The sequence below is a fragment of the Durio zibethinus genome, chromosome 3 (genome assembly GCF_047325235.1).
Source record: "Durio zibethinus cultivar Kanyao isolate XHJ-2024 chromosome 3, ASM4732523v1, whole genome shotgun sequence".
NCBI classification, from domain to species: domain Eukaryota; kingdom Viridiplantae; phylum Streptophyta; class Magnoliopsida; order Malvales; family Malvaceae; genus Durio; species Durio zibethinus.
The window spans coordinates 27,928,864-28,000,952 of NC_143164.1; the positions used below are offsets into that span (position 1 = coordinate 27,928,864).

Consider the following 72,089-nt stretch of genomic DNA (forward strand, 5'->3'; position numbering starts at 1 on the left):
CTATAACCTTCACATGCTGAACCATCCAATTCATTTGAAAAGAAAAATTTCACCTCTTTTATATTTAATATGGAACGTCGATTTTCAAGAGACTTCTAAAATCACATTTGTTTAGATATTTCATTCTCTTTAATTAAGGAATTTAACTATGTTAGGCAATTATGTTGATCATTTTGAAAAATTTTGAATAATTAGTCACGCATTTAGGCAAAATAAAGAAATCATGTAGTGAATCTTTAGACCAATTTGGATTTAAAGAAGAAAAATATTTTCTATTAAAGAATTAATAGTGTTGAAATAGAAAAAAATGTTTTTAATAATGGTGGTATGTCTTCTTATTTTCATGATTGAGTCCAAAACACATGTTGCATGTTGCATGTTTGTGTGTTGGAACTAAAAATAAAAGAAAGCATGTTAAAATGAAAGGAAAACCAAGAAAATCTTTTTGAAAGCAAAGAAGATAAAAACCAAGAAAAAAACAAGAAAAAACAGGTGAAAGAGTAGTAAAGTTGTAAGTTTAGATCATTTTAAGAAAAATTGAAGATTTAATTGGATGAGTCAAGGGAGACCAACAAAATTAAATAGAACTTCCTTTTGAAAAAATGAGTATTGTCAGTGTTCGTATCCATGTTAAAGCACATATATCAAGGAATTTTTGCATTTGCATAGGCATTAGCATTTTTTTAAGTGAAATTTTACAGTGACATTTGCATCATTAAAAAGCAATTAAACTTGCAAAATTTGCATTTATATCATATATGAATATTGGCATTTGCATTATGAAAAAGAAATTTGCTATTGAAAAAATTTGTCATGCATCTTTTTAGGTACATTTGTTTCATAAAAAAAAATTCACATTTGAATCATTATAGGGTCGTCTACATGGAAAGAACATTGGTATCTGCATTATGAAAAAGTTAGTCATGGATTCTTGCATTCGCATTCGCAACATTTGTTGAGAAGTGGCATTTGTGTCATCATTGTATTTGTCAAATTTTGTAAATGTTAAAAAGAAAGAGAAAGAAAACGAAAACTCTTTAAGTTATAAAAAAGTAAAGAATAATGCTTTTATGAATAAGAAGGAAAATGTGTTAAGGTTTTATGATAGTAATACCATTTTTTACTCAATTCCATCAATGGTAATATTTGAGTTTTCTACATGTTTTTATATGATTTTATTTAATTTCTTTAGTGGTGATATTTGAGAAGATTTTAATAAAAACTTCTTGGTAGTAATATCTAAGTTTTCTATATGTTTTGGGTGGTAATATATGGATTTTACTAAAATGTCACATTGGTGATATCCAAATTTTCAAAGTCTAAGTTTTTAAATCTTGGTGGTGATATCTGAGTAATCAACACTTCAGATTTCTTTCAACACTCGGTGGTGATATTTGATTATTCAAAATCCAAGTTTTCAAATCTTAATGGTGATACTTGAAGTGTTTAAAGTAAAAAATTTTAAATCTTGGTAATCATATTTGAGTCTTTGTCATATTCTTAGTCCTAATATCTGAACATTTAAGTTTAAATTTCATTAAAATTTTCTAAGTCATGAAATTTGACCTTTCATTAAAACTCTTTCAGTGGTGATATCCAAAAGTTTTCAAAATCACTCGATAGTGATATCTAAGTATTCATGTTTGAGTACATGTAAAATTTATTAGTGGTGATATCCGAGTATTCAAGTTGAAATTTCTTAAAACTTTTCTCGATGTTGATATCTGAGCTTTTTCAAAAATTTCTCCATGGTGATATCTGAGTATCATTGTATGAATTTCATTAAAAATTTTGGTAGGAGCTTTAGTAGAATTCACTCAGTGGTGATAATCGAGTTTTTTTCAATGGTGATATACAAAATCATTTACATTTACTCGATAGTGATATCTGAGTATCCAAGTCTAAATTTACATTTGTTCTCAGTGGTGAGTATTCTTTGGTGGTGATATCTAAAGTCATTTGTTTTCACTTGGTGATGATATTTAAGTACTCTTCGATTGTGATATCCGAAGTCATTTACATTTACTCAATGGTGATATCCAAGTATCCAAGTTTGAATTTGCATTCTTTTTTAGTGCTAACATCCGAAGTCATATGCATTCACTCAGTGGTGATATTCGAGTATCCAAGTTTGAATTTCTTAAAAATTCACTTGGTGATGATATTTGAGTACTTTTTGGTGGTGACATCCGAAGCCATTTGTATTTACTTGGTGCTGATATCCAAGTTTCCTACGATGATGTTATAAAAAGTCTCTTCGGTGATGATATCTGAAGTTGTCTCATTCTTTGATGATGGTATTTGAGTTTTATTTAGATTTATTTTCAAAAGTTATGAACCTCTAATTAAATGAGTATTTCAAAAAAGGGTAAAAAAATAAACAAATAAAAAGTAAAATAAAAAATAATAAACAGCAAACAATAATAAAAAAAAAAGCAAAAAAAAAAGCAAGCAAGAACATTTTAGACCTTGGCCCTGGACAAAATTGATGTCTTTAGTCATTACATTATTTTTAATCCTTATAAATATGCAAAGAAGGGCAGCTATAGACATCTAATTTTGTCCAGGCAGAATTTAGTTAATTATGAGGCCCTTAAAATCCAACTCGATTCAAATCCAACATCTCTTTAATTTTGACAAATTTTCAAAATGAAATTTAGGACCAATTTGAACTAAATGCCCTAGGGTCAACCTTGGTCACACATGGTCAAACAAAGTCATAATTGGTCAAAATCAATCAAACCAGGTTGAACTTGGGTCAATCTCCAAAATTCACAACCAAATAGAATTGACAAGGCTAAGAAAAGAATTTGGTGATTTTTGTTGCACTAAAAACCTTAATTGCACTTTAGGAGTGATAAAATTGCCAAAACACCCTTTAAGTGTATTTTTGTAATTTAACCTTCTCAAAGTTGGATTAATTTGAAAAACTTTTAGATCACATTTAAATATTATTTTATGAGTTATGATGCATCGTAACTCTTATCACACCTTGAGAGATGGAAAATTGTCAAAATACCTTTAGGGGTATCTTCATAATTTAACATTCCCAAGTTTGGTTTTTTGTTAAATGCTCCAAATCATGTTTTCATATTATGCTATGATTTTTGACCTTGATCATACCTCAAAAGAAGTAAAATTACTAAAATACCTTCAAAGGGTATTATTATAATTTGACCTTTTTGAGATTGATTTTTTACAAAAACTTTTAGATCATAACTTCATATTATTTTAAGATTTTTAATGCTTGAATAACACAAAAACAAAGAAAGGTTCATGGCTTTTTAAGAAAATTAAGTAAAAAGGCAAAAACTTTCAAAAATGGCAAATTGGTCATTTTATGATATTCTAGTGGCACTTAGAGCCTCATTTTGTGCTAGATTCATCTTGAATCATTGATCTTTCATAAGCCTTGATACAAAGGTGAAAGGTGATTGCTGGGTGAATAAATAAAGGAGAAATAGTAGCCTTAGGATGAAAATGTGATTAAAAAGGCTATCATGCATTTAGGATTGGGAATTAGGAAGGAGGCAGCCAAGGTAGTAGGAGTGGAAGAGAAAAATGAAACAAAAATAGAAAATTTTGGGAAAATTTTGTGGATGTATAATTTTTACTATTTCTTCATTGCATTTTATACCATTTCATATCATTTTTCTATAGTTCATATTGTTTATCCTTAATTTTTCTATTTTTTATGAGAAAATAACTTCCTCCATAGTTGTTTACCTCCACAACTCCAAGTTTGGTCCAAAAATTTGACCAACTAATTCATAACCTAGATTGAAGCAAAAAAGATCAAGGTATATAAAAAATTCATCATGAATGCTGAATGCTCATTTAGAGGTTCCACCATGCTTGTAATCCTTCATGGCCAAACCTTTTTTGGGTTGTTTTGAACGTTTTCTTTTCTTTGAATGATGAATTTGGATGATTTGAATGTTATACTACTTGTTAGTTGCATGATTGTTGATTATTTTAGTAGCTTGCATGATATGTTTGGCTTATGTTTATGTTTATATGATATCCTCTTTAGGTAGTCTATCACATGTTTGATGAAATTCCTTTTATAATAAAAATGCCTTCATATTATATCTTATGGATGTTTGATGCATGTTCTAGCTAGGTGAAATCTTGCATGGTTGTGAAAAGACAAATGGTGCATTCGACCAAGCTTCCCCATGCTTGGCTGAACCTCTCACTTGTTCTTGGTTGCTAAATGTTGCTCCTACTATGCTTGTTTGCTTCTATTTTTGATTTATTCTTTACGTTTTCTATGAGTTTGATGAAATTCTCAATGAATAAAAATGTTAGATTATTAGATATTTTGGTAATTTTTGTTGTTTGTAGGAGTTTTATTTCAAAATAAAAATGGTGGAAACATGTCATAAATTTTTTTCCAACAAATTCTCCCATAAAATGGTCGACCAAACCTTATTTAGTCTTTAAAACCTTAATGTTTGATTCATTTTGACCATATTGTTGCATGTATGTTTAGTTTGTAATATATTTGTTAATAAGTCTAAGTTTGTAATATGTTTGTTTTCATGTATGTTTCACACATTAAAGTTCACACTTTTATTAATGGCATTTTGTGTTATTTTATCACATGCATTTATCATGAACCTTAAATCCAAACCCTAAACCTACACCGTAAAACCTAAACCCTAACCCAAGACCTTAAACCAAACTCTAAACCAATCCCATACCCTAAAAACCAACTTGATCGTATTCATGTATTTGGATTTCATTTTATTTTGTTGTCACTTGCATTCTTTAATTGTCATGCATTTAGCATACATTATTATGTTCATGCATACTATGCAAATGTTTTATACATAAGTTTTTTTAAAGAAAAATGTTTTAAAAATAAGATAATATCTCAAATAAATATAACTTTTGAGAATTTGGTCTAAATATAAGGGGACTTTTAATGTTTATTATTTATGCGATATATTATCTAGGTTTTGTGAAGGCAATTTGAAAACTCCTAAGTTAAAGATATTTTTTAAGCTTTATCTAAATAAAGGAGAGTGAAGAAAGTGTCTTTGATACTTAAGACTTTTTCATCTTGATCCAAAAATAAACTATTTTGCTTTTTAAAAAATTAAAATGATTTGCTTTCAAAAGGAAAATAAAAATTAAAAAAAAAATCAATTTTTTAGATAAACAAAGGAATTAGTTTATAAACATTAACGTGGGAAAATTTTTATCCAAATCTAACGAATTAGTTTGTAAACATTAAAGAAAGACCAAAACGTTCTTTTAATAAACTTTAAACTTTTTTTAATTGTTTTTTTAAAAGGATAAATTTTTTTGGTGGCTAATCACACCCTAAAAAAATTGGTGACAACTTGTTGTTTTGGTTTTCTTATTGAAAAGGCTTTTTAGCTCTATTTTTTCATTTCCCAAGTGCTACAATTAAGGTCCCAAACCCACACATCGTGATAGCATGATCTTGAAAACCCCAAGTACTTTTGTTATTTTCTAAAAGTTTCAAAGCTTCCAGTGGGGGGAGTATCTTCTTTTCCAAAAGTTTCAAAACCTCAAGTGGAGGGAGCATCTTATTTTCTAAAAGTTTCCAAGCCACTAGTAATGGAAGTATTTTATTTTTGAAAGTTTCAAAGCCACTAATGAGGGGAACATTTTATTTTTTGAAAGTTTGTAAGCCTTTGTTAGGAGGAGCACTTTATTTTTTTGAAACTTTCAAAGCATCTGGAGGGCCTCCGGTGGGGTAGAACATTTTATTTTTCAAAAGTTTCAAAGCCTCCAATAGGGGGAGCATTTTATTTTTTGAAGTTTCTAAACCTCTGTTGAGGAAGAGCCTTTTTGATTTTCCTTTTTGATTTTCTTTACCGAAATAAAATGGATGCTTTTTTATCTTTGTACACTTCCTGTTTTATAGGAAATGTGCAAATAAGGGTAATTGTAGATATCCTATTTTGTTTGAAAAATATTCAGCAATGAAAATGGGCTTTGATTTTTAATTGGGCCTTAATTGATGAAACTGAATTTTAGGTTCAAAAATCGAAAGCCAAAAATAAATGTTATTTTTATTTTTTAGTTTTATTATTTTTGTTTTTATAGTTAAAATCAAAGACTTGAAGTAAAAAAAAAAGTAAAAAAACAAAGAAAACAACTAGGATTATTTTGCAAAAGAAAACTCTATAGATTTGGTCTTGGGTTTGATTTTAGATTTTGGAACTTAAAGATAAATTGCCTAAGGAAAGTCTTGAGCCCCAATCTATTGAAAAAGAAAAGATTACAAAGAGAATAAAATTTTAAGAGAAATCCTATATTCAGTAGAGTAAATTTTTTCCAAATTGAAAAGGGTTTAATCCTTATAAAATGAACCCAATCTATGATCACAGAGGACAAGAAACAATAAGAATACACACAGAAACAAGAAGCAATTAGTAGACAAGAAACGATCAAGCAATATGCAATTTAGCACATAAACAACTTAAGAATGTTTTTTGGGTTCAGTTTAGGTTCTTGGGATTTGAAATATTTTTGGTGTTTGGTTTCTGATGATTTTGAAGTTGTGGTGTTTTTGGAATTTGAGGGAATTCTCAAAGTTTGTTCTTTGAATTTTTGGGATTTTGGAACTGTCTTGCAATTTTTGGATCTTTGATTATTTTGGGATTTTGGGAGTTTTAGTTTTTAGATTTTGGTTTATTTTTTATTTCTAGTCAGATTTTTAGGTTTTAGAATTGCTTTGAATGGCCATGCTTTTTTTTTTATAATTGCTTTGAGTTTTTGGTTTTGTTTAAAATTTATAGGATTTTTTTGGGGTTTTTGATTGAATTTTTCAATGAAGATTTAAGTTTCTTAGTGAAGTTCACAGTGGTCAGAGGAAAAGATAATGGCAATATTCTAGGTTTCTAGGAAGTTTTGGATTTGGTTTGAATTTTCTGGCACTGTTTGAATTTTTTGTGTCAAAATTTGGGATTTTAATCGATTTTTGGGATTTGATTGAGGCTTTCCATGGTTATTTTAAAAAAAAGGTTGGAGGAATTTTGGCTTAGAGAAGGAAAAGGGAAGGGAAGTCTAAAAAAAAATAGATTTTTTTTTTTTTTTGCTTTTATAGTAGCATTAATTATTGTTGTTTTAGATAAGAGTTTACTTGCATTTTGACTTGAAAGCCAGCATGTTGACTTACATTAAAACTCGACCCAATTGCAAGTTTGTGTTTTTCTTTTTCCTTTAATTTTTGGGTTTGATTTTATTTATTTGTTATTTATTTATTTTCTATTTATTTATTTATTTATTTTCTTATTTACTATTTTTAAATGTTGGTTGAATTAAAAAGCGATAAAAAAAGAAAAAACTTTGATAAGATTTTTATAGTTTTGTTTGCATGATTTCTTTACGTGATTTTGAATGATAATTTTTTTACATGATATATTACATAACATTCTGCATGGATTTTTATAATGGTTTCCTTATATGATATTTAACTGACAATATATCAAACGCTAACTCAACATTTTTTTGCTTGTAGGAAAACTAAAAACAAATATTATTCTTTTATCCATTTTATATCTAAAAGGAGTTAAAATGATAATGATATAAAGGATTTCTTTTATGTAATAAAAAGGAAATTTAAATTAAACCATGCGATTTTAAAAATTGATTATTATTTTATAATTAATGATGGAATTTTTAAGGCTCTATTTGGTAACTCAAGAGTAAGCTTCTAAAAAATATATATTTTCAACAAAAATAACATCTAGAAAAAAAATAATTTTACTTGTTTGGTTAGTTCATTGGAAGTTATTTTTCAGTGTTTGGTATTCAATAAAAAATACCTAAAAATTTTCAACTTTTGCATCCCATATTTCACAATAAAGATTTTAGTTAACCAAATATTTTCATGCCTATAATTTTTTAGTTTTATCTACAACTAGAAATCTTCATACCCATATTAATTTTTGAACCTAAGAAAAATATTGTTGGTTGGAGCAACTTTGGATATGGCTTTAGAGAGAGGGATAAAAAGTAAAAAACCCAATAGACGATTGAAAAGGGAGATGATCTATCGCTCCATGGTTTTGCATGACAGCCATTGCCTCTTCCTTAAAGTAGTAGTGGAGTTGGTCCCTATCTCTTTCTCAAAGTAGCAATGGAATTGGGGTATCAGAGGAAAGGGAAAAAGGGAAAGTGAAAAAAAAATAAAAGTGAAAGGCATTAGAAAAGGTCATCTTTGGTGAAGCGGAAGAAAGTCAAGGGTTGGTTGTTTACTTGCTAGGTTGGGGCTTGATGGTTCATGATGGTTGCTAGGTTGATGCTTTGGAAATTGTCTTCCACCTTTAAAAAATGGAAGACAATTTCCTTGGTTTGGCTTAGTTTTTTTTGTTGACAAGAAATTGTTTTATGTTGACTACACTAGTTTTCAGCATTCAAATAATGGAAATGAAAGAAATAAAATTTTGGAAGTCATTTTCATGGTTACCAAATGGAGTCTAAATTTCATAATAAAATTAAAATTTATTGTTATATTAATTTTAAAAATATATTTTATATTGTAACACCTCCAATCTTATATTGAAAAAATGAGTGGATAAGAAATTATATATATATGGACAGATTTAAACCCAAACTTGTGAGGTGCTTATTATGAGATAAAATCATGAAACCTTCAAGTCAAAGTGGATAATACCTCGCAGGTTGGGTATGGATTTTCACAAATATTATCAAAGTAGTCACCAGTTGGTAAGAACTAAGTGGTATATCGTGAGAGTCACTAAGTGTTACATGGTTCATTAAGTGCTACATAGTGGAGAGCCACCTCTAGAATCTCAACGTCTAGCATGATTTTGGTCCTGTTTTTGGACTCGGCTTGATAGGGACCTTAAGCTTTAAAGGTAGGGAGATTGTAATGCCCCTAATCCTACATTGAAAGAATGTATGGATAAGGAATGATATATCTGTAGAGATTTAAACCCAAACTTGTGAGGCACTTTTTGTGGGACAAAACTGTGAGACCTTCGAGTCAAAATGGATATTACTTCACAAGTTAGGTATGGGTCTCCACATTATATTAATTTTAAAGGCCATATTTCAACCTCTAAGTCCACGTGTATTAGATAAATTTTCTTAAATTTAAATCAAATGTTTAATTCAAGTACTATATACTCCATCTTTCTCATTTTCTTTGTTCATCTTTTCTTTTTAGGATGTCCTAAAATTATGTTTTTTTTTAAACATCTAAAATTCTTATTTTTTTATATTTTAAAATTATTTTTCATGATTGTTTTTTACCTTTTTATATTAAAAATCATAGAACTTTAATTTTATAAAAAAATTTAAAATTTAATATTAAATAAATTAAAATTAAAATTTTTTTCTTAAATTTCGTGAAAATTAATACATGACAAATATTTTGGCATGAAAAGAGTAGTTATTTTAAATTAAAAAAAAATACATCCAATTTACTAATGATGAATGATTCAAGCATATCACCTATAAAAAATGTGAAGATTTCATTTATTTTTATGATTAAGGCCACCTTTGCAATTATATTATAAATTAATGTTAAATTTGATATTTATTTTAATTTAGTTAGAATCAATGATTATTGTTTTTATTTTCTTAATTTTTAAATAAAAATAAAAATGAACATAATTTGCTTGTTACATTAACATAATATTCTATAAAATATTCTAAATTCCATTATTTTTACCCAAAATTTAATAAAATTAAGAATTTAATTATAAAATTTAACAAAATTGAAATATAACAATAAAATTCTTTATTGTACCATAATACAATAACAATTTGACCTTATCCCTTTACTTTTGGAGTCATTTAAGTAGCCAAGCTCATCCATTAGGTTGTCAATGGGGGCATTTTTGGAATGGGAATAGCATTCTTGGTTTTTATCCATTTATTTATATTATACTAATTTTTATATTCATTCTTAATGAATATTTTAAATTTACTTTTATTTTCATTCCTATAAGTATTTAATGAACATAAAAAATCCAAGCAACCTAATATAAAAGAAAGAATTAAATTTTATTTTTTAACTTTTTTATTTTTATCTTACACTTGTTTGTAATTTTTTTATAAATACATATTTTTAAAAAGAAATATATTAAATCTAATATAACTTGCAAAAAATTCAATACCATAGAGCAAAAGATTTAACACAAACAATAATCGATAAACCAAAGATATTTTTAAAGATAAAGAAAAAGAGATGCAAAGAAAAAAATGTTAGTTCTACCAAATATAAAAGAGTGCAAAAACATGTAATCATAAAAGTTAATTAATTTAAAATAAAATTTTATCTTATTAAATACACAAATATTTATCAAATACATATAAAATATATAAGGTATGAATGCAGAATGAATACTTGTTCATGACAAAAAAATTTTAAAATCATATTTATCTTTATATTTATCTTCAAATTTTAATTTTAATTTTTAATTTCTCATCAAATTTAGTAAGATTAACCTACCTAGATAAGATATAGAATTTATCTGAAATTGTAACAACAGTTAATTTATCCCTAAATAATTCTCTCTCCCATAGCAATTATGTGGGCTTTAACTAAAGTGTTTTATTTGTATTTATTTGTAAGATTCTCCTTAGATGGATCGGAAATCTTTTTAGGAAGAAGACAAATCCAAATTGGAGGAATCTTCTATGTCTTTCATTTTCTCCTTTGTTGCCAAGACCTTATTTGAGCCTTTAGTATATGATTAGGTATCAAAGACAAGCAGAGATCTTCCATGAATTAATTACCTGTCATCTGACACCTTGCAGTAGTCGGTTGCAAACTAGTCAGCCTCTTTAATTTAATAAATATTAAATTGTCACATATAAAAACTTTCTTTTGAATAGACCTCATATGCATTCCATTTACCTTGTTACCCTTACTATTTTATTTTGGGTTCTAATTTGGATTTTGCTCAAAACAATATCATCATCATTTTCTAGGTTCAAGATACAATATTTTTGGCAAGAATTAGGATTTACATATAATGGTTCAATTGTAATGCTTGTATTCATAATTAGGAATGGGCATTAGTATAAAAGCCTTTTCTTAATTAAAATTAAATAATCATTCAAGTTTATATTATTTTATTACAATCAATTAATTCCTCAAATATCTATTTTATTAATTAAACTCTTATTAAATAAAAATTGATTAATTCCTAACACTCATTTTCCTTTAATCAAAGATTTAATTGGATAAAAATAAATATTTAAAAATTTAAATTAATGAAAATAATTATTTAAAAACTCAATTGAATTAAAAAAGTATTTAAGAGCTCAATTGATTGTAATAAAATGATGAAAACTTAAATAAATATTTAATTTTTATTAAATGGCTTTTTTTTTATTTAAGCCTTAGAAATTCATAATTGGATGAACTTATTTCCATCAATGTTTTGGTTTTTTTCAACACAAATATAAGTTATCATGCGAGTAGGTGGTAGATATCTTTGTGATTTATTTGAGAGAAGAAATAAAAATGAGTTAAAACATTGTTACATTCACATAATTTTCTTTTCAAAAAAGAAAAAAAATAGTAATCCATTAGTAGTTTGTAAGTAATAATGTACTAAACATAAACTTTATTTTTAGAGGTCCTTTGGCACAACAAGAAGGTGCAATGCAGAGCCTTCTTCATCGTTTTGGTAAAAATGGATTTATTGTAGTAGGAGCCGCCTTTTTTTTTTAAGATGTAAACAAATTCAATATGAATAAATGAATATATATATTTGTGATTTGATCATTTATTTTTAGAATTTTTTGTGTTCAATAAAAAAATTATTCACTATTCTCAAACTCGGTTCATTTAAGTGGTAAGATGTTTGTGTTCGGTTTCACGTTTGATTTGTTTTCAACTCATTTAAGTTAAATAAATTTCTTTGAGAATATTAAACAAATATATTTATAAACATATATAAACAAATATATTAACAAATAATAAATAAATATATTCATGAACAATAAATGAATTTAAACGAATAAGCATACAATTAAAAAATTAAGAAATCCTATATAAAAACCAAATTAAGAAATCTTACATAAAAACCAAAACCATTTGAAATCATCCAACAACTAAAGTTTGACATCTTTGATTGTTAATTAACTACTATATGATTTGAAACACATAAAACAAAAAGTACCATGAAAATAAAACTTCAATAGAACCTATACAATCATACTACCTCTATTATTGTTGCTAGTGTATACAAAAAGAATCTAAAACAAAAAGTTCCTCCACCAAACTCCAAAATAGCAAATGAGAATTTTATTTCACCAAAAAAGAAAATTTTCAAATGATATAAAAAAAATAAAGAATTGAGGATCAAAATTAAGTTATTAAAAGTATTTACTTTTAAAAGTTGAGATTAAATAACCCTTAAAGTTCCTCAAACTTCAGAGTAGTGAAATTTTTTGAACTTTTGCTTTGGTCTATATAAGAAATTAATATTAAATAAAAATTATAAAATTTCAAATATATAACAAATAAAAGAAACACATAAAAGTTACTATTTTTTTTGTGAGACCATAGGAGTTTTGATACCAAGTCACTACCATAAAGCAACTTTTTCATTGTATCAGTTCTCAAAGATGAATGATATGCACCAACAACTTTATCACAACATTGAAAGCTGATTTTGAAGCCACTGTGGTAATAGGAATAGACAAAATTTCACAAGTCATTATGGATAACATTCAGAACCTATGGTTATTTGCCTTATACCAAGGCATCAAATTCTCTAAAATTTCCTTGCAAATAAATACCCTTCTTCCAAATACGTATCTAGTTTAGACTAACACTGTGAATTGAATCCATATTCCAAACATAATTGTCATACTTTGACCTTCCTATTATATCTATTTTTCCCTTCCCAATTCCACTAGTAGCAGAAACATTGGTGGTAATTTCACTTTCTTACATATCATTTTTCATAGATTTATCAACATCAGTTGTTGTATATGCATCTACATATTCCTTATAAAACTTATATAAGTTGTCATGCACACTGCTAATCTGTCTAGGAGCTTCCTCTTTGGAATAGATAACATGAACAGTAAAGTCAATCAATATCATCTTATTCCTATAATCTAATGCAATAGTTATAGAGATTAATAGATTGTATTTACCCCAATATTTAACAAATTTCTTTTGCATTTGCATAGCCATTAGCTTCTTCCAAGGTTCTTCACTCAGATTTCTCATCCAACAATTCTTTGATACTCCAAAGCTTAAGAAGAAATAAATTTTATATTGGATATTTAGAACTTGATAAGTATAAAAGAAATAAATATTCAAATTGAATAAAATTAAATTTATAACATAAATTAAAAAACATAATTGATTCTAAACTTAAAATATTAAATGTTTATTACCTAAGATGATGTTAGCAATTTCATTAAAAAGTGCCAAAAAGGAACAAACTTCCTTAACTCTCACCTAATCCTCATCCGTTAGCAAGTTTATGTAACTTGCATCTCTTGCTTGATACCATGGAAATATTTGCTTGAACTCCAGTGTGTGTGACAACATAGCATATATTGCATAAACTAAAATCAACCTCTTATTGGGCAATTGAAATTGTTTGACAATATCACCAAACATAGTCAAACATAAAGTTCATACTGTGATGTACTTCGCACTTTTCATTATATTTTTAACTATACCTTCAATCTCAAAAGATTATCATGCACTAAAATATTCACAATATGTGCACAACATTGAACATGAAATAATTTTTCATATTCCTTTTATGAAAGAAAGATTATCTTTCAACATCCTTACAGTTAAATCATTATAAGAAGCATTGCCACACTAATTGTGCACATTTGTCTTTCAAAACCCTATTCTTGTAAGCATTTGTACAACGCATCATGCATGACAAGTCCACTATGTGGAGGTGGCACATCAAAAAGTTTAAAACCCTTTGTTGTAAATTTTGATCTTAGTCCATAAAATGAATAGTCAACACAATTATTGAATCTTTTACCTTAACTTTTACATATAAGTTGTAATGTTAATTCTGTCAACAGTTTTTAGTAATGCATTTAACCTTTTATTTTTTATCTTATAACTTGTCCAACAGTCAGCTTTGGTTATTTCACAAGAGATTTTTTTATAATGAAGACTTGCAGCCTTCATTAAAAAAGTGAATAACTCATATTTAGTAAATGCAAATTGCAACTCATGAACCATTATCATATGAGAAATAATATCCCTTATCTTTGCTTGATCATACTTCCAAGTCTGAACACAACTCATACTATTTGATGTAGGTGTTTTGGCTACAGTTAAAGATTGGTTTGCCCATGTTTAGTCAATTAATGTTTAAGACAACAATTCAAATGCTTCTTTTATTGTATAGTTGTATGCTCTTTGTGCTTGCCAAGCTTGAATTTACAATGATTACACTACATCTTTTTAGTCACATTAGCAAGTTTCACTATTACAAATTTTTGCCAAACATTTGATGTCTTCTTTCTTGATTTCTTTGCATATTTGGCAACTTTAATTTGTTCCTTTTCAACAACAGTATCTCTTTCAACATTGACCATTTCGTTTCCTTTAATAGATGTCATAAGAATTAATGATGAACCAACACTAGAATAAGAAGAATGCAAACTTTCCACAACTATAAGGAATTGAGTAGTTGGAGTTGAGCTAGTATGATTTTGTGGTGAGCAACAAACCATACCTAAAAATTCAAAGTTTCAAAAGAATCATATAGTAATTAAAAAATATAGATACAAGAAAATATTATTGTTTACCAAATTTACTTACATATAAAAATAAACAAGGAAAAATCAATTTTATTTAAAAAACTTTTCTTATAAAGTGGACACTTTAGATAGAACAATTTGTTGCTGGTGTTAGAGCTATTGAAAGTGATGTATGCATCAGTGGGGCTGTGTATGATTAAAAAAAAAAAAAACAACAAAATCACATTGTGATGCTTAATTGACAGAGAAACTAACCAAAAATCTAAAAATGAAATAAATGAACAAAAAAATGAAGAATTCAATTATTTGCAATCTTTAAATACACCAATTGGTAACAAAAAACACAAATGTTTAAGAACAATGGCAAGACACATCATTTATATCCATATGGATATAAAGGAACAAAAAAATGACATGTGCTAGATGAAAGTTCAAATCCATATCGATTTCATACTTATTTATGGGCAACATAAATACAGCTTATTTTCTTATAATTCTTTTCCCACCATCTTTGCCTTTTTTTATGTGAAAATAAAACTTCATATTCACCATGCGATTTTGATCATCATATCATACATTCAAAACAAATAGGCAAGTTGTTGTAACTTGTATGGCTTTGTTGTCTAACCATAAGTTTATTTTCAACAAAGTGGTTGTTTGATTATATTTATATATAACTGCTTATGTTTTAAGGGTAGTTAATTATATATTCAGCTAGCTAGGAGAGCCCCAAATTAACTTGGGTCAAATAAGCATTTGAGCAATATTGTTAAGATTAAGCTTTGCTTGATTATGAAATAAATGGATGAATAGTGAAGCTCTACAAATAGGAATTGTATTCACATGGACAATAATTTATCATGTTAGAAAGATTATGTACAATAACCAATATTAGCCTAATAATTTCCCTCCCTATGCCAATCATTTCCTATAATTTTGTGTTCATTAATCCTATTTCTAGAAAAGAGATTTTTTATGACAATAGTCTATTTGTATTTAGTGTTTGCTGGAAAGGGAAATACGAAATGGTTACGACTGCAAATTCTAAAGGATGCATAAAAATGTTGTAAATGGCTTAAGGAGAAGTTTAATTGCTGAGAATAATTAGTTGCTAGCATTATTTTTACAACCTCAAAGTTGCCAAAATTTCTTCTAGAGGCTTATTCTAAAGCAATAAGGTCAATTTAGGTTTAGGCAAGCATATAATGCATGGGAGGAATAGACTCTAGTCGGTGGCTCATTATAAGGCTTTGATGTGTAGAATACACTATGTAGAGTAAAAATCAACTAAACAACAAAAGTGATAATGAAGGAGTTAGGGATTGATTACTTGATAAGGAAGAGACAGAGAGAGACGAAGGTAATAAGGAAAGAAAGATCGGTAATGGAGCATGAATTAAGATAAAGGAATGAATGACAATGTCAATGACGAGAGAAAGAAATGAAAAATCAGTGATGGCAACATGGAGTGAAATAAAAGAAGGTCGATAGCAATAGGATCAAGACAAAGAGAGTGTAAATTTAAAAGATTCAGAGAAAATGTAAACTTGTTTGCAGTGAGGGTGAGTTAGAAAATAGGTCGAAAGAGTGAAAGTGTTAGATAATAGGATTATAGTAAATAACAAAAATGTAATTTTGTTATTATTGTTACTAAACAATAAACAAACATAAACGAACCTTAAATGATTGAGTTTTAAACGATCTTTAAACACACTTGTTCGTGAACCCAAACTACCAAATAGACCTTTGTTTGTGTTTGGTTCATTTGATAAATGAACATAAACAAATAGAAACCAAACATGTTCATGAATGGTTCATAAAAAATTCTATTGTTTATACCCCTATTTTTTTGTGACAAATATGCATTTAATATAAAGTAATATGAATGATTTGCTTAATCTGTTTGCTTTACCATTGTAACACCCATATACCATTTTTAATACCACTTGTTAATGTACCAAGTCAACATCGATTTTGAACTATAGTTAAAAAAAATTTGAGAAAATTGATAACCAATTCAAAATCGTAGTACTTGGATAAGTTGTTTTTTTATTTGATTTGGTCTAGGTTCCAATATTTTATGTTTTAATTTGGATGGGTTCAATTTGCAAATTAAAAAGTGAAAAAAACCAAAATATCGAAATTGAACTGAATTATATATTTATTAGTTTATGCATATCTTAAATTTGTGTAAAATAAAATAATTATTTTATACATAAATCTATTTAAATGTATTAAAAATAACATTAAATTAATAGCAAATTTTGAAAAAAAAATAATCTGAAAAAAAATTACTGAAATTTAATAAATCAAATTGATAAAATTCGATTCGGATTCAAAAAAAATTTAGTTTGAATTCAAATCAGTTTTTGAAAATACATTATATTATGCATCGACTAAAATAATCGAATCAAAACTAAACTGAATTATTATCACCCTTATCTTGAATCTTGCTTTAATACTTTTGTTGGGCTAAAGTCTCAATCAATCAACATCTAAGCAATTAGAAGTATAAACAAATAATAAATTATATTCATAAGAGATAATAATTTAACGTGGTTCAATACTTTACTTGCCTACATCCACGTATGAGAGAAAAAATCCATTAGTTGTAAAACATTACAATCACATCGATACATCAACACTTCATTCAAACACTTACCTTACAATCCAACTCTCAAACATACATAATTAATCTCAACTCACAAACATAACAATCGCAATCCAAATATTAAATAATCGCAATCACAATCCAAACACGTCTATCAGTACTCTTGCTTGGTCTTTAACAATTACAACCAAACATTCACATCCATGGTACTTTTCTCAACCTCGTAGGGTGTCTACACGCGCAACCTTGTACAACATTACAAATCCCTTTATATCTTTCTTTCATACCTTATCTTTAAACTTCCTTCTATTTATAAGCCTATTATCTTGCTCACTAAATAAACTTATTACTAAGTCGTATCTTTAGTTAATCCTATTAGTGGAACCTAATTATTATCTGGACATTAATTATCCCACACAGAATTAATAGCAAAGTAACTATGCAGAATCTAACAGATATGCTGACGAAGATTGTGATGATTGAGAAACTGAATTTGTGCACAACTTCAGTTGGACTTCCCTACTAATGACTGAAATGTTGCCATCGAATAAGTCTTCAACTAGAAGATTGTTAAGATGTGTGGAGTCTAATTACAACCATGACGTTGGTTGTCCTAATGCAGAGTGATTGACCATCATCATATGTCAGAATATTAAGGATATTGGGTATTTTTTGCACAATTAATTTGGTTTCTCTAATAATTCTTATATTTAAAGGTCGCTAGTTTCCGGTGTATTATCACGTTTTGTAATTTTTTTTTCTTCATAGTGAAAATATGTAACCATTTTAGTGGACATAGCTCTCATATTGAGATTAAACTATCATAAATCTTGCGTGTTTAAATTTTTTTGCACTTATTTATTATCTCTTTCTTAAAATAAAACTTTAATCCCATCAAATAAAAAATATCTCTTACCAAATCTTTTGATATTGGAGAAAATATTCCAACGGTAGATGATTAAGTCACCTACTCAAAATTTCATTGCATGCTATAAAATAGAGTTTTATGAATTTCTCGCAGACCTATATAATGCAAAGTTGCTTTATGTTTTGAGATGTGCTAAATTGTCTAAAAGCCAAAAGAAATACTGATATTGAGATGCATAATACAAAACTTTAACATAAAGGTTCAATATCTTACAGTCAACCTTACTTTTTCATATAGTTTAATGCATATCTCTAGGTTTTTTAGTCAATATGGTTTTTTTTTTTCAGGTGCATAATATTCTAGATATGTGGACATTCAAAATTAACATCATTAATAATTAGCCACTAAAATTTGAATTCAAATGTTAATCATCCAATTTAATATCAATTGATTAAAGTGAATGATTCAAACTTGAATTCAAGATCATAAAAACTTCAAAATTTAATAGATGTGAGATAATACATTTTAAGAGATCTCCATCATGTATAGGTGTAATTATAATGTGACAAATTCAGGAAGGATATAAGACATGAATCACATAATAAAATTTAAGCTATGATATCTTGTTAAACATGTAACTTAAAAGTAATTGATATGATAATAAGTGGAAAAGTTTAACTTGAACATGGGAGTATAATAAATCCAAAATTTAACTAATGTAAGCTAGCACCACACCATTTAAAAAAATCAACTTGAATATAAGATTTTAATAAATTCAAAATTTAACAGATGCAAAATAGCACAGCACCACTTACAAATAAAAAAAATCATATAATATGGTTAATTTATAAGAATTTGATAAAAAGAGAAAGCAGGGGGATAGTTTTGTACTTTCGTCAATGCTTAAAGAGTTTAAAGTACTGCTGATTAAAAAGACCAATAGCCCACCAAACGCATTTAACAAGGCTAATTAAAACGAGGAATAGTAGAAGAAAGAAGCTAGCTAGATAGAAAAACAATGGGAGATACTTCATCAACAAATGAGGTAACGGTGCAAGGAACTCTTGTTTACCACCCTTGGTCTTTTCATGAAGTTATAAAGGCTATTCTCAGGTGTTTGGGACTTGAAACTGAATTCCAACCAAACCCTTCATGTCTAAAGAAAGAAGATGATGGTAAAGTAAATAATAGACACCTGGTTGTCAAGAAGAAGGTGTAAATCTACTTTCAACAACAGACTATTCAGATCCACTAAGCATAATGATAGATCCACCACCTGATCCTACTTCCACCATAATAAGATTGCTAACTTCGTTGTTGTGTATATTCATATATATATATATATATAACTTTATGCATGTAATTTTAATATGCATGGTTCAATTCTATAGATGTTGTTTTTGTTGTTTAATTTATGCAGGGAGACGACCCTGGTCTTGTTATATCTCTTTCTTCTCCAACAATGCCAGGGACAAGCAGTGGCAGTGGACCTCAGATTAATTAACTTGAGCTTTCAGGATCAGAAATTTGTGGACAAAACAAACTTGGCAACAATATTCAAGACAGGTTATCTAGGTCCTTGACTGTTCATTTAATCCTTTCTTTTTGTGTGTGTTTTTATGTGTTTTGAGGTGAGAGTGAGACTTGCAATTACTTGGAACTTAAGCATAGAGTCGATTTCAGTAGGTTGTGAATAATTTGTATATAAATCTTAAATCTTAACCCACGTATTTTAAGAGTATATTAATTCTAGTAACATGCAGAAAATGTGCTTAGGATTATGTGTTAATGAGGCTTTATAATTTAGGTTTCAATTCCAAAGGGTGCTTGAGATTGTTCTTCATTTAGCAGCAATCAATCAATGTTTCCGACTGAAATTTTAATTTCTTATGTCATGGTTGTGTGGACTCTGTTGAGAAGTTTCTTCAACAATCCAAACCATTGGCTTTAGCAATATAATAATAGTATTATTACTAGCATTTATGAAAATCATTCATTTTAATAGCAATAATAATTCAAGGCTTCGTTGGAGAATTTGGTTTTGATTTTAGTTAGGCTTTGTTTGGTTTTGACTGAAACTCTGCACTATGGGAGAATATGTTTTTAACGGTGTTTTTATTTATGTTTAGCGACATTTATAAATGCCGCTATATGATTTGTGGTGTCTATAAAAAATTCAGTGCAAAGCATTGACTGTACTTGTATCGAGAGAAATAATGGCATTTTAAGAAGAAACGTTGCTAGCTTAGCGGTAGCGTTTTAGCGCACAAATGCCTCTAGCAAAAAATGTTGCTAAATTAAGCGGCATTTATCTACAAAAACGATATTAAATGAAGAATTTAGTGGTATTTGTGAGCAAAAATGATGCTAAATTTTAGTGGTGGTTTTTGCCACAAATGCTACTAAATGTTATAATTTAGCGACATTTGTGCACTAAAACATCGCTAAGTTAGGCAATTTACCTTTTAAATTTTTTTTCTATATTTACTACTATAATTAAATAAAAAGTAGATAAATATTTTTATATTCATAAAAATGAATTTATGAATTTATAAACTGAATATTATAAATATTAAGATATCTAAATACATAATTTGTTCTAGTTGGCATGTAACACAAAGTTGAATACAATAACATTCAAATTGTTTCAGCATATTAACCAAAAATTTAAAATGTATAAAATTGATGAGCACTTAGATTTGGAGCACTGCTATTTGATGAAAGATTTTTTTTACCACGATCACTAGCGTGCTCAAGAACCTACTAAATAAAATAAAATAATTTTTTAGACTTAATAATAAACTATTCTGATATTAAAAATATAAATAGTTATAAATATCATACTAAATGTAATCCCTGAACGATGGACCATCTAGATTAGTTCCTGGAAAATGTTGTTGAACAAAATTCATAAGAATGTTGAATTGATTATACAACTGCTTACACTCCTAATCCATTCTAGCACTCTCCTCAACTCTTTTTTGCTTTTATTTGTTGGACATGTTGTTGCATAGTTTGCAACCCTTCTCTCAACATTCAGAATTTTCATGAAGACTGACTTGTTAGGATGTAAATTGTTGAGAGTTATGTCCATAGTAGCTAGATTGTGTTAAACCTAATCCAAGGCCTTAAGACCCATCTATGTCTTTCTTTTCCAACAATTTTTATGAAAATCTGATCTTTTAGTCTTGCAAGTTGATAGAAAAATCAGATGCTACTTTAATCTCAACGGCCATTTTCTCTTTTGCTTTTTGCTGTAAATTAATCAAATAAAAGTTATTAAGTTTAATAATTAATTCATAATATATTTGAAATAGTAAATATTTACTTTTTTTATAAACAAATCCAAGAAATTATCACAATTTCTTGTGTTTCGACATTCAAGTAAAATCCACATTTTTTCATGTAAATTAATTGAAAAAGTTTCACATATCAATTTTTTCGCCCAACTCAATCTCTTACATAAAAAAAATACTATTATTGTTAAACACACTTCAACTGTAACTTATTCAGGCTTATCAAGCATGCTAATAATGAAGTTCAAACATTCAACAAGTTTAATATCATATTTTAGAGCTATCTAAACTATTAAAATAGAATAAGAATTGCAAATTTGCAAATTTGCCTTTTAACTATAAAAAAAGTCTTAAATAGATATAAATTGCAACTTATTTACATATCAAATCATAGAAACCCAGTTCAATAATTTGGACAAGTTTAATATAATGTGTTTAAGCTATCTAAACTATTAAAACATAAATATAACTATAAAATTATATTTTGACCTTGTAACAGCATAAAAAGTGCTAAATATACATAAACTATTTAATATCATGTATTTAAGTTATCTAAACTTTTAAAATAGAAATATAAATGAAAAATTACATTTTTGCCTTTTAATAGTATAAAATATTCTAAATAGACATAAACAATAATTTTTTCGCACATATAAACTGTGGAAAAGAACATCAATCATTCGAACAAGTTTAATTTTATGTATTGAAGCTATCTAAACTGTTAAAACAAAACAATAATTGCAAATTTATATTATTTACCTTTTAATGGTACAAAAAGTCCTAAACAAACATAAACGATAATTTTTTCACACATATCAATTGCAGAAATCAAGTTCAATTATTCGAACAAGTTTAATATTATATATTTAAGCTATGTAAACTATTAAAACAAAAATATAACTACAAAGTTATCTTTTTATCCTTTAATGACACAAAAAGTCTTAAAGAGACATAAATAGTAACTTTTTCATACATATCAACTATGAAAACAAAGTTTTATCATTCAGACAAATTTAAATATCATGTATCGAAGCTATCTAAACTATTAAAATATAATAATAATTGCAAACTTGAATTTTGCTTTTTAACGGCATAAAAAGTCCTAAACAAAAATAAATCACAACTTTTTCACACAAATCAACCATGAAAACCAAGTTCAATCATTCAGACAAGTTTAATATTATGTATTGAAGCTATCCAAACTGTTAAAATGAAACAATAACTGCAAATTTGCATTTTTACCTTTTAACAGCATAAAAAGTCACAAACAGACATAAACGATAATTTTTTCACACATATCAATAGTGAAAATCAAATTCAATCATTCGAACAAGTTTAATATAATGTATTTAAGCTATGTAAATTGTTAAAACAACAATATAACTATAAAGTTACCCTTTTGCTCTTTAACAACACAAAAAGTCTTAAATAGACATAAACAATAACTTTTTCATACATATCAACTATGGAAACAAAGTTCAATCATTTGGACAAGTTTAATATCATGTATTGAAGTCATCTAAAGTGTTAAAATAGAACAATAACTACAAACTTGCATTTTTGCTTATTAATAGCACAAAAAGTCCTAAACTGATATAAACCATTACTTTTTTACACATATCAACCATAAAAACCAAGTTTAATCATTTGGATAAGTTTAATATCTTATATTAAAGCTATTTGAATTGTTAAAATGGAACAATAGCTGCAAATTTGTATTTTTATCTTTTAATGGCACAAAAAGTCCTAAACAAACATAAATGGTAACTTTTTCACATATATAAATCGTGAAAACCAAATTCAATCATTCAAACAAGTTTAATATTATGTATTTATGCTATGTAAATTGTTAAAACAGAAATATAACTATAAATTACCCTTTTGCCCTTTAATAACACAAAAAGTTCTAAACAGATATAAACGATAACTTTTTCATACATATCAACTATGGAAACAAAGATCAATCATTTGAACAAGTTTAATATTATTTATTGAAGCTATATAGACTGTTAAAATAGAGCAATAACTGTAAACTTGCATTTTTGCCTTTTAATAGCATAAAAATATCCTAAATAGACACAAAGTCAAGTTTATCATTTAATGTTTAACTTACTTTTTCTTTTTGCTTTCTTACAAATCTTTTTGAGCCACTTGTATCGCTATATTTCTGTTACTTTCTACTAGAAATTGCAATCTTTTCTTTTCCTGTCATAAAAAATAAATGTATAAGCAAAAACAAAAATATTACCAACAAAAATAGAAAACATCTTTATTATAAAAAATAATATTAAAAGTTATAAATTAATACCTCTTTTTTCCTTCAAAACTAAAATTTAACCAATTGTTCATATTGCCACCTAATCATACCATAAGGTAGCTTTTTAATTGTGGCTTTTGCAATACTATTTCAATTAAAATACCTTTTTTTTAAATTATGCTTATAGTCATTCCATTTTTTCTCAGTGACTTAAGCACAAATGAAGTAAGTATTTCGTATAAAAATCTTGACGTAACAATACAAAAAAAAAAGTTACAATTGATAAACCAACTTTAAAATAATTAATATTTTTGATATGTAATTAATTATACTAATACCTTAATAAAGTTTAAAGCATCGTTCTTAACTTTTGCTGGAACTTTATGCCACGTTTCATAATGAATAGGCAATTTCATTCCATTATGGGCAACTATTCCTAGAAATCTAGCTAACAGTTGACATTTTTCACCAATTGGTGCCAATCAAAGTTTTTAGACACTAAAATATGCTCGCTCAGAGGTAGTGTCCACAATTCCTTCAAAGTTGTTCAGCCTCTAGTCTTCCATTGACCATTGCTATCAACTGAAAAAAGAATAAAAAGTCAATTAGTAAATTACCAATACTTTAATGATTATAATTGAAATGAAAATATGGGATTTTCAATACCTGCATTCAAATTAGAAGTAGAATCAATTAGCAAGTCAGTATTTAAACTTGGACCTTTTGTATTGCCAAATCTAGTATCAATTGAAGGGTTAGAAGTGACTGAGTTAGAACAGTAGTAGGCACATTTCCCTCTAAAGGATTTAGTCTATGGCTAAGATCAGTAGGTATTATAGATGGTTCTGAACTAATATCTTTAATATTACTCCCCTCAATCTATTCCTCAACATTATAACTTAGCCGTATCATAAAAGAGAATCAATTAAAAGTTGAAAAGTTAAGACATTGTAAATATAATTAACTATATATAAAGAACAAATCTAAAAACATATATAAAGACATTAAGAAATTAAGAAATCATAACCAATGATATATAAAGAACATTTCGATTCAATTAAATTAAAAAATAATGTGTGATTTACTACACAATACAAAAGTAAATGCCACATAAATTACATAAAGCATTTATTACATTATGTTTTGAACATTCTAATTACAAAATATAGATAATCAATCATGATTCATAAATGTCTTCATCAACATCTTCATGGATCCACTAAACAGAGGTACTGAAGATATTGCCATCCAAGTTTTGTTTAGCAAAAGGAAAACATTCAATTTCATGTTCGACATCACTATGGTATTTGACCTTATATCAAATAAGTCGCTAGGTGTGTTATAAAGAACAACAAACCAACTCGAATCTTTGGTGCCTTCAGAATAAAAAACTTGTTTGACTTGAGAAGAAAAAACATAAGGTTCATCAATGAGTTGTTATCTAGTGTGAATTAATTGAGAAAAATTCACGATTGTAAATCTAAACTGATTTTTCTTAATACCCCTCGCACTATTCACATTAACCCAATGACACCAAAATAAGACAATCTTTCACTTGCCATAATAATCTAACTCAATGATGTCATTAATCATGCCATAATAGTCAACATTTTTTTTCAAAGGGTTTGTGTCCCTAACACTGGCATAGCTAGTAGTTGATGAAGTAATAGCAACTCCTAAATTTTGTGTTCTTTTAAATCTCTCACAGGATTTAGTATGAAATCTAAATCCATTGATAATGAAACTTTGTATCATTTCACAATCAAGCTCGGACCTTATGAAAGACATTTCACCTTTTCACTAACAAGCCTTCCACTCTAAACCTATAAAGGTGAAATAAAATATATGTTATTAATTTTATTTATACCATCGCATCTTATATACAATTTCCAAAATTGAAAGTATGGCATTACTTATAGTTTTTCCTAATTATTTATGAAAATTTTTGGTGAACAATTTATCAAGCTCTTGTAGGTTTGATCATCGATAATGTGCAAAAGCTCTCAAATTGTTTCTATACTCATTACATACATCAAAATAAAGTATTAATAATAAGAAGCAAAGTCTATAAATTATGCTTAATAGAATGACTGATTTCTTCACACAAAAACTTACGTGCAAAATGATTCAATTCAGTCATGTTGAAAAAGAACATATTGAAGGGCCTGTGCCTAAGTTTTTTTATCATTTAACTTGACCACTTCAGCTTTACCTATTGGTTGTCCAAAACTTTAAAAAAGATAAGTGTAGGCAAAGTCAATATGCTACATACCAAGATTTCTTGATGGTCTATTAAATCTCGTTTCAACATCTTCCAAATATTGAGAACTAAATGTCATATACATTTTTGCTATACATTCTTTAGCCATAGAACCTTTTAGATAGCATTTGTTGTGACAATAAGACTTTAACCTCCCTAAAAACCTAAGGAATAAAACATTTGTTATGTACTTTTTTAACTAGAATGATATCATAAACATTAACAACTTAATCAAACTATTAACAAATACTATCTTTCGATAGGATACATCCATCAATAATAAACTGATCTATCAACTTTTGTTGTACACGGAAGGTGAATAACCAAATGCATAATAATAGTGAAAAAGTTTGGTGGAAAAATCTTTTCTAAATAGCATAAAGCAATCATGGCCCAATCTTGAAGTTTGTTAAGCTCTTCCACATTCAGAACTTTTTCATACAGAGTTTTAAATATTTTACTCAATTCAATTACCACTGAAGTGACTTGCTTTGATATTGATGAACATAAAGTAATGGGAAGTAAGTCTTACATCAAGATATGGTAATCATGTGGCTTTAATGAAGAAAGTTTTTTCCTTTTCAAATTCACACATCTCGATATATTTGACGCACAGCCATCTAGGACTTTCACATTTTTCAAAACCCTACAAAACACATTTTTCTCACTTTTACACATCCCAAAACAAGTAAGAGGCAATAGAGATTTGCCATTACAAAGCAATTTCAGATGAAGGTCAAGGCGAATCCCTATGTCAACTAGGTCAAGCTGACTCTTTAAGTCATCATTTGATCTTTTATTCACATTGAGAATTGTTTTAATAAAATTTTTGCAAACATTTTTTTTATGTGCATCACATCAAGGTTATGATGTAATAAATTATATTCTCAATATGACAACTCAAAAAAGATACCTTTTTTTTTCATAACTCAGACCCATTGAGGTCATCCTCTACATTTTCTTTCTCATCACTTTGAATATCAACATCACTAACTTGAGTATCAGCATCACCAATTTGAAGAATAGGAGGTTGGACACTTTCACAGATCTCCCTCACTTTTTTATTTGATTGAGTCATTTTTTCATAAGTGAAATTGATATCTTTTAATTTTGAGAAGATATCAAACCTAATAATTGGTAATGGTGCTCTCCTCAACTCTTCAATTCCATTAAAAAGATGTTTTTGAAATCTAAATCGATGATTGTCATCTAACCATTGATGATATGCCATATAATTAAACTTCCTACAATTATGTAACCACTTAAAACATGTTTGTACAACACAACATGGACAAGCATAATAAATTTTAGTGCTCCAACCAGATAAATTTGTATAATAAAAAAAATCATTGATAGTCCATAATAAGGTAGCACATACATTGAAGTTCTCTTTTTTTGAAGCATCATAAGTCTTAACTCATTTTCATAATGCTTTAACTTTTTAATCAAAGGTTACAAGTAGATGTCCATATTATTTCTTAGACCTTTTTCTCCTGAAATTATTGTAGACAAGATAAATGATTGTTGCTTCATGACAATCTATGGTGGCAAACTGTAAGGAATCAATATAATTGGCCAAGTGTTATAAAAAGTACTCATCACTTTGAATGGATTGAATCCTTTAGATGTTAGTCCAAACATAACATTTCGAGGATCATAAGCAAAGTCTAAAAATTTAGAGTAAAATAATTTTCATGCCAAAGAATTAGCAAGATGCCTCAATGATCCATCTTATCACGATGCCACCTTATAGAATTTACAGTTTTGGAAGACATGAAGAGTGGTTGAAGTCTCCATATTAATGAAAAATATAGTAAAACTTTGTATAGGCTTTTTTTTTTATATAAACTTCATCATCATCCTCATTCAACCTTTCTTCAGAATTTCTATCAACCAACGAGAATTACCACACACATAATAAGGTTGTTGATGTTTTCTATTACCCCAATACAATATGTAATCATTGGGATAATTATGAATTTTCTTATATCTAAGACCTAACTCCTTAATCATTTTCTTTGAATCTTCACAAGATTAAAAGATTTTTGTAAAAGGAAACATTTCTTTCATAAACTCCAATAATAAAGTTAGAGAGTTTCTCATCCATCCACATAAGCATTTGAAGTGAAAAAGAAGCAAGAAAGACAACTTTGAATGCTTAGATCCCTCATAAGGTTCTTAATTCATAACCTCTAGCAACCTATCAAAGTTTGATGCTTCTCCACTAGGTCGTTGGTCACCTACACCTATGCTATGTTCACTAAATTTATTCATTTCAACATTTGACTTATTAAATCCATCATTTTGGGAAGATGGATTATGGAAATGTTGTTATGAATGTTGAAAGCATCTCACAACATGCCTTCAATGTCATCTTGCCTAATGGGATTGTGTTGTTGTTGGAAAGCCCTTAAAGTTAAAGGAACTCTAGTCGATGGCTTTGATGGTACAAACTTTCCATGAAAATACCAAATAACATATCTTAAGAGAAATCCAATACAAACTAAATGTTCCAAAACAACTTCATGGATTTGCCAACCAATATTAGCACACTTCAAACATGGGCATAATATCATATTATCTTCACTTGCTTTCTCAAATGCAAAATTAAGAAAAATTTTCACTCTATCTCGGTACTGTTGACTTAATTTTAACTTTTGAATCTAACTCTTATCCATTTAGTACTTGCTACATTATCAAACCAAAGTTATATAATTAATTATATGAAAATGAACTCTAACATAATTAATTAAACTAACACTAAAACTAAAAAAATAACAAGTTGATATCACCAAATAAGTTATTTAAATTTTTTATATATTCTACATCATATAATGAAATGAGTTGGTGCATCTATATCGTACATGTAACATAGCAAAATATGAAATGAAAACAAAATGATTATTCCCAAATCTTTGAAAGAAAGTATATGTTTAAACTGACTAAGTGTGGCATTTGGAAATTTGAAAACTGAGCAAATACCTATGAAGAATATAAAGGTTGCGCACACTTATGTTTGCCTCAAGTGATAAATACTTACAATTCTTCAAATTTAGATCAAGTTGCAAAGGGAACTCGTACTAATCACTTATCTGAGACAAAAAGATAATGTTAGTGTGTTAATTAATTAATTAGTATGCTAAACTCAAAGATAACGTTGTTTTCTATATATATCTCAAATTTCTAGCACTTCAACAACCAAATAAGAAATGTACTCACTCAAAACTTAAAAAATAAAAAAGGCAAATAAGAAAATAAAGGAAAATATCTTCTTTTTATGTAAACAATAAAGAGTCTCTACCTGAAAAATGAAGTTGAATTTTATATTTCATTAAATCAATTTTGTATTATCGTTATTTTCTTCCTTCAAAAGAAAACACAATTATCAAAGTAGTAAATTTTATTGTAATCCTATACAGTTATTTTTAAGAGGTCACTCATTCATATTAATTTAATACATTTATAATTTTATTATTGAACTATATTTTGACGTAATAAATTGAACACAAAAAATATTTTCCTTACCAAATTGATTAACATTGTGAATAGTCTTAAATTTATGTAACATAAAAAAATGGAATCAAAGTTTTAATAATTACTGTGGAAACTAAATGTATATTGAAAACTGCTTATCTACAATTATACAAGAATCTTAGGTTTATATACAACTAACTAGGGGTTAAACTAGGAAACTAAATCTTCCTTAATTCTAGGGATACAAATACTTAATTCTAGAGATACAAATATAAATATACAGATTACAAGATTACAATCAGCTGTAAATAAGTGTTTTCCCACACTCCCCCTCAAGCTGGTGAATAGGTGTTTTCCATTCCCAGCTTGAAAATAATTTCTTGAAATGTTGCACTGCTGAGACCTTTAGTCAACACATCTGCAAGTTGACCCTTGGTTGATACATAAGGTGTACAAATCAACCCACTGTCTAGTTTCTCCTTTATGAAATGTCGGTCTACTTCAATGTGTTTTGTTCTGTCATGTTGTACAGGATTGTGTGCAATGCTTATTGCAGACTTGTTATCACAGTAGAGCCTCATTGGTCCATCCCACTTGATCTTCAAGTCTTTTAGGATAATCTTTAACCATAGTAGTTCACAAATTCCTTGAGCCATTGCTCTGAACTCTGCTTCAGCACTTGATCTTGCCACCACATTCTATTTTTTACTCCTCCAAGTCACAAGATTACCACCTAAGAAAGTGCAGTAGCCTGAGGTAGATCTTCTATCAGTTACTGAACCTGCATAATCAGCATCTGTATATGCTTCTAGAACTAACCCCGAATCTCTTTTGAATAAGATACCTCTCCTAGGATTGGCCTTCAAATAGTGTAATATACGGTAGACAGCCTGTAGGTGCACTTCTTTAGGACTATGCATAAATTGACTTACCACACTCACAGCATATGCTATATCAGGTCTAGTATGTGAGAGATAAATGAGTCTTCCAACTAATCTTTGGTACATCTCTCTATTTACAGTAGCATCTTCATGAGCTTCTCCAATTTTATGATTAGGATCTATAGGGGTATTTGCAGGTTTACATGCAAGCTTCCCAGTTTCCTTCAGAAGATCCATCACATATTTCTGTTGTGAGATAAAAATACCATGCCGTGAGTGAGCTACTTCAATTCCTAGGAAGTACTTCAATCTCCCTAGCTCTTTTATCTCAAATTCTCTAGCCAAACACTGTTTTAGAGATTCTCTCTCTTTTTCATCATCTCCAGTTACAATTATATCATCAACATACACTAATAGAACTGTGACTCTCCCTGAATCAGAGTGCTTGATAAACAATGTGTGATCTCCTTGACTTTGTTTATATCTCATTGCTAGCATCACTTTGGCAAATCTCCCGAACCAAGCTCTAGGAGACTGTTTAAGGCCATATAAAGCCTTTTTTAACCTGCATACTTTGTTTGCTTCTAGATGACCTCCAAATCCCGGTGGAACCTTCATATATATTTCTTCTTCCAAATCACCATGTAAAAAAGCATTCTTTACATCAAATTGTTGAAGCTGCCAATTGTAATTTACAGCTAATGATAACAAAATCCTAACTGTATTCATCTTGGCAACTGGAGCAAAGGTTTCCTGGTAATCCACTCCATAGGTCTGAGTGTAGCCCTTAGCCACTAACCTGGCTTTATATCTTTCAACAGTACCATCTGCCTTGTATTTTAAGTGAAAACCCATTTACACCCCATTGGATTTTTTTCTTTAGGCAACTCTATCAGTTCCCATGTTTGATTTTTCTCTAAGGCTTCCATTTCTATTTTCATGGCTTGCCTTCATTTCTCATTGGATAATGCCTCGGATAATGTAGTTGGAACAGAAATAGTGTTTAGGCTCACAAGAAAATTTTTTTGGGATGGTGAGAATTTTTCAAATGACACAAAATTAGATATTGGATATAGTGGATGCTTGGTACATTCTCTGGTTCCTTTCCTAATGGCAATAGGCAAATCATAATCACTAGTTATAGTTTTAGGAGATTCATGCTCATTTTGAGAAACAGAGTAAAAAACTGTAGTTACCTCATTTCCAGAGTTAGGATCAGGTTTTTGGACTGGCATTGGTTCAGGATCTAGAACTTTCCTTCTTGAGTACACCTGTAATTCCTTCATAGAATCAAGAATAATATTATCCTTTGTCACATCTTCCATATTTGGAATGGGTTCAGACTCAAATTCAATGTTTGACTTGGGCTCAGCAGAAACAGGTTTCGACTCATAAGAATTAATGGGTGTAAATGTTGAAGAAGGGGGCAAATCAAGCAAAAAAAAGTCTTTATCCTTATCTTCCATGAATGAAGTCTCCCCCTGAAGATAATGTTGAGTAAAAAATTGTTTATTTTCTTCAAAAGTGACATCTGCAGACACATAAAATTTTTTGATAGGAGGATGATAGCACTTATATCCTTTTTGAGTTGAAGAATACCCCACAAAAATACACTTAATCGCTCTTGGATCCAACTTTCCCCTGTTATGACTGTGAACATGAACAAATGATGTACAACCAAATATCCTAGGTGTGAGATTGTTTGTGGTATTGAGGTTGAGATAAAATTGTGAGAGTAGTTCCATAGGAGTTTTAAATCCCAAAACTCTTGAAGGTAACCTATTTATAATGTGTGTGGCAGTGAGAATAGCTTCCCCCCAATAAGATTTAGGTACATTTGCTTGAAAAAGAAAGGCTCTGGTTGTGGCTAATAAATGGCTGTTTTTTCTCTCTGCCACTCCATTTTCCTGTGGAGTATTAACATAAGATGACTCATGGATAATCTCTTCTTTTTGAAAATAGGTGGATAGACTCTGGTTGAAGTAGTCTTTTGCATTATCAGACCTAAATCTCTTGATTCTTACTCCAAATTGATTTTGGATCATGTTTTGGAAGCTTAAAAACACACTATTCACATCTGATTTGGATTTAAGTAAAAAAACCCAAGGGACCCTAGTACAATCATCTATGAATGAAACAAACCATCTCGCACCAGAAATATTAAGAATTGTAAAGGGACCCCAAATGTCACTATGAATCAAGTAAAAAGGAGTAGAACTTCTTTTGTTACTGATTGGAAAAGACACACGTTTATGTTTTGCAAATTCGCAAATATCACAATGAAAATCTTCAACATTTAATTCTTTGAACAAAGAAGGAAACATGTTTCTCAAGGTTTCAAAAGAAGGATGTCCAAGACGAAAATGATAAAGCCAGATTTTGTCTTTATTGGGAGATTTTTTAGAAAGAAATGACAAAGGTAAACTATTTTTTATACTAATTGTGTTATTTGATGTCTCAAGATAGTATAATCCGTCCTTCTCCTTAGCAAGTCCAATCATCTTTCCCGAACTCTGGTCCTGAAATTCATAATAAGAGGGATAAAAAGTTACTTTGCAATTCATATCTCTGGTAAATTTTTGTATAGATATCAGATTAGTAGACAATCCAGGTACATGAAGAACATTTTTGAGAACAAACGAGGGATTAACTTGAACATCTCCTAATCCTGCCACTATGGTAAGTGAACCATCAGCAACAACAATTTTCTTATTACTAGGACACAGGTTATATGTACTAAACTTTTGTGGAGAATGTGTCATGTGATCTGTGGCTCCTGAGTCAATGACCCAAGAACTCGTAATAGGCTTAGCCGAGACATTTAATCCATGAGAACCGGAAGCTTTACCTGAACTAGAAACTTTACCCAAAGAACATACCATAGTAGGCTTTTGAAGGATTTTCAATAAGTTTCTCAGCTTTTCAATCTCTTCCCTGTTGAACTCTCCTTGTTTCTGAGACATCTGTAGTACTCCAGTGATTTTCCCAGTTAACATTTCCTTAAATTGGGTGATAGTGATATCTTTCTTTGAAAGGGTTTGGCAATGAAGGCCTAAACAGGATTCGGCAATGAAGGCCTAAAAAAGTCGGCAATGAAGGCCTAAAAAAGTCGGCAATGAAGACCTAAAAAAGTCAGCAATGAAGGCTGAAAATTTTTCTTCCCAAGAAGAGCCTAAAGCTCTGATACCATGTGAAAACTAAATGTATATTGAAAACTGCTTATCTACAATTATACAAGAATCTTAGGTTTATATACAACTAACTAGGGGTTAAACTAGGAAACTAAATCTTCCTTAATTCTAGGGATACAAATACTTAATTCTAGAGATACAAATATAAATATACAGATTACAAGATTACAACCAGCTGTAAATAAGTGTTTTCCCACAATTACAAATTGGTTCGATTGACCACATTTTTACAGGTTGCTTGGAATCTAAAAGGACAATAGTGAAATGGCAGAGTTAAATTGTTTTCTATTTTAATTTATTTAAAAATAACATTACAAATCTAAATCATTTTAAATTTACAACTTTTACAAATCTAATCTTAATGATCAATTTATTCATTTAAAAATATGATATAAAAGCTCAAAGATAATGTTAGAAAAGCTAAAAGGAACTTGTCATCCATGTGTTTGGGCTGTTTATAGAACAAAAAACCATTGTCCTAAGGGACTAGCAAATCAAGGCTTCCTAAGGTACATTTTCGATTACTAAAAGTGAAAATTCAAAGAAAGATCTCATCTTGTATGTTTCAAGCAAGCAACTAATATAGTATTGAATATTATTTCCCCTTACGCAAAAAGAATGTTGGTTTATCCTAGAATAAATAATTTAAATAAATAACAAAAAATTGAGGAAGAAACAGCATAGTAAATGTATATTTCTTTACAACAGATTACCTTTATCAAAAGTATGAATCAAATACTTGTTTTACAACCTCCTTATAACAAGCAAACCATGAATGTATGACATAAGCATCAGACTATCACATAAGGACTAGCCCCCCTCCCTCCCCACCTTCTCAAGCCAAGAAAAGGGTTAACTAACAAAAAGAGATATTAGATAGAAGTTTCCACCAGTTATCTTGGAGAATAAATTATAGAAAGCAAGCCTAAACTATCAAAAGGTATTCACCCAGCACTACAACTAAGCTTTTAAATGAACCTACTAAAGTAAACGTTTCAGTTTATACTTATGCTAATGTGGAATGATGGGAAATCACACATAACTAAAATCAGATAGAAAGTATTATTATGGACATTTTAGTTCTAAGGTCTATGTTATATCAAGAAAAAGGTAGGTCATAAATTTAATAAAAACAACAAACTAAAAACACATTCCAAAGGACACAAAATTCTTACGAGATGGGCACTAAGTATTCTGTGCTCATGTATAAAACATTGGCTGGTACAGAAGGATGTGCTACCTGCATCGTTGAGGAAAACTATTACTTAGTGTTCATACAAGAAGATTGATTACAGCTCCGTTGACTCATATATTACCTTGTTATTGATCCATCTTGCAATAGATTTAAACTAATAATTTTAGAATCACGTTTACCAATAATTTTAGGAAACCCTGACCCATACATATGTACATGTCACATGTACATATACATTGAGAAAAAAAGAATATGTATATTTTACCAACAATCACCAAAATTTATAACTCAACATCCATTTTTTTTTTGCCACACTCAACATCCATTTAAACGCTTATGTATTGCCTAAATCCTTAGAATGAACAAACATTCTTTTTTCTGCAATTGAATCATTGAAATGTTTGCCAAATAAGTAATGAATATTCACTTCAGATATGCACCATTTTTTTATAAGCATTTGTGCAATGAATTTTTGCAAGTTGGATTGAAATAGAAATATGCGCTTTCAAACAATACACAGTAAGATGCCTCCTAGTCTCAGCATTCCTATTCTGAAGATTCGATATTATTGAATGGTGGATGTCTTCTTTCTATATGAAAGCAATGCCAAGCACAAAACTTGAGTTTCACTTCAGATAAGAGTGAAACAAAAATAAACAACAAATATTAAAAGGTAAATACATGGGCAGAAGAATCCTTGAAAGAATTTAATCCCTAGAAACAATTAGCAGAATCTAACTGCATATTTAACCATTAAGAAATAATTATGGAAGCAGGTAATAATCTTAGAAGAGAAATTCTGACCTGTTTAGAAAGAAAGTGTGCCAAAATTGAATTAAATGAATAAGAACTTAGCTTGTAGTCACTTTGCATTGCCCACAATGAAAGAAACATAGCTAATTAACAAATCTGTCAATATGAATCACTAAACTCTCAGATAAAAGCTACAAACTTATGAAGTAGAAAAACCGAATGCATAAAACCTGAAGTGAATCAAATTGAACTCTCCCTTCCACAGTTACTTCTTTGCTCTCCCTAGTTCCAAGTTGTTTGGAAAAAAACCAGCATCAATAACTAGAAAATAGACTTGGAAAGTAAACTGTAAATCACACAAGAAACTGGAAGAAAACCCAAAATAGTCATGTTATGCTATGACAGGCAAAAATATTGAAACACAATAACAATTAATTTAATTAAAAGCTTTTTGTATAGTAGTGTTTGGCCAACGCTGCTTATTTTCTATGACACATGAAACTTTTTTTAGCCAATAATGAGAACAAATTGTTTATTAAGCATAATTTCACTCATTAATTTTGGCCTCTCAATGAACTCCTTACAATTCTCGTTTGTTCTGTGTCTTTTTTTTTATTTAAAGTAAAATTCAAACTCAATTCCTTATATAAATACCGATTAAAATCAAAATCTTCTAGTAGAAAAGTAAAAGGTAATAAAAACTTACTTGTTGATCTAAGCAATAGCACCATCGGAAAAGATAACGGAAGTGTCGTGGAAGCCTTCGAGAGCATATTCCTGAGCCAGTTTCAAGTGATCTTGTAATCTAGAAGCAGAAAACACAACTGCAAAAATGGAAAAAGTTTTCATTTACTGGAAAATGAAAAGTAGAAACTCTGCATTATACAACTCTATAAACAATATCATGTCTAGATAAATATAATAAATAAAGCAAATTATTCTAGGTTCATATGGCAGCTAAGAATATACAAAATTCACCACTTAATGCAGCATATGGCTTATAAGTGGTAGACATGAGTACTGTTTACTTCACCAAGACAATAAATGTGGAAATTATGTCACTAAATGAAGCCTAATTTCTAGAATGTAAAGCGAAACATCTTTGTCCAAGACTCCACAACATGATTGATAGAGACAAAGTAAAATCATGCAGAAATATTCCTCTTTCAAATAATTCAAGCAAGTCATTTATGATGAAATGATACACTCAACATTGAGCGCCCACTTGGGACACACATATGGGTTTCTTTCGTTAGCCAACGAAAAAATAGTACCATAAAAACATGGTATGTACATTAAATGCAAGGCATCAAAAAGATAATACAAGTAGAGGAAGAAGTAAAACAAATGAATCAGTGCCACACATGCATCGGGTAGTGTTAGGGGGCAAATTTAATTGGAGGGGTGGTATTCGCAGTACAAGCAGTAAACGTCTAAGTGAATTAAACAAAAGAGAAGTGGAATAAACAGTTTTGCTCTTGCCATCCTATAAAGTATATTTGAAGATAATAGGACAAAACTGGATAAGATTAGAACTATACAGAGACTCAGCAACTCAAAACTCTCAGTACAAACAAATTACCAACATAATAAATTTTCTTATTGATTTCACCATCAAAATCCAAAAAGAAAAATCTTCCAAATTCTAGGGTTCTCAATTTGAAGAACAAAATCTTTTTCTCTTAATTTTTTCCCTGTATTCCATTTAGATTGGTGGAATGGAGAGATTGAGGGAAGGAAAATTTAAACCATAGGAAGGGAGGGAAGATTTAAAAAGAAAAATCCATTGTGACGATTAAACTATGGGAAGGCCGGGGGAGAAGAAATCCAAATGGGCAAAAATGGAAATCCAACAACAACATTAATACAAAAAACAAAAACTATAAAATCTAATGAAAGTAACTTACATTATTACAAAAGATATCTAGCAGAAGGAAAATGGAAATGAATGGAGGGGGGAAACTTAGTCTTTTGGGCAAAAATGGAGAGGCTAGGTGTATTTCAGATATTTGAGGCTTATTAGCAGATTTCTAGAAACAAACGCTACTAATTTTCAAAAATTGGAAGTGTTTCTTTTAAAATATGCTGTTCATATATCCAAATGGTGTGTTTCGGTGTAGGTTAAACTACGAGAAAATTTTACTTTTTAAATTTTAATAAATTTTAAAAAAGTCATTTTAAGGCGTTTTAAACATAAACACTACTAAATTTTAAACTTTAGTGGTGTTTTTAATTGAAAACACTGCTAAATATTTGAGATTAGTGGTGTTTTTACTATAAACACCACTAAATATATCTTTAGTAACATTTGCACAAAAAAAGTCACTAAGTTTATGAAGGCATAGCAATTAGTGATTGCTTGTTAGAAAACGCTGCTGAAAAAAACCACCAAATCCCCGTTTTCCTGTAGTGGCTGTATGATGCAATGGGGCATCCTTTTGCTTAACTATATCACAACTTATCATTTGACACTCATTTTCAAAGTCCAACTGAAAGTTATGGATTGCACTGAACCGCGATTAGTGACTGACGTATCATGGGTGCAATGGTAATTGGAAAGAAAATTGGATAATAATCTCCATACCATTTACTTTTTATTTCTTGTTTTACCCTTAAATCTAGTTAAAAGTTTTGTTATTTGTTTTACATTTATATGTTTAATATTAATTTATCCAAATAATATATATCATTGTTATAATTATTTTCTCTAAATATTAAATGTTTTGAAGTATTTTTATAATTTTTAATATGTTAATTATTATTTGTAATATAAAATAATATGCATGAATATATTGATTGAATAAAACTTCTAAAATTTTAAATATAAATAATATTAAAACATATAAATAATTTACTAATAAGCTTTTATATTAGTATCCTTAATGTTTATTTTTATTTTGATCTCACTAATTTTAATCTTACCGTTATAGTATCCAATCTCATTACTACAGTAATTAATTTATCCATTTTTCAATCTTACTTGGCCCAATCTCACTGTCCATCAAAATGGACCTAGATAGCAATTGTGTTCAAATTTGAAGGTAAAAGCCATTCTAAACATGAAATGAAATGCTTGGAAGTTCACAAATTTTTTTGTTATAAGAGAGATTGTTGTCTAATTATAGAAAAATGAGTTGCAGGTATTGAGATTCAAATTTCAAACCTGCTAGACGTTACTTTTTAAAAATGATTATATGGATAAATTAAGTTTGAATTCAAATTCATTGTTTCAACAATTACAATATATATATATATATATATATATTTATATAGTTATTGGTAGTTTTTGTACGACAAAAGAAAGTATAGTAAGAATAAAAAGTAGGCATTCCTATCCCACCAAGCTAACCAGTGGTTGGTAGACTTATTTTTACTTAATAGAGATCAGCATTTATATGTCTTACAACTTTAGTATACTTAAGATTGCAAATACTTTGGAGAGTTGATATGTAATTTATACTTGAAATCCAAGATTGAGAATCCACAAAAGGATTAAAAAGAACTAACAACAATAAACAAGAAAGAAAAGGAAGGAATAACTAATTTTATCAGTGTTAATGAGCCAGGCGCCCAAAAATGACACAACTTTAATTGATAGTTGGTTGAGTTGGTAATAATTGAATATTTCACTTATAAGGTTTAAATTCGATTATGCTACCAATAATCTCTTTTAATAGACTAGATGTAAATCTAATATAAATTCTCTTTGAAACTTATGATGTATCTTAATTCAAAAATGACAAAGCCTCTCCTCATCTTTAACTTTTATTGTTCATGTACAATTCCCATTTTCCACATCTAACAAAAATTAGCATGTGGAATTTGGTTAAACTTAAATTGTTAAAAAAATTTCCAACTTTTATATTTAAACTATAATATTCTTTACATATAAACAAACTAGATGAATGATTAAAGGGTTTTACATGCGTAAATACAAGTGAGAGGAAAGATATATGCAAACTGAAAAATGATTAGCACTTATAAAACATACATGAGAGTGAATATCTAAAGGAAAATCATAGTGAAAATTGGTGCTAGGGGTAATGGAAGGGGCATTGGGGGTATTGGAGGAGAAGAAAGAGCCAAAACATGGTAATAAAAAATTGGTGCGAGCTCTTTCAATGCTACTGAAAGAGATGGAAGAAAGATCATAAGCTATGGCAGCTTTTTCAATTCAATAGTGTCAAATATGCCAAACTAGTGTGTTTTTTTTTTTTAATATGTGTCAGATAAAATACATGTAAGGTATATATATATATATATGAACAAAATCATATACACTTACTTGTTAAGATGAAGTAAAAGTGAAAACTTGACTTGAATTATTGGTCATTGAACAAAATCACAATACAAAAATTATTTGTTTCCATAGTGTAAATCTTCAATGCACCCAAGCAAGCTTGAGAGTTGTATATTGCCTGCCGATTGCTTTCTCTTTTTTTTCTTAATTTCCTTTTGTTTTGTTGTTAAAAAAATACAAACTTTTTCACATGTGTTTTCTCTTAATGGTCGAATGCCATTATATATTGGCAAAAAGGGTGGCAGTTCACATTTTTTTAATGAAAATCTATAAACTGCCAAGGCAGTTTTTATGCTATAAAAATCAATTGCCTAAGGCAATTAACTTTATGTTTGTAAACCAGCAATTATGGGTAGCTACCAACTTCTCTCAGTCGCATAGAATGGGTGACTCCCATGATCTCAAGAATGCTTTCTCTATTGTTTGCGTGGGGTTCATATAAGGAAATAAGCCGTACAACCATCATATTTTGAGTGCTTAGTTTCTATATGATTGTTAGGTGCATATAGCAACTCATAATCACATATAGTCACTTATATAACTATTAGGTGTGTATAGTTACTCTTAAGTACAAGTAAACTAAGTATGTAGCACCTTAGACCCATTCATCACATTTCAAGTTTCTCACGATCTGTTTTTTACCATATTGTATGATATACTTATGTATTCACAATTATGTTTGACGTTTCAAGCATAATTAGTCGACATGTGAATACAACTAAATATGGCACCAAAATGATCTTCCTTTCATTTAGAATCTTGCTATTTCAATTCAATAGCTTTCTAATATGTCCATTAGATTGAATCATCCATGACTATAGGCAACAATCTGAAATAACTAACATTAAACTAAAACTTTAAAAAGTAGTCAAAAGTCTCTAAGGGTGCTAAATATGAGATCCTTTGATCTTAAGGGTTTCACACAACAAGAAGCAGAGATTTATTCTTTGGTTACCCTTGTTGGTTGAACAAAGCACATGTGGTATGAAACACATGCGATGGTATTACTCTCTCTTTCCTAATGAATGTATGTCTTTCATCATTTATATATCAATATCGTATAGGTGATAGTTCATATGCTTTCGATATCTTACTTGACTCCTTAACTCTACTTGATTTCACATAATAAATAAGACTTTCACCTAGCATTTAAGACAGACAAAGTGAACTATGGTATTATTCACTTTTAGTCACAAATCTCAATATCGAATAACCTCATCTAATTCATTATCAAGGTGATTCTATTTTAAGCTTGGGCTTTCGATCCATAACTTAAAACTAATCACATCTCCATTGTACCGAACCATTGAGGTGATTACCTATGTGAGAAAGCTATTCATCTGTAAAACATACCTTTTAACTTATATCATATATGTATATATACATATACTTGTTTGCATGCATCAGAAAAATGTAATAAACTTTAATGGCATTAATTATATTCAATATAAGTAACTGAAATGGGAAAATATCATACATTGTTAATATAAAATTGTTCAATTCAATACATGTACATCTGCTTCTATGCAATACTAGAATATCATATAACTATTAAACACATTTCTAGGTATAGATTTAGTAAGTGGATCTATAATTATCTAATGCTTAGAAATGTACTGCATGTTGACTTTTTTTTTTGCAACCATGTTTCTCTCATAGTTATACTTGGTATCTATATCTTTGATCTCAGAATGATATTTGGGATCTTTTGTGAATGCGATTGCAGCTTGACTATCATAATTCACCAATACTGAGTTGGACTCATCTTTCTTAAATTTTAATGATTAAAGAATCTTTTAAGCCAAACAACCTTTTGCATTGCTACTGAAAATGCTACAAATTCAGCTTTCATTATGGATAGTGCTATACAAGTTTGTTTCTTACTGCTCCATGAAATAGCCCCACTATTTAGTAAGAAAGCATAGCTAGAGGTAAATTTTCTTTCATCAAAATCTCCTCTCCAATTGGCATACATATAACTGACCAAATACAAATAATTTCCTTGACAACACAATGAATAATCCACCATGCCTTTTAGATATCTCAATGTCTTTTTAATGGCTTTCCAATGGCGTTGACTTGGATTGGATTGATATTTGCTTACCATGCCTACAGTATAGCAAAAGCCCAGCTTTATACACATTATATCATACATAAGGCTTCCAATAGCACTAGAACAAGAAACTTTTACTATTTGTTCCTTTTCTTATAGAGTTTTATGACACATTCTTTGCCTAAAACCTTTACCTTTTACATAAGAGTATCTATCAGCTTGTAGTCTTGCATATTAAATTGCTCTAGAACTTTCCTAATATATTGCTCTTGTGAAAAAGTTAACAACTTCTTGGAACGATCTCTTACTTGTTTCACATCTTAAGGTACATTGACTAAAAGAAAAAAAATTGCTTCTCACTTAAGATAATTTGTTTCATACATTAATACTTTTTTCCCTCATTTTACCAAAAATGCCAGACAATTTGAAACCAAAATGAGCTTTTTATGAACTATGCAATCAAATTTGGGACATCTCATACAACTTGATTTTCATCATCATAAGAACCTTGAGTGGAAAATAAGAGGGGCATCAATCACGCAAAAATGATTAATGGTTATAACATAAAAATAAAGAAAAAGACAAAAACAAAAAGAAGCCTTTTATCTTTTTCTTCAAATAATTTGCTCTTCTAACTAAGTGATCGTGTTTGAAACAATGAATGGCTATCTCTACCTTTTGCATATAGAAAAATTATCCACTTATTACCCATTTAAGCCTAATAAATTTCTTGATCCCAAAATGAACCCCGATCAAGGATCATCTTTTACATTAGGGGGCAAAATCAGGATATCTTCAAGAGCCCAACTTTAAGGGAAGTGTTTGATATTGAGAACGTTTAACACGCACTTCAGAGATGAGAGTCTAGGGTAAAAAGTGAATGAGGCTTTAATTGGAACCCCGATCAAAGATCATCTTTTACATTAGGGGGTAAAATCAGGATATCTTCAAGAGCCCAACTTTAAGAGAAGTGTTTGATATTGAGAACGTTTAACACGCACTTCAGAGATGAGAGTCTAGGGTAAAAAGTGAATGAGGTTTTAATTGGAATCCATAAAATTCAAGAAAGTAGAATGCTAAAGTTGAAGGCAAATGTTTTCATAAAAGAAATAGCGAGGAAAAAAAGACATGCATCTCGAAGATGAGAGTCTGGGGTAAAAAAATGAATAAAGATTCAGTTAGAATTCAAAAAGAATAAAAAGAAAGATAGAATTCAAGAAAGTAGAATGATAAAGTTGAAGTCAGATGTTTCCAAAAAAGAAAAAGCAAAGAAAGAAAGACATGCACCTCAAATATGAGAATCCAAGGTAAAAAATGAATGAAACTTCAGTTAGAATTCAAAAAGTAAAAAGGGATATAGAATTCAAGAATGTATAATGCAAAAGTTGAATTCAAATGTTTCCAAAAAAAAAAAAAAGAAAGAAACAAGACTTTTCATCTAGAGAATGCTTTGTAAGATCATTGGCCTAATTACCCTGAATAACATATTTTAAGCCTATTTATCCACTTTTTCAAATCCCTGAACCTTGGCCTACATTTTATACCTTGAAAAGTCCATTTTGATCAAATGTGAACACTCAAATTGAAGATCCATGTCCTTTGAAATTTCAATATACTTGTTATTAATTGGCAATATGTTACCATGTTCTTCATTTATTAGAAAATATAGCTCTAAGATGAAAACTCAAAAAGGGTAATTTAGAGCTAGAACCACTCTTGAGACCCTTAAAGAATTTTAGAGTTTCAAGGTTCTATCTAGAATAAAAATTAATGATGCAAAACCTTTTGAAGGATCACTACCCATTAAAGACTTCGCATTTTACCAAAGCATGAAAATAAAAAACTAGCCTTTTTCTCTTTCGAAATCTTTTTTGAAAAATAATGATTAGTTTTGATGCACATTAAAGTATCATATTTTCAATAAAAGAAAAGTGTTTTAGAAAAATTATCTCTTTTATGAGCCTAAGAGTAATCTTTGCAACCTTCGTCGAGCCTTCCTTAAGATATGCCCACCAATGAAAAGAATTGAATTATCGATCACCCCATCCATAAATAATAATCATCAATTTGCAAGAGATTCCAAAGTTATGTGTTTTTATTTTTTCTCATTGATTATAAAAAAAACTTTATGTGGGGCAATTTTGTGATTACTTTGAAAAATTTTAGAGATTAGTTAAGCATTTTGTACAAAATACTGAGATCATTTTTGGTATAAAGTAAACATTGAAATTTTGAATTGAGATCTTTCAAAAAAAAAAAAGGCATTTGCATCACCTACATTTGCATCATAAGAAAGACATTTGATGTAAAGAAAAAAAAAGATATTCGCATTTACATCACTTGTATTCATGTTCACATGGACATCATGAGAAAGAAATTCACATTCACATCTAAAATCATGAAATAAACATTCACATTTGCATCACTTGCATCTATATCATGAGAAAGACATTCACATTTACAGCATCTATATCATAAACAAGGCATTCACATTTGCATCATAAAAAAGATATTTGCATATGCATCATTGCATCTACATCATAAAAGAAGTATTTGTAGGGGCATTTATATGACAAGAACATTAGCATTTACATTACAAAAAAAGTCACTTATATTTGCATCAAGCATTCACATTCTTGCATTCACATAGACATTCATATTCGTATCATTTGATGGAAATAGACATTTGTATCATGATTGCATTTGTCAACATTGTAAATATTAGATAAAAGGAAAATAAAGGAAATAGAAACATTTTAAGTAGTAAAAAGAAGAAGAAAAAAAAAGAAAAAAAGAGAGAAGAAAAAGTAGTAAGTTTTTAAGAAAAAAGTTTAAATAGAAAAAAAAAGAGGGAAAAGTCTCTTAGTTCAAAAGACAAGAAAAGAAGAGTCTATCAAGAAAGAATGGAAGAAAAGAGTTTGAAAAAAAAAATAGGCAAAAAGAGATAAGAAAGTCTACTATGAAAAAGTTGAAAGAGAAATAAAAAAAGAGAAAAAAAAGTTTGACAAAAAACCAAAATGTTAAAAAGTTTTGAAGAGTTGAAAGAAAAATAGTCTACAAAAGTAGAGGGGTTATTGAAAAAATGAATGAAAAAAGATGAGAAATGATACAAGATGAGATTAAGCCCAGTCTGGCATCTAGATCAAATTAAGCCTAGTTTAGTTGACACCTAAGCCTAGATTAGTTGGTGTCTAAGCCTAGATTAGCTGACGCCCAAGCCTAGATTAATTGACACTTTAAGCCTATATTAACTGGTATCTAAACCTAGATTAGCTGGCACCCAAGCCCAGTCTAACTAGTATTTAGATCAAAGTAGGCTCCGTTTAGCTGGCACTTAAGCCTAGATTAGTGGGCACTTTAAGCCTAGATTAGCTAGCACCTAAGCCCAGATCAGCTAGTACCTAAGCTTAGTCTAATTGGCATCTAGATCAAACTAAGCCTAGTTTAGTTAGCACTTAAGCCCAAATTAGCTAGTGCCTAAACCTAGATTAGGTGACAGCCAAGCCTAGGTTAGCTACTACCTAAGCCTACATCAATTGGTATCCCAGCCTAGATTAGCTGGCATTTCAAGCCCAGGTTAACTAGCACCTAAGCCTAGATCAGCAGGCACCTAAGCCCAAATTAGTTGGCACCCAAGCCCAAATTAGCTAGCATCCAAGCCCATATTTGTTGGCACTTTAAGCCCAGTTTAGCTAGCACCTAAACCAAATTAAACCTAATCAAGCTAGCACCTATAATCCTTGAGGCCTCTGAGCATAATCTCTAAGACCTTATGGTAAAACATTTTAAATTTTCAAAATTTTAATGCCTTTAATACAAGGAGTATTCAAAGATGTTGAGATTTGTAAGACCTCTAACCATAATCTTTAAGACTTTCGGGCAAAATATTTTAAAATTTCAAAGTTTCAATGCCTATGATTCAAAGAGCATTGAAAAATGTTGAGATTTGTAAGACCTTTGAGTATAATATCTAATTCTCCGGGAAAAACATTTTAAATTTTTAAAGTTTCAATGCCTCTGATACGAGGAGCATTCAAAGATGTTGAGATTTGTAATACCTACAAACATAATCTCTAAGACTTTTGAGCATAATCTCTTAGACCTTCAGGCAAAATATTTTAAATTTTCAAAGTTTCAATGCCTCTTATACGAGGAGCATTCATAGATGTTGAGATTTGTAAGACCTCCTGGCATAATCTCTAAGACCTCTAGGCATAATTTTTGAGACTTCCGAGCAAAACATTTTAAATTTTCAAAGTTTCAATGCCTTTGATTGCAATGAGCATTCAAAGATTTTATGATTTGTAAGACCTCTAGGCATAACCTCTGAGTCCTCTGGGTAGGAATCATAAGTCTTCTGAACCAAATCTATTTTAATTTTGAGATTTGTAAGAACTTCGGGCATGATCTTTTTATTTTATTTTCAAAAGTTGTTGATTTTTTGTTTAAAAGAGTTTTCAAATATGTTTTCAAATGGTCAAGTTTATTAATTTAGAAAAAAAACAAAAATTCAAGAAAAACAAAAAAAATCAAAAAATAAAAAAATAAAAAAAACCAAAAAAATTAATCAAAATAACTTTTAAAAATTTCTAAATCATTATTTTGGACAAAATTGTTGTTTATGTCTTTTTGCTATTCTTGATTCTTAAAAATATGCAAAAAAAGATAATTGTAGACACTCAATTTTGTCCCGGTCAATTTAAACATACTTGGTTTTTATGCTTAAATTGCATGATTTTCTTTTAGCTAGTTTAAGTATTAAATTGAATTGCATTATTTGAGCTTGTTTTGGATTAATCATTTTTAAATTTATTTTCTTTTATCATTTAGAATTAATTAAACTAATAAAAAAAATTACAAAGGGAAAATAAAAAAAAAGAAGTGAAAAATCATAAAATAACAAACATGCACCAGAAGACAACTTTTAGAACTACCTAGCCACCACTCTGCACCACCTTAAAATTTTTATCCATTATGAAAATTTGGAGATAAAATTCACAAACACCAAACACCAAGGGAGGAGGAATAGAAATTTTATTTTTTTGAACCTTTGGTTATCATCAAAATGACTAACTTCAACCCTTCCCACTAAAAGCCTAAGCCTCATGCCTCTACAGCCCTAACCTCCTACTAGCCTTTACTTGCATGATCAACCTTCCCAAACACTCCCTATTATTGCCATGAGCCTTGTCTCTCTCTAAGCACCAATATTAATTTTCAAGAACTAGCCTTGAACAACCTAGCACCACCTAGCCTATGAAACACCCCAACCCTCAACACCAACGCCAATCACCAGCATCGCCCCAAGCTCCAGTACCAATCTTGTGCCGAATTCTTTTCCATAGCTGCATATTGTACTAGCCTCAACCAAGACCCAAGCACCGAGCCCCTATTTCAAACACCCTAACTAGCCTCTCTACAACAACCCTTCAAGCCAGCAACAGCATTAGCCCTTTGTCAAAAAAAAAAAAAACCAAGCACCAAATTCCCTCGACCTACCCCTCAACACCAACCCAACCAAGTCCCATTTGACCACTGCCATGGTCCCTTGATCCTAGAACCCCAAAGCCCCAAAGGTTTCCAACCATTCACTATTCTTCACCCTACCTACAGCACTTAGCATTAGGGCCTTTGCAAAAGAAACTACCAAGAAGTTTCCACACCTGGGGCTTTAGCCTTTCCAGTACCTAATCTTTCTCCAGTAACCTCCAAGCACACCTAAAACCTTTATTGGCACCAATCTCCAACCTAAGCCATCCATTTTTCAAAACACAAGCAACCTAGCAACCCAGCAACTTAAAGGCTGAACCTTCCATCACAACTTCCCACACTGAGAGCCTTTTTCATCAACCTAGCAACTCCCTCGCATGCACCAAACCCATCCATCTACACACCAACCATAGTTTTTCCCTTGAACCCATTCATCCAACCCTGTTACCACCCATCAACAAGAACCAAAAAACCCCAAAACTCCTAAACAACCCTTTTAACAAAAAAAAAAAAAACTAAACTACAAAAAAAGCACAAAAAAACAAAGTTGGCCACAACCAAAATCACTAGAAATCAACAAAAAAGATCACAAAAAACAAAACAACACATGGTCCTCCTCTAGAGGAGGAACCTCAACGTCGGCGTGGAGAATGTAACTTGTTGGGTTGGTTGTTGGATAGTTGGAAACAACAACTATTTGGAATAGTGATAAGGGCTTTTTTTTTTGTTCTAAAATCAAAAGTGTTAGGCTTAGATCTAGGGTGTTTTGGTGGTTTTTAAGATAGACTAATAGGGTATTTGAAAATAAGGTTTCAAAAGAAAGAAGTAAGTGCATTTTAGGACTAAATGGTATCGATAAGTGGCGACCAACGACAACTAGAATGATAGTAGTGTGGTGGCATTCCATCGAAAATTGGGTAACAAGAGGGCTGTGTGGTTTTTTTTAAAGAATATAACAATTTTTTTAGAAGATATGTTAGAAATTAAATGAAAAAAAAACTAGTCTTTTATAGTTAAAAAAAAAGATTGACCTGCGCATGCACTTGACCTGACCTAGGGTTCATGCACTAGACTCAGTTTCCACTCCTTTTTAGCAACCTTGGACCATCCAGTCAAACCACTCTTGAATTGCCTGTGAATTGATTAAACTGTCTAAACAGGTAGTGGACCGCTACAGAACCATTGATCAACTTTGACTATTCTTTTTTTGGGGTAATTTTTTAATATATATATATATATTTTTGCTAAGCTATCTATTTGTTTATTTATGCAAATTAAATTTTTAAAATGCTAAATAAATATAAAGAGGGGTGTTTAAAAAAACCTTTAAAAATAAAAATAAGTAAAATTAGATGAAAGTTTCTGATGATAGGACTTTGAGAAGTCAGAATAATGATTTTCGATAATTCTCTTGGTGAGAAAAGACTCCTAAAAATTACCAAAGTACTAGGATATTTAGAAATTCTTTTCAATACCAAATTTTTCATTTTTTATTATTTAATAGTTTTTTAAAAAGAAAAAAATAGATGTTTATGAAAAATGTATTTTTAGGAAATAAATTTATTTATAAATAATTGTATTACTATGAAGCTTTTAGCATGGAATATTAATAATTAAAAAAATTAATAATTAAAAAATTACTTAATAAAAGAAGAGAATTTATGATGATGGGACTCTAGAAAGTCCAAGTAATGATTATTGAGAATTCCCTAAAAATTACCAAAGTATTGGAATATTTAAAAACTCTTTTCAATAAAAAGATTTTTGTTTTTATTTTCTTTAATTTGAATAATTTTCTTTAAGAAAAATGGAGCTGAAAAATATATAATATTTATAAAAGTAATTTTTTTAGGAAATAAACTTATTTATCAATAATTATATTATTACATGATTTTTAAATTTTACTAATTATAAAAAAATGAAATCACTGAGGATATGATCCTAAAGAAGTCCGAGTAATAATTCTTTAGGAATCTATAGGTGAAAAAATTTATCTAAAATGTTGGCAATGTATTGGATGATTTAGAATAATTTCTGATAAAAATTTCTCATTTTTAATAAATAGAATAAGAAATTTTTTTAAATATTATCAAGATTAATTATAGTTATCTTATTTTATTCCATGCATTGATTTTGAAGATAAATATGAACTGCCAATGATGGGATTTTTTAGAATTCCAAGTAGTAATTCTTAATAATTTCGTAGGTGAGAAAGTTTCTTCTAATATTGCCAAAGTATTGGAATATTTTAGGGATTTTTCAATATTCAAGATTTTTATTTATTTTCCAAGCAAACAACTAAAAATAACAATGTGTTTTTACAACAAAGAAAATTAAGAAAATTAAATTTTAAATACCAAAATTAAAATCATTTTAGTCAAAATTAAAGGATAATGCATAATAACTGGTATCGTTTCAAAAGAGCATTATGAGAATACTAATCCTTCCCCACTTGTAACGAACTCTCAAACTCAAATTGTTTCGTAGACCTAAAAATTATCTTTTTGATAAAGTTTTAATTAATCTAAAAATTTTTATTAAAAAGGTAAGTTTTAGTAGGTGACCAATCACACCTAGCCAAAAAAGATTGGTGGTGACTTTTTTTCGTTTTCAATAGTCCTAAAACTATTGCAATAGTCCTTAATCTTGATGACCCTAAAGAACAAGAAAAATTAAAAGGGTGTTTAAATCAGCAGAAAATACTAAGATAAGGAATAAATATGATCTGTTGGAAAAAAGATTAAAGGCTATAAAAGGGTATGATATGAAAGCATCGATGCCAGTGAATTGAGTTTGGTACCTAATCTTGTTATTTCATTCAAGTTTAAGGTCCTAGATTTTGAGAAGTACAATGGGACCTAATGCCCTTCAACGCACATCACTATGTACTAATGAAAGATGGTTGGTCATACTTATAACAAAAAACTATTAATCCACTATTTTTAGGACAGTCTCACTGGCTCTATAGCTAAGTTGTACATCCAGTTAGATTGAAGCAAGATTCACTCTTGGAAAGATCTAGCTAGAGCCTTCATAGTATAATATAAACATGTCATAGACATGATGTCAAATAGGTTGTCCCTATAGAACATGGAAAAATGGGCAACTAAACTTTTAAGGAATATACACATAGATGGAAAGACATGGTAGCTTAGGTCCAACCATCGTTGACAAAAAAAAACCACGATACTTTTTGTAAGCTTTTTGAAAGCCCCTTACTACAACAAATTGGTAGGCAATGCCTTTAAGAATTTTGCCAACATGGTAATATCGAGGGAAATGAGTGAAAACACAATCAAGAATGATAAAATTATGGGCAAGAGGCCTTAATTGCTAAGAAAACTCTAGTTGCCAAGAAGAAAGAATCAGAAGCTCACACAGTTACTATTTAAAGCCCTTCACCTAAACCTTTCTTTCCTTACCACTCATATCCTACTTACTTACCCTACTACCTATCTACAAACTAGGTATCCCAAACACCATACTTATAACCGCCACCTCCACAGCCAATATACCAATCAAGTTTTTGACCCAAAGTTTCATAATACACCCTGACACTAACCACGTACCCTTCTCCTAACAAAGCAACCCAACATCGAAATTGAAAAATTTCCATAGTAGCAATACTTGAAAAAGAGCCTCAATTGACCTAATACCCATATCCTACACTAATCTCTACCCATAACTCCTAAAAGGCTACCTAATCACCCCTATCCCCATTAAACATCTCAAACCACCATATCCCAAGTGGTACAACCTTAATGCTCAATATGAATATCACTTTGGCAATGTGGGCCATTCCTTAGAAGACTGTATGACCCTAAAATATAAAGGACAAGGATTGGTAAAGATTGATTTACTGAATTTTAACACCTAAATAAAATTGAATGTTGGTAGGAACCTATTAGCCAATCATGCTAAAGGTACAATAAATGTAATGGAAAGGGGTAAGAAAGTCAAAAAGTGGGTAGAAAAGGTGAGAACTCTTATAGAGAAAACGTATGATTGCTTGGTTAAAACTAATATGATTCAGCCAATTACCTTTGAGATCGATGATAGCGATTGAAAGATACAAAATAGTAATGGGTCATCTGATTTAAGATTGTAAAGACTTCAAAAAAGTAGTACAAGGGTTAATGAATTCCAAAATAATTGAGTTCTATAGTAAGGAGAAAAAGAATATGATGAACATTGTAATAAGTCAGGGTTTAAGAAGATCTTTCATCCCAAAGCCCATGATAATTTTTTATGATAAACCAAAGCCAGTGGTACAAAAATTAATCCCTTACCCCAAAATAAGGCTATAACCATATATGTTCTAAGTGTGTTTCCTTATAAAAGTGACAATGCAATCCCATAGAACTATGACTGCGATGTGGTAGTCCAAGGATTTGGTGGTAATAATAATTTGAATAGTTCAAATATTAGGGATGTGACTAATATATCAGGGGTTAGAGGGTGACCCAGAATGGTCAATGTTATGCTCTTAATGTATTAGAATAAATAAGAAAGGAAAAGGAAAAGGCAAAGGTAGTAGAAGAGAATAAAAATGAAGAAAAGGCTCCTACTATAATAAATCCAATAGTATAGCACAAGAAACCCATGATAGAAAAGAAAGCATGGAAGTTTCTAAAAATTGTCAGAAATATTGAATATAGTGTAATAGATCAGCTTAATAAAATGCCAGCATAGATCTCACTGTTGTCTCTGTTACTAAATTTTAAGACTCACAAGAATGCACTACTGAAAATGCTGAACTAGGCCTATATAAATCATGATATTTTAGTCTAGAAAGTAAACCACTTGATGGGAAGTATAATGGCCCCCAAACTTTATTACATTTAATGATGACAAGAATTTGCTAGAAAGGCATGCAGTGTGAAGGCCTTGCATATCACGATAAACTGTTAGAGCCATACTATGGCAAATGTTTTGATTAACAATAGATCATCTATTAACGTTATACCAGTGGCTACTTTGACAAAGTCATCAATTAATCCTTTCTATATGAAAAATAGCCACATGATAGTCAGAGCCTTTGACAAGTCAAGGAGAAAAGTGATTGGAGACATAGAGATTTTGCTACAGATGGTTCCTTACACTTTTAATGTCAAATTCCAAGTCATGGATATTTCACCATCATATAGTAACTTGTTAAGGAGGTCGTGGATCCATATAACAGGTAACGTGCCATCATTTTTACATCAAAAAGTGAAATTTATGGTTGATGGGAAACAAGTTAGGGTGGAAAAAAAGATTTGCTAGTAACTAAGACTTTGACAACCCCTTATGTGGAAGCTATAAGAAAAGCACTTGAATGCTCTCTTTGTGCCTTTAAAGTTGTTAACACCACGTATGTTAAGACTACAAATATGCTAGTAAAACAAAATGTTAAGGGATGGTAACTTGGTCTAGGTCTTAGACCAACATTGCAAGGGATGAAAAAAATAAGGAGAAATTCAGTTTAGGCTACCAACTAACTACTACAAACAATAAGAAAGCTATGCTAGAGAAGAGAATAGCCCACCTCAAAAGGCAAGAGATGAATGAAGGTAAAATGGTCTTTCCATACCTATATGACACTTTACATTTTGAAAGGTATGCTTATCTTGAGGTGCCAAAGGCAAAAGTGCCAATAGAAAAGATAAAGGTGGCTTTCTCAGGGATGAGTCTGAAACTAAAAGAAGAAGATCAAGCCATAAGAATAAAGGATAAGATCTTTTTATTTCCTTTTAATAATAGAGTGTAGAGACCGATTTCTTTTCGTTATCCATGAATGTAAATCTTAATGCCTCGACCTAAGGACATGCGAAAAGTTTGTATGTACTTATTATTTAGCATCATCAATAAAATGTCAAATTCAATGCATTTTTCATGACATATTCTTTTCCATTCTTTCCAATTCTTTTAAACATTCTTTTATTTGTGACAATATATCTTATATCCTTGCCAAAATATCCATTATATGCTTGCAATCTTAATAATTTTTAGGTTTTTGAATACTAAATATTATGGATGGTCGCGACTATTATTCAAAATTTGATTTTGAGAGTTTTATTCAAGTTAACGAGCCTGATGATGTGGATTCAAAAAACTATGTCTTGCCTCTCGATTTGATGAGACTTGTAGAGTATAGGAAAAAATAATAAAAACCCATAATGAAGCAGTTGATATGATTAATTTGAAGAATGAAAAGAATAAAAAGAAAGTAAAGATGGGTACATCCTTTTCACATGAAGAATGACGAAGATTGTAAGAATTATTTTAGGAGTATGTGGATGTGTTTGCATGATCATATTGTAGAACATAAACTACCTTTAGTCTTAGGTTGCAAACCAGTAAAATAGAAGTTGAGGCATATGAAGCTAGAGATGTTGTTGAAGATTAAAGAAGAAGTTAAGAAATAGTTTGGCACTTGCTTTCTAGCAATGGCTAAATACCCCAAATGGGTCACTAATATAGTCTCAGTTCCTAAGAAAGATGGAAAAGTGAGAATGTGTGTGGACTGTATGGATTTGAATAAGGTTAGCCCTAAAGATAATTTCCCATTGCCTTATATTAGCACTTTAGTTGACAACACAATAAAGCATTAGGTGTTTTCCTTCATAGATGGCTTCTTTGTTATAATCAGATCATAATGGCACAAAAGGATATGGAGAAAACCATGTTCATGACATGTGGGGACATTATGTTATAAGGTCATGCAATTTAAGTTGAAAATTGCTGGTGCTACCTATCGAAGGGCCAAAGTCACTATTTTTCATGATATGATGCACTAAGAGATTGAAATTTATGTTGATGATATGATTGTAAAGTCTCAAAGGTGAAAATCATGTACAGAACATTAAAAAGCTCTTTGAAAGGCTAGGTAAGTATCAACTCAAGTTAAACCCAGCAAAGTGCACATTTAAGGTGAAATCAAGAAAATTATTAGGATTCATGGTTAGTGAGAGAGGAATCAAGATGGATCTAGATCAAATATAGGCATTTACAAAGTTGGCTCTCCTGTATACGCATAAAAAGGTGAAGAGTTTCTATGGAAGACTAAACTATATCACTTGATTCATTTCTCAGCTCATAGCTAAATGCGACTCCATTTTCAAGCTACTTAAAAAATCTAACCCTGAAGAATGGAATGAAAAATGCCAAGATGCCTTTAATAGAATTAAAGAGTATTTGATGAATCCACTAATATTGGTGCTCCTTGTTACAAAAAAGCCTTTGATCCTATATTTAACTTTAAGTAAAGCCTCTATGGGATATGTGTTAAGCATAGAGATAAAACTGGTAAGAAATAGTAGGCCATCTATTATCTAAGTAAGAAGTTTATTAATTATGAAGTCAAGTATTCATAACTTAAGAAGATGTGTTATGCTTTAGTATTGACCACTCATTGGCTTGGAAAATATATGCTCTACCATACAACTTGGCTAGTATCAAAGTTAGACCCTCTCAAGTATACAATCGAGAAGCTTTCTTTATCAGGGAGAATAGAAAGGTGGCAAGTTATGTTCTCTGAATATAACATCATTTATGTGGAATAAAAGGCCATTAAATGGAGTGAATCATTGATTTTCTTACCAATCGAGCTACTGATGATTACAAGCCAATGAAGTTTTAATTCCCAAACAAAGATCTAATGGCCATTCTATCTATAGAGAATGAAGAATCTTTAGTGACTACATGGATAATGTTCTTTGATGAGGCATCAAATGATTTGGGACACGATATTGAAGCCATATTGATATCCCTAAAAAAAAAATATTACCCTAACACTATAAGTTACCTTTTTACTGCATCAATAATATAACAGAATATGAGGTGTGTAATATGGGTTTATAGATGGCTTTGGATAGAAAGATCAGGACTTTAAAAGTTTTCAAGGATCCAGCAGTAGTAATTTATTAGTTAAAAGGTGAATAAGAAATAAGAAATAAGAAATAAGAAACCTAAAGTTGGTTTTGTATCAAAGATTTATTGTTGGGTTAATAGATCAATTTGAAGACATTTAGTTTCAACATGTACCTTGAGATGAAAATCAAATAGCTGATGCTTTGGCTATATTTTTAGCAATGTTTAAATTGAATGCAAATGCCAAAATTAAGCCTATTTGGATACAAACTCTCAAATTTTCGGCACATTATGTAAGTTTGGAAAAAAAAGTTGATGGCCAACCCTGGTATCATGATATCATGCAATCTGTTAAGCATTAGAAATATCCTAAGCATGTATCAAAAAAAGATAAAAGGATTTTGAGAAGATTGGCAATGGTGTTTGTTCTTGATGATCCAGTCTTGTATAAGAAAAATTAAGACAAAGTATTGCTAAGATATGTAAACACTATAAAAGCAAAGAAAATACTTGAACAAATGCATGAGAGGATATATGGAACACATGTCAATGGCCACATGATGGCTAGACAAATAATGAGGGCAAGATAATATTGGTTGACATTGGAAAGTGATTGAATCAATCATGCAAAAAGATACAATAAATGCCAGATCTATATAGATAAGATTCATGCTTCTCCTGTATCATTACATGTCCTAGCCCTTCCATGGCTTTTTTCTATGTAAGGAATGGATATGATTGGACCTATCACCCCAAAAGCTTCGAATGGACGTCGATTTATATTTATAATGATTGATTATTTCATAAAATAGGTAGAAGTGGCCTTTTATGCTAGCATAACTCGATCGTTTGTATGTAAATTTATTAAAAGGGAAATAATTTATTAGTATGGGTTACCTGAGAGGATCATCTCTAAAGATGATCATCTTGGGTAATACTATCAATTTGAATAACAAAATGATGAGAAAAGTGCGCATTCAGTTTATGATAAGACATCATAACTCAACACCTTACTGTTTAAAGATGAATGGGGTAGTGGAGGCTGCCAATAAGAATATCAAGAAGATATTATAGAAAATAACTGATACTTATAAAGATTGGCATGTAAAGTTACCATTTGCTTTGCTCGTATATAGAACATTAATCCATACTTCTACTAGGGTAACTTTTTTTTCTTTAGTATATAGAAAGAAGGTTGTCCTACCAATTGAAGTAGAAATTCCTTTTTTAAAGGTCTTAACGAAAGTACAATTGGAAGAGACAGAATGGGTCCATAATCATTATGAATAGTTAAACTTAATAAAAAATAAAAGACTTATGACACTTAGTCATATCCAGATGTATCAAAAATGGATGATGAGTGCACATGATAAGAAGATAAGGCATAGGCATTTCCATGAAGGAAAGTTAGTTTTGAAAAAAATATTGCCCAACCAACATGACAATAAAGAAAAATAGACACCTAATTAGGAATGTCCATATATAGTGAAGAAGGCATTCTCTACCGGAGTCGTAATACTAGTAGAAATGGATGCAGATGAATTACCAAACCCTATGAATTCAAATACAGTTAAGAAATATTTTGGATGGAAAAAAAAAAAAGCAAATCTAGGTTTAAAACCCAAAAAAAGAGATCTAGATCATGGGGAAAATAGCTAAGCTAAAAACTCGAAAGAGTGACTTAGGTATAAGGAGGAAAATGGAGAAATGAGTAGGTAATAGACTTTAAGCAAAAAGATATAGGGGCAATGGCATGTTCAGTTTGAAGAAAAAAGAGGACAAGTTATCATTGTCAAATTAGAGCGCATGATTATAGCTCGATGGGCCAACAATGATCAAGACCGTTAATGAGATAGAATTTTTGAAAGAAGATCAGGTGTAAATGACTTAGATCTACCTTAATTTTTAGTATTCAAAAAATTCAAAATGGATCCTTGATATCATCACAACATTCTCTATTTAAACTAAATTGTATATTTCTCCTTCTTTTTCAAAGCCACTTATGAAACAAACTTATTCAAAATTTCAAATTAATACCTTGGTTCTCTTTGTTCAAATTCCTATTATTCATCTCTTGATTGAAAAAGGGTATTGCATTTGACATAATATTGGTGGTAATGATTGATAATCCTTATACTAAAACTTGAATTAGGATTCAATTAAGGTTTTAGGATAACAAAAGTAAACAAATAGAGGTTTAACAAAAAAAATGAAAAATGAAAATGGAAAGATAAATGAAAATGATGATGAATGTAAAGATGAAAATGAATAAAAGAATGAAAAATGGAAGTGTTCAGTGATGGCTAATGAATGCAAGAAAGAATAGGAAGAAATGAATGAATGAAGTGAAGAATAAAGAATATGGATCAATGATAATAGACGATATGATGAATAAAGGAATGAAAGAATGGATAAATGGGAACTAAAAAATGTGAATGAATGAATGGAGAATGTTGAAAAAAATGAATAAATGAAGATAAAGGATGAATGATAATGCTAAGGGAAAATGAGAGATGGTGTTTTTAGCAAAAATCAGTAGATAGTCACTAGAGAGATCAAGACAAAAGAAATTGACAAAGAAAGAAAGAGAAAGGAATACTTGAATTAAGAGAAAGATTTCGACCAAATGAGTATGATTTGATTACTAATAATTTGCCGAAAACCAAGAAGTTTGAAGATAGTTATTGTCATGAAAACTTTGTTTTCGAAAATGAGTGCATTATGTGAACAAAATTGTTGAACACATACAATGTGTGTCTTACATTCATTACCTCTGTTGCATGAACAATGAATTTGACTTTAGAAAATCAAACACACCATTAGAAGATGAACACTTTTCAAGAAAAGCCCAAAGAGAACAAACAATTTTCTTTTTAGAGAAAAAAATCCTTTTTAAAGGCCTCAAAAATAGCCGAACTTTTCAAAGATAAGATTTTTAAAGTTTCAAAGCCTTTGTTTATGAGAAAATTTTAAAAAATTGAAAATTTTAAAGTTTTAAAGCATTTGTTTCGAATGAGCTTTTCAAATATGAGATTTTGAAAGTTTTAAAACCTATGTTTAGGAAGAGCTTTTCAAATATGAGATTTTTTTTTTTTTTTTAAGTTTCTAAGCTCCTATTTAAAAGAAACTTTTCAAAAATGAAAATTTTAAAGTTTCAAAGCCTTTATTTAACAAGAGCTTTTCAAAAATTAAAAATTTTAGTTTCAAAGCCTCTATTTAGGAAGAGATTTTCAAAAATGAAAATTTTAAAGTCTCAAAGCATCTGTTTAGAAAGTGTATTTTAAAGATAAGATTTTTAAAGTTTTAAAGTCTTTATTTAAGAGAAGCTTTTCAAAAATGAGATTTTTAAAGTTTCAAAGCCTTTGTTTAGGATAAGCCTTTTCAAAGTTCAAATTTTTAAAGTTTTGAAGCCTCTATTTAAAGAAGTTTTTCAAAATTAAAAAAAGTTTTTAAAATCTCTAATGGCAAAAGATAAAAAACAAAACAGAAACAAAAAAAAAGGGTGCACCAAGTAAAGACCTTTCAAGCCCATTTGTCTTTGCATTATTTTTTATTCTTATAAATATACAAAGAAAGGTAGCGATATACACCTAATTTTATACGAGCATAACCTAGTTAGTTGTGAGGCTTTAAAATTTGATCTAGTTCGAATCCAACATTTCTTTAACTTTGACAAGTCTTCAAAATTGAATTTAGAACCAATATGACCCAAATGCCCAATGGTCTAACTTAGTCAAATTTGGTTAAACAAAGTCAAACTTGGTCAAATATGGTCAAAATTAGTCAAATTGGATCGAACTCGAGTTAATCATCAAAATTCACAATCAAATGGGATCAATGAGCCTGGAAGATGATATTTGCAATTTTAATGCATTGAAAACCCTAATTGTACTTTGAGAAGGGTAAAATTAGCAAAATGGCCTTAAAGGGTACTTTTGTAATTTGACATTTTTGAAGTTGGATTTTTTATGAAACTTTTAGATCACATTTAAATATAATTTTATCTTGATTTTTGGTGTATTAAAACCTTGATTGCACTTCGGGAGGTGTGAAATTATCAAAATGCTCTAATGGGTTTTTCTTTTTAAATTTGACCTTCCTAAGGTCAATTTTTTGTGAAATGCTCCAGATCATCTTTTCATATTATTCTAAGATTTTTGGTGCATTAAAAACCTTAATCACACCTCAAATGAGTGAAATTACCAAAATACCTTTTAAAGGTATTTTCATAATTTGACCTAACATGGTCAGTTTTTCATAAAAACTTTTATATCATAATTTCATAGTATTTGAGATTTTTGGTGCTTTAAAATCACAAAAACCAAAAAGGTATCATGGTTTTGCAAGAAAATTGCATAAAAAGTTAAAACTTTAATAAGGGTAATTCGATCTTTTCACAAGGTTCTAGTTGTTTCAAAAACCTCATTTTATTCTGAATTTATCATGGACCATTGATCTTTAAAAGGCATTGATCAAATGGTAAAATGTGATTGCTTGGTGAATAAACAAGGAAGAAATAGTAGCATTTAGATGCACTTTTAATCGAAAGGCTATTATACCATTGCATGGGATATTTATTCCTTATTTAGGGCTTAATGGAAATGAGGCAGCTAGGGAATTGGCATGAAAAGGAAGAGGAAAAAAAAAAACAAATGGAAAAAAAATTTTAGAGAGCTTTTTTGGAGGTGTAATTTCTACTATCTCATTGTCGCATTTCATACCATTTCATATCATTTTTATATGTTTTTTTTTTTTTTATCTTTTAAGAAGATAACTTCCTCCATAGTTGTTTGTCTCCACAACTCCAAGCTTGGTTCAAAAATTCAACCAACTAATCAATAGTTTGGTTTGACATAAAAGGAATCAAGTAAAAGAAAAAATCCACCATCAAAACCATGAAAGGGAGATTCGGCCAACCATGCTCCCCTCCTTGGCCAACCCCCATTAAGGTCATTTCTAGTCTTTTTCCTTCTTTGAATAATGCTTATGGATGATTTGAGTATTATACTATGTGTTTCTGCATGTTTGTTGGTTAATTTAGTGGTTTGTATATAGTGTTTGGCTAAGTATGCATGCTTTTATGGTTTTTTCTTTAGGTAGTTTATTATACATTTGATGAAATTCCTTATATGATAAAAAAGCCTTTATGATATAGTATTATGATACATGTTCTAACAAAATAAGATGATGGAATTATTATGGAAGCCATGGGAGCATTTCGCCAAGCTTCCCATGCTTCGGCCAAACCTCCCTTTAATTTGGTGGCTAGATGTTGCTCAATTCTATGTTAGCTTGCTGGTATTCTTGGTTTGTTCTTGAAGTTTTCTATGTGTTTGATGAGATTTTCAAATGAAAAAAAATGTTAGATTAGTATACTTTTTGGTGATTTTAAGTTGTTTGTATGAATTTTGATTCAAAACAAAAGTGGTGGAAACATGTCCCAAATTTTTGGGCAACAAATACTTGTATAAAATGGCTTGGCCAAACCTTGTTTGGCTTGTAAAACATTGGTGTTTGATCCATTTTCATCATATTGTTGCATTCATGTTTAGTTTGTAATACATTTGTAAATATGCCTAAGTTTGTAATATGTTTGTTTCCATGTTCATGCATTCCCCATGCACCAAAGTTTGCATTTTTATCAATAGCATTTTGGTAATTTTTGTTACATGCATTCCCCATGCATCAAACTTTGCATTTTTATCAATAGCATTTTGGTAGTTTTCTTACATGCATTTTCCATGCATTGAAGTTTGAATTTTTGTTAATGGCATCTCAGTAATTTTGTTACATGCATTTCCAAACCTTAACCCTAAACCAAAACCCTAAACCCTAAACTTAAACCCTAAATCCTAAACCAACCTTAAACCTAAATTCTAAACCCTAAAACCTAAACCCTAACCCTAAACCCTTAAACCTAAACCCTAAACCTAAACCCTAAACCAAAACTTAAACTCCAAACCTCAAACCTTAAACATAAACCCTAAACCCTAACCTAGACCCTAAACTAACCCCTAAACCCTAAAACCAACTTGATCCCATTCAAGCATTTGCATATTTATTTTGTTGTCACATCTGATCTTTAATTGTCATGCATTCATACTTTATCATTCATGTTTAATTATTATGCATGCATCATAAGTTGTTATTATGTTCATGCATACCATGCCTATGTTTTATAAATGAGATTTTTCAAAAGAAAATGTTTTAAATAAGATGACACTTATTTAAATATAGCCTTTGAGATTTGGCCTAAATATATGGGGACTCTCAATGACTATCATTTACATGAGGTGTCATCTAGGTTATTTTGGAGCAATTTTGAAAATCCCAAGCTAGAGGCATTTCTGAAACTACACCTAAATATAACAGGGTGGAAGAACTGTTTTGATGCTTATGACTTTTTCATTTTGATCCAAAAATAAATTATTTTGTTTAAAAAAAAAAACTTGCTTTCAAAAGAAAATTAAAAAAAAAAAAGACTCAGCTTTTTGGAATAAAGGAATTAGTTTATAAACATTAAAGTGGGACCATTTTTACCAAAATATAAAGACATCATGCAATTAATTTATACCACCTTCGACTGTGGGGTTGCTAATCCTTCCGCACACATGGCCAACTTTGAGACCCAATTATGATTTTCACAAACCAAAATGTTCCATTTTTAATAAAATCTAAAGATAACATGCAATTAATTGATACTATCTTCAAAGCACAATATAGGGGTGCTAATCATTCCCCACGCATAGCCAACTTCGAGATCCAATTTTGATTTTTGCATAACAAAATGTTATTTTAATAAAATTTATATTTTTTAAAATATTTTATTAAAAAGAAAAATTTTTTAAGTAGCCAATCAAATCCTAAAAAGATTGGTGGTGACTCCTTTATTTTAGTTTTATTGAAAATGTTTTCCTAACCTCAATTTTTGTGTTCACTCAATCTGACGATCGAGTTTCTAGACTCGTATGTTGCAACAACGGCAATAATAGTGTCAACGACGATGATAACATAGGCAGCAATGATTGTGGCAAGAAACTTAGTAGCAGGTCAAGGCGTAGGGTGTTTAGTTGCAAACACCTAATTTTGTCCAGAACAATTTGACAATGTTTAGATGTAATTTTGATTTGGGGTGTATTAGTTTGAACCATTTTGGGTGTTTTGATTTCGTATTAAATTTAGGCTTTTTTTTGCCTCAACTAGGGTTTGATTTAATTTAGTTTTAGAGTCAATAAAACTAGGGGCCCATCATGGGCTAAGGTCATTTTTGGGAGGCCTATTACATGGCCCATTTAAAAGCCCAATACATGGCCCATTATGTGGCCCATAATGTAACCTATTTAAAAATCCGTTACTTGGCCTAATTGCAAGCTTAATTCATTACTTGTTCTTGGGCTTATTTAGAAAGCCAAAAAAAAAAAAGGCCATGTTTGTTTTGATGGACCCAACCATGGGCCCAAAACAACAAAGGAAGAAGGAAAAAATGGACTAAATGATGAAGGCCCAAAACACAAAAAGGAAAGGAAAAAGAACGTAAAAAAAAAAGGCCCAAAACTAAAAAAAAAAAAAAAGGAAAACGTAAACCCAACTATATCAAAAAGAAAGAAATGAGGCCCATTTCTTCATCACATGAAGACATGCAAGACAAAGGAAGGAGACATTCAGCTAAAAGGAAGCTTGTGGTATGCAACAAAAAAAACAAATGAAAACAATTTGCAAATGGTGATGGAAATGGTAACAGAGTGAGGGGAGAAAGAAAACATAAAAAGATGTGGGGGAAAGGATGCAAGGGATATTCATAGGGTTTGTTGCTATAAATGAGAAGAGTTGATGATTTTTGAAGGAAAAAGAAAAATCATAGTAGAAAAAAAGGCTCTTGGGCAACCACAAATAAAAGGAAAGGTTTTCAAAACACTAGAGACAAAAAGGAAAAAAGGTTTGTTGAGGAAGCAAAAAACAAAGAAACAAAGGGGTTTTTGAAGAAGAGCCATAAATAGCAATGAAAAAAATAACTTTCCATAAATGTTTCTTTTCTCATGAAAGCTTGGAGCTTGCCTTTTTCTTTCATTCTATTTTTTTCTTATGCATAGTGCTATTCTTTTTTTACATTAGTTGCTGTATATAGGAGCTTTATAGCTTCCCCCTATTTTTGATATACTTGTTGGCTATTGTATTAATAAAAAATGGCATTCTTGTTTAGTAAACATAAAATTTATAGGGTTATAAGGAACAAACAAGGGGTTTAAAAGGTTTTGAGTTTAAAAGGCTATGTTCTTTTCAAGAGTTTCAATTCTAATTTTCTTTGTCGTCCACAAGGCCTTAGGTTTTCATGATTGAATGCATGTTTTTCTAAGTTAAGATGATAAAATGAAGGTCTTGTCTTAAGAAAGTTGATGCCCTTTTGGAGCTTAGGTAAAGAGGAGGCTTGAAGCGAAAATAAAATGGAAATAGTTTTAAAGCCAATTTAAGTTATATTTTCTTCCTCTCATTCACATGAGTTTCCGATTTAGCTCAAGATCTTTATGCTTTATTTTTAAAATAGAAAAAAAAAACTCTTTTCTCCTTCTTTTCTGAAACATTGGAAGTTATGTTCCATTTTCGAGTGTAATTTCAAAAAAAGCTAGGACTCAAGTGGAGTTTCGATACTTGTTGCTGTTAAAACTCAGAATTTATATTTGATACACTATCAATGCATAGATTCCATGCACTATCAATGAATCAGATTATGATAACTCATTAATGAATAAATATCAACACTTAAAATAAAAGTACATAAATTAAAATAATTTACTCATTAATGAGGTATTATCATTAGATTCACCTCATTAATAAGTTATCATCATCTGATTCACTGACAGTGTATAGAATCTATATACTACAATGTATCAAATATAAACTCTAAAATTCGTGCTTCCTTTTTACTCATTTGTTTTCATGTGAGAAGTGTAGGCTTTATTTCAGGTGTCCAAAAGTTACACATAAATGAAAGGAAAAAAAGGTTTTTAAAGTTCACAGGCACATTTTTTATCTTCTTGGCTTTCTTATCCACTATCCATGAACTTTGCAACTCCATTTTCGCTAGCCTAACATTTTTTTTTTAATTTTAGACATTAAATAAAGCTTATTTTAAACAACAAAATGGCTTCCAAAATAGGGGGAAAAAAGGGTTTGCATATAGGGTTTTCTTAAAGCTTGTTTTTGCTATTTTTGTGTTCATATGGTTTGCCAAAGCTTAAGGTTTCATGTTGGTTTCTTCATTGCTAGTCTTTCATTTTTTTTTTGGCATATAAACTGCATATGGGAGGCTCAAAGCTTCCACCTTTCCTACTTACAATTTGTTTTCCTATGTGGGGTCAATTACCTGCTACTTTATCCACTCATTGAATCCAAAAGCTTTATTCTTTCATGTCTACTGCCTTTGTTCTTCTATATGTAGGTTGTTAGGGATATAGGCAGTATTGCATGCAACTAAGAGTTGGAGACCTTGTCATAATGTCTAGGTTAGGAAACCTATCCATTAGACACAAAAATCATGGAGTCACCATTAGTCTTTTTTATCTAGGTGTGATTGGTCACCTATGTGAATCTATCTTTTTTAAGGTTGTCCTTAACTAAGGGTCTCTAAAAAAAATAAGTTATAGTCTACATCATCAGAACTAAGGTTTGAGAGTCAATTATGTGTAGGAAAAGTATTAACACCCCTTTACACCTAAAATTGGTACCAAAATAATTATCTGATTTAAGCCTTATCAAAGATGGTTTTTATCAATCAAATTAATCAATTCCAATCTTTTTATTTATTTACAACAAATGGTGATACAAAAATTCTATCAAGAATATCAAGCAATCTTGCAATCATGCAATAAATATCAAATCATACCATGCTAAAATTATTATGCAAATATATTATAAATCATACCCAATATCATGTAATAATATTATGCCTAGATCATGCTAAAATATTCATGCAAAAATATCATGCAAATATATTAATTATCATACAATAATAATAATCATGTAAATATAATATCATGTAAATATATTATCATGCGATAAGACAAAATGCCATGCAAATATATTAATAACCATTCATTCAAATATATAATCATGAAATCAAATATAATCACACAAAAATATTAGTAATGATGTATAATCATGCAATTATGCACACAATAAATACAAAAACATGCAATTAAATATCATTCAAATATAATATTAATCATGCGATAACATATAATATCATATCATGCAATTTATATAAAATCATGCAATAATAATAATAATAAATAAATAACCATGCAAATAAATATATTAATAATCATGCAATCACACAAATAAATAAATTAATAATCATGCAAATAGACATGCAATTAAATATATAATTATGCAATTAACAATGTAAAACATACAATTAAATATATGATCATGCAAATAATAATATAAATCATGCAATTAAATATATAATAATGGAAATAAACATACAATTAAATATATAATCGTGCAAATAAATATATTAATAATCAAGCAATTAAATATATTAATAATTATACAATCGAATTAAATATAATCATACAAATAAATATATTAATAATCATGCAAATATATTAATAAATCACACAAATAAATATATTAATCATGCAAATAAATATATTAGACAAATAAATTATCACGCAAATATAATATTAGTCATGCAAATTCATGCAAAAATAAATACCATGCAATAAATACAAAAACAAGAGTAAGTAATTAAGTATTATAAAAGTTATGCAAAAATCACATAAAAAAAAGAGTAAACATTACCTCAATGGGTTTCAACAATTTTTCACCTTTCAAACATTGATGCTTTCTACTATAAATCTTAGCTTTCTTTCCAAAAACTCCAACTGGATCTTCTTGCAAAAGTTTTTTTGCTTGATTGCTTCTTCCTTGTTGTTTCAAAACTTTGGCCAAATTTTCTTTCTTTTCAATGACCTCTATTTGATCTTGAAGTAAATTGCTATCAGGCCCCCCTTTTGTTCATTGATTGATGGTCTTTATATAGGGATTGAATCCCTTTCGATTAGGAATGAATTGATTCAACCGAATCTTGGATTTCTCTCCAAATTTTATTCTCTATGTAATCTTTCCTTTCTCAATAGATTGAGCCCAAAGTCTTTCCAAAATTATTCAACTATTAAAGTTAAAATCTAAGATAGAATACAATAGTTGAATTGAATCCAAGATTTTACATACAAAATCCCATTTTTTTTCTTTTTTATTTTCACCTTTTCTTTACTAATTGACTTCGACTCTTTTAACTTAAAAAACAAAAATTAAACCAAAAATTAAACTAAAAAATTAAAATATAAATACAATTTAGGGTTTAGTCTTTGGGCCCAAAATTTATTTTTCCAATTAAGGCCTAATTGCACAATCAAAATTAAAATTCGAAGCCCAATGAATTTCAAAAAATCCCCAAACAAAATAAGGTGCTACAGTTACCCCTCTTTGTGATTTTTTATGAAACAGGAATTGTACAAAGACAAAAGACATCCATTTTGTCTGGGACAAGAAAAATCAAAAAAGAAAATTACAAAGGCTCATCTTCGATAAAGGCTTGAAACTTTTGAAAATAAAATGCTTCCCCACAATTTAGGGCTTCATACTTTTGAAAAATAAAATGCTCTCCCATAACTCATGCCTTAAAACTTTTTGAAAAATAAAATGCTCCCCCATAACTAAGACTTTGGAACTTTGGAAAAATAAAATTCTCCCCCACAATTGAGGCTTTGAAACTTTGAAAAATAAAATGTTCCCCCGTAATTGAGGCTTTAGAACTTTTGAAAATAAAATGCTCCCTATGACTAGGGCTTTGAAACTTTTGAAAATTAAATGTATTCCCACAACTAAGGCTTGAGGATTTGAAACTTTTGAAAAATAAAATGTTCCCCCACAACTGAGGCTTTGAAACTTCGAAAATAAAATGCTCCCTCACAATTGAGGCTTTGAAACTTTTGAAAAATAAAATGAGATCATTCTTACCTTTAAAAAAGCTTCTCCTTGATAGAGGCTTTGGAACTTAAAAAAATCTGACCTTAAATTGAGTTTATGCATCTCATCTGAATCATCATTGATTGCCTTCTAATGTCTTTTCTCAAAATTATTTCCTCATCTAGTTTTTCCTTCTTATTTTCCAAACATATGCAATCTATGTATGCAATGAATGAAAGGATTCTCCACAATTCTTAAATTCAATTTCAAGATTCAAATTTTAATTTTGCTTTCTTTCAAACATGCATGATGCATGGGATGAATATGATGAACACAATGTATGCATACAATGAATACATGAGCCAAAGATTTTCAAAATTCTATCATAATTTCACAACTTAAACTTTGATCTTTCTTTTCCAAACATGAAGTGCATGAGCGTAATAAATGCAATAATATATGCAATATGTAATGAATGCAATGAATACAATGCATGAATGCAAAATTCCTACCCAATTTCAAACTTTAAACTTTCTTTTCTTTTTCAAATATACATGATGAATGCCATGAATTAGTGCAATATTTTTAGTATGATGCATACATGTAATGCATGTGGTGAATGCAATGTATGCTATACTATTCATTTATCTTTTTAATTGTGGTAAATCAAAGAGTTCTCAAAACTCTTAATTTATCTTGTCACTCTTTTTAACTCATCAACCTTTATGGTTTTCAACATGAGCTATTATGCATCATCAAGTAGTATTATCCATTATATCATCCAAATCCAAAGCTTCCTTCTTTCAATGAGATCTCAAGACTCTTTTTCATGTCTTCTTTTTAGCTTCTCATCATATTTTTCTTCAACTTTTTTAGAACTGGCCAATAAATGTATCAACAGATTTGTGACCCAAAATTTAACTTCCTTATTTGATTTCAACATTTGGAATCTTTCTTTTCAATTATAAGCCATAAAAATCAACATCATTTGAACTTTTTTCATCATTCACATTTTATTTTCAATATACCCTAATCACTTCCAACTTTTTTGAAATAATGCAAGGATCTTTCATAACATCATTTATTCATTCATCATCATTTCCATTCAATGCCAAATGTAATCGATCACATTTCTTTAATTCATCACGGGAAGAAATAAATGGTGAAGAACAAGAAAAATCAAAGAAACGGGTATTCATTATAAGAACAAGTTTGGTAAAGAATAAATAGGCCAAGAAATCATTTTAGGATGAATCAAGATAAATGCTAGGAAGGATATGTAACATTTAAGATAATGAATATTTAGACAATTTTAGACAAAATAATTCTGAATTCTTTTTCAAAAGCTCATTCTGTTGATATTTTTAATATTTCATTAATTCAAGCATTATCCTTACTTTTTAGGGATCTTCATCAAGGCTATTTTTCTAACTTTTTTTTTTATTATTTAAATTGCCCTTTTAGGTTTTCAGTTTAATTTTTGCTTTTTTCTCATTTTTTTTGGATTTATTTTTTATTTTTTTTGCGCATTTTTTCTTTCTTAGTTTCCTTTTTTCCTTAATCCATCAGTGACATTTCGATCAAAATTTTCAACATTCCCATTACAAGTTTGCCTTAGTTCAATTCATGATTTTCCACTTCGGGTATTCAAATTTGATCAAAATGGACTTTTAAAGGATGTAATGTAGGCTAAGGTGAGGGGTTATGAAAGAAATAGATAAAGTAGGCCTAAAATTAATTTAAAGGATTATAAACCAAAGGATCATTTATTATCAGATGGTGCATCTTGGTTTTTTACCCCATTCTTCATCAATTCTCTCTTTCTTTTTTCTTTCTTTTCTTCACATTTTTTTGATTTGCACTTTTCATCCTATTTTAGGAAAGATTTGAGCACTAAAGAGTTTTTTTTTCCCTTGAAATCATTAGGGACCTTTATTTTTTTCTTTGTTTTTCTCTTTGTGATCAAGCTTTTTTTCAACTTTGCCCCCCAATGTGGAGGTGATCCTTGTTTAGGGTTTTTTCCAAAGAAAATTCAATAGGCTTAAATGGGATGGTAAATGGATAATTTAACTCCTTGTGTGAAGGGTAGAAGAAATATGGTCATTTCTCATTTCAAATATGAATACTCTTAATGAAGAACATTTATTGACTAAGAGCAAACTTATGAGCAAACCATCATAAAGAACCACACACTTATCACTTTCATTTATGAATGAGCAAAATCCCATGCTAGTTTCATTTCATGGAACTTGTCCTCTATTACTTCAATGATCCCAATAGATTAAGAGTCTCAACTTATTAATTCCATCAATATGAATGATGCATTTAAAATGAAATCCTAAATTATTGTCATGATTGTCTGAACATTCATTATTTAGAACATCGTACTGGGTGAAATATGAAAAGCATGTATATAAAAGCAATGGAACAAATGAGGAAATGAGGAAATGTAATGAAAATGCATTTGTTACTTTATTGAAATGATGAAAAATACATAAAAAAAAACTGACATAAAAGATTCTTGATGTTCAAAACTTGCATTATTTCTTAAAGTTCATAAGGTGACAGACATTTATAAAAACTTCTTCAAAATTATGGCCCAGTGTGGTTAAGCAAAGGGTTCTTGATGACACATGTCCCTACTTTTTAATCAAAATTCACCAATCCATTTTTGACTAAACTTTATACTTTGTATGTCAATACTATGCAATTTTTTGTAGAATGGGCAACAATCTTAGGATAATAGTCATAAGTAGCATTAGCATCATACCACTTAGGTTAAAAAGGCCTTATAAATTCTAAATAAATTGGTGTAACCAAATAGTTCTCAATGAGTTAAGGGAGTTGCTCAATGTATGTCATAAAAATTAGATCTATAAGAGCTATTTCTCTTTTCACTTGATTCTTAGGTTGAGCAATTGGCCAACAGTTAGGTGACTATATGATTGGTTGATGAACATAAGGACTTAGGAAGGCATTATAAATGGTTGGGTAAAAAGTTGGTACATTAGGTAAAGATAATATGGGGTGAAGCCTGTAACTTATTGCCTCTTATTAATTATAGCTTGAGCATCTCCTTCATTCTTTTTTAGCACAGCTCCTTTCTTTGTATCACCACTTTCAAGCTTTCCATTCTTGATAGCATTTTCAATAATCTCTCCAAAAATTACCATATCATTGAAATTCTTAGTGACTTTTCCAATCATCTTTTCATAGTAAAAAGCCTTGAGTATTGAAAAATAGGAATGTGGTCTCATTTTTAGTGAACGATGGTTAAACTTGGGTAACAATATCTGTCCATCTCTGGGCATAATCTTCGAAACTTTCAATATCTTTCTTTTGCATGCTTTGTAAAGACATGCAATCTGGTGCCAAATATATAATGTGTTTGTATTGTGTAATGAAAGCCCTTGCAAGTTCTCTCCATCCACAAATGTGGGATTTATCTAGTTTCATATACCACCTAGCAGCTGAACCAGTATGAAAAACATGGATGAGTAACTTTTCATTATGGGTACATGTAACTATCTTGTGACAATACATCGTAACATGTGTAAAAGGGTATTAGGACCCATCATATTTTTTAAACTCAAGCACTTTAAACTTTGGTGGAATCATGACATCAGGAACCAAGCACAATTCAGTAGCATCCATTGACTTATAAAAGTATGTTCCTTCAATGGCTCTAAGCCTCTTTTCTATGAGATCTATCTTTTAAGAACCAAAATTTTTTTTAGTTTCAACAGAGCCTATCTTCAACTTTTCTTATTCCTTAAGATCATTAAGATTTGGAACTTGTGTAGGACAAGATGTCTTGATGTCAAAAACAAGTGAAATGGGAGCATGAGCAACAATTGTAAGTATATCAGTCTACACATAAGGATAACTTATAGTGAATGGTATTTGGTGTTGGGCCTCTTAAGATGCATGTGCTAAATATCTGCCAAAACTAGAAAGAGATAATGGATCAGTCTCATTTTGTATCACCACCTTTTCCACCACTTCCTTCCCTTTGATCATGTTTTTCAATAATTTGATAATAATTTTCAATTACCCTTTTAGTTGTTCTCGTGTTTTTTCTAACTTTTAAAGGTGAATAGTATTTTCTTCTTCCATGATATTTGCTTCATATCTAGCATTGTAGCACCTTAGAATGTTTAAGGATTGAGCTATCCTTGAATCTTGATTTTTCACAAGTTTTAAGAATTAGGATGACTTATTAGCATGCATTTTGGAAAGGTGTTTATGTATGAATGCATGAATGCAATAAAGAGGATTTTCCATTTTACAATTGTTAATAGAGAAAATCATTGTTGAATTGAAAGTTATTTCTAACTAAATCCAATATCACATCCATGAAAATTCTAAAGTTTATTGTAGAAAATAATCCTTATTTTGTCGATATTGGCATTGCATTTCATTAAGGAAATTTAGTAGTTCTTGGCCATGTGCTCCCACTGGTGGCACCTTTACTTCCATTCTTTAACTTTTCTACCATGTCCTTAGCTTTGTAAGTAGCCATGGTAATTTGATCAAGCAAGCACCCTAACTGGTTATGCTTTCTCACACATGCCTTCTTTGCTAGCTCACATTCTTCATTCACAACACCCATTTGTGTTCCAATTTCAACCATTACCCATTGAGTATTTGGATGTGCTTTTGTGTTTTGATGAGTACTTCATCTTTTTCTTGCATCTTTGCTTGCAATTGTCCATTTTCTTTCATAAGTTGGGCTAACTCACAATTGGTGGATGCTTATGTGATGTTGAGATCAAAAAATAGATTTTTCCATTCATCATTTTCTTGTCTAAGTGCTTGAACCTTTTTGTCCATTCTTCCCTCTAACTCTTTTTTTAGTCTTTTGCTTTCAAGATCCAATTCATCTTTTTCAACTTGGAGCTTTCTTTTAGCAGTTTCC

The 72,089-nt window shown here is 29.7% G+C and overlaps 1 protein-coding gene and 1 long non-coding RNA gene across 2 annotated transcripts; one reads left to right on the top strand and one right to left on the bottom strand.

Moving 5' to 3' along the window:
• The first annotated feature begins 19,196 nt into the window (after nucleotides 1-19,196).
• LOC149519718 (uncharacterized) lies at nucleotides 19,197-19,895 on the top strand. Its single transcript, XM_089757823.1, has 2 exons — nucleotides 19,197-19,413; nucleotides 19,621-19,895. The coding sequence occupies exons 1-2, from the start codon at nucleotides 19,219-19,221 to the stop codon at nucleotides 19,702-19,704; spliced, it is 279 nt and encodes a 92-aa protein (XP_089613949.1). The 5' UTR covers nucleotides 19,197-19,218; the 3' UTR covers nucleotides 19,705-19,895.
• Nucleotides 19,896-24,084: 4,189 nt separating this feature from the next.
• Nucleotides 24,085-36,437, bottom strand: LOC149519719 (uncharacterized). Its single transcript, XR_016340952.1, has 4 exons — nucleotides 36,214-36,437; nucleotides 34,735-35,789; nucleotides 29,054-29,105; nucleotides 24,085-24,335 (listed from the first exon to the last, which is right to left on the bottom strand). It is a non-coding gene; the product is annotated as an uncharacterized LOC149519719 (long non-coding RNA).
• Nucleotides 36,438-72,089: the final 35,652 nt, after the last annotated feature.

Coding starts and splice junctions, on each gene's coding strand:
- LOC149519718 (XM_089757823.1), top strand. CDS start 19,219: ATGGGAGATACTTCATCAACAAATGAGGTAACGGTGCAAGGAACTCTT. Junction 19,414..19,620: donor ACCTGGTTGTCAAGAAGAAG/GTGTAAATCTAC, acceptor TAATTTATGCAG/GGAGACGACCCTGGTCTTGT.